This window comes from Hypanus sabinus, chromosome 13 (genome assembly GCF_030144855.1).
Source record: "Hypanus sabinus isolate sHypSab1 chromosome 13, sHypSab1.hap1, whole genome shotgun sequence".
Taxonomy (NCBI): Eukaryota; Metazoa; Chordata; class Chondrichthyes; order Myliobatiformes; family Dasyatidae; genus Hypanus; species Hypanus sabinus.
In genome coordinates this window covers 14,492,489-14,560,342 of record NC_082718.1, presented here as the reverse complement: position 1 = coordinate 14,560,342, position 67,854 = coordinate 14,492,489, and the positions used below count along the sequence as shown (strand labels likewise).

The window sequence follows — 67,854 nt, the reverse complement described above, 5'->3', positions numbered from 1 at the left end:
GCAACCTTGCCCTTAACAATGCACTGTTTCCTTGCTTTTGCCCCACCGAGGTGCAACACCTCATATTTGTCTGGGTTAAACTCCTTCTTCCATTTCTCAGCCCATATCTGCAATTAGTCTGAAATTGTGCTGTATTCTTTGCCAGTCTTCTACACTATTCTCAACTCCACCAATCGTGGTATCATCTGCAAATTTACTGACACATCCATCTACATTTTCATCCAGGTCATTTATACACTTCACAAACAGCAGAGGTCCCAGTACAGATTTCTGTGAAACGCCATTAATTACGGACCTCCAGCTCAAATAAGCCCTTTCAACCACTACTCTGTCTTCTATGTGTAAACCAGTTTTGAATCCATCCAGCCAATTCACTATGGATCCCAAGCATCTTAATTTTCTGGTTAGCCTCCTGTGAGGGACTTCATCAAGTGCCTTCCTAAAATCTACGTAGAAAACATCCACTGCCCTAACCTCATCAATCTCTCATGTCACTTTGTCAAAAAACAGAATCAAGTTGGTAAGACACCATCTGCCAAGCACAAAGCTATGCTGGCTCTCCTTGATTAGGCCATGGGTTTCCAAATGCTCAGATATCCCATCCCAAAGAAATTTCTCCAACAATTTCCCTGCAACTGATGTGTGACTCACTAATCAATATTTACCAGGATTTTCCCTTGTTCCCTTTTAAACTAGATGTACAATATTAACCACTCACCATTTATCCAGGATCTCACCTATGGCAAGAGAGGACACAAAGATATAGATCAAGGGCCCTGCTATCTTGTCCTCTGTATCCTTCAATAATCTGAGGTAAACCCCGTAAGGGCCCGGGGATTTATCCACCTTAATACTCCTTAGGAGGGTCAGCAATTCCTCTGCTTAACCTCGAAATGCCCTAACATATTTATACATTCAGCACTGATCTCCTGGTCCTCTATACCTTTCCTTGGTAAATACTGAAACATAGTACTCATCCAGATTCTCTGCATTCATGCAAACATTCCTCCGTTTATTCCCGAGTTCTCCCACCAACTCCCTAGTTATCCTTTTACTCTTAATGAATGGATAGAATATTTGAATCCTACTGGCCAAGAACTTCTTATCATGCTTCCTGGCTTTCCAAATTCTCTTCTTTGATTCTTCTCTGGCACTTTTAAACTCCTCATGTGCTTCGTTTGATCCTGGCTTCTGAAGATATACACACTTCCCCATTTTTTTTGACTAAAGGTTCTCATGTCTTTTCTTCTCCATTCTTCCTTCTGACAGGAACATACCTTTCCTGTACTCTGCGCAATTGATCTGATGTGGACTTGCTAGAGAAAAAGGTGTTCCCAATTAACACTAGTTCCTGCCTAATGCCCCTGAAATTTGCGCTACTCCAATTTAAACTCACCCATGAGGACAATACCTCTCCTTATCTACAGTTATCCTGGAAGTTAAGGAGTTATGATTACTGTTCCCTAACTATTCACCCACTGAAAAGTCAGTCACTTGGACAGGTTCAGTACCCAAAACCAGGTCTAATTTAGCTCCTCCTCTCATTAGACTGTCCACATATTGATTTAAGAAACCTTCCTGGATACACTTAACAGATTCTGCCTCATCTAAGCCCCTTACACTAAGAAGGCCCCAATTTATGTTAGGGCAGTTGAAATCCCCCATGACAATTAGCTTATGATTTTTACACATTTCTTGATCTGATTACATATTTAAATGTCCCGGTGGCTATTTGGGGTCTGTAGTACAATCCTTTCAGTGTGATCACACCGTTCCTGTTCCTGAGTTCCACCCAAACGGACTCAGTGTCTGGCACCTCCATTATGTCTCCTCTGAGTGCAGCTGTGATATTGTCCCTGATTATCAGTGCAACTCCCCACCCCACCCTTTACCTCCTCCTTCTCTATCTTTTCTAAAGCTTCAAAAACCTGGAACATTAATCGCCCATTCCTGCCCCTCTCCTAATGAAGTTTCAGCAATGGCTACAGCATCGTAGTTCCATGTACTGATCCATGCTCTGAGTTCATCACCCTGATGTCACGAGCCCTGTGGCTTGCTGTGAAGTGCTGAGATTCCAGGGCTTTTGGACACCTGTATTTACTAATCAATATCTGAACTGGAGTTGTTAAGCCCTTGTGCTTTCAGTTTAATCTTGTTAAGTTAATTGTGGCTGACACATCCTGCCCACATTCTATGAGTATTTAAAGAGGACTCTCATTTAGTGAGAGTGGGGTTATTGTGTTGCAGAGGATGAATTTGTCTGGTGTTGCTCATTTGTGCCTCCAATTCCAATGTATGACTTTGTGTTTTTGTCTGTTTCTGGGGATCCTGCCATTCATTTGCACCTGGGTCTAGTTCTTTGAGAGCACACCATGACACCTTACCCATAATGCTCCTAGCATTAAAATGTACACATTTCAAACCATCCAATGCATCATACCTGTTATTTTGACTTAAACCTTTTTGTCTGATCCTTTTCTTACTGAGCTGGAGAGAGAGTTCAAAAGAAGTGGGTGGGGGGAGCCAGGACATTCTGCATACCACACTTCCAAGGTGGCATCGGATTGGGCATAATAAGGCTCTTGGCAAGGGCCAATAAAAAGAATATAGGCTAAAGCAAAGTGGCCATCATGTGAGCACCATTGTGTAAGTGGGCTAGTGTTAGAATGGGGAGAGATCTCATATCCATTTTGGCGAGATATGGTGAAAAATGTACAAACAGTTAAAAAAAATTTTCCTTCTTCCTTTCTTATTGTACAGTTCAAGCAGTGGTGATGCCAGGCAGTGTCGTGACATCATAAACACAAGAAATTCTGCAGAAACTGGAAATTCAAAGCAAATATACGAAATGGTGGAGAAACTCAGCAGGTCAGGCAGCCTCCATGGAAATGAATAAGAAGTCGACATTTTGGGCCGATATCCTTCATCAGGACTGGAATGGAAGGGGAAGATGCCTGAATAAATAGGCGTGGGGAGGAGGAGGAGGATAGCTGGAAGTTGATAGATGAGCCAGGTGAGTAGGAATGGTAGAAGTCTGGAGAGGGTGGATCACAGGAGAAAGGGAAGAAGCAGGGCACCGGGGGGTGTGATAGGCAGGTGAGAAGAGGTAAGAGGTCAGAGTACGGAGTAGAAGAAGAGGGGAGAAAGAGGGATTATTTTTAATCAGAAGTAGAAATCGATATTCATGCCATCAGACGGAATATAAGTTGTTACTCCTCCACCCTGAAGGTGGCTTCATTGTAGCACAAGAGGAGGCCATGGACCAACATGTTGGAATGGGAATAGGAATCAGAACAGAAATATTTGGCCACAAGGAAGTTCCGCTTGAGGAAGTGTTCCCCCAGTTTATGACTTGTCTCTCCATTGTAGTGGAGGCTGCACTGGCAGCACCAGACGCAACAGACAATCCCAGCAGATCTGCAGGTAAAGTGATCCTCACCTGAAAGGACTGCCTGTGGCCCTGAAGGGAAGTGAGAGAGGGGGTGAATGTAGAATTTTGGAGGGACAATCAACAAGGGAATCATGGAAGGAGTGATCCCTGCAGAAAGTGGAGAGAAGTGAGCAGGTAAATTTATGTTTGGTGGTAGGAACCCTTTGGAGGTGGCAGAAGCTTCAGATAATGATGTGCTGGATGCGGAGGTTCATCGGGTCTTTGGTAAGGACAAGAGGAACTCTTGTCACTGTTAAGGCAGTGGGAAGATGGGGTGAACAGGGATGTTCGGAAATGGAGGAGGTGCTGGTGAGGGCAGCATCAATGGTGGAGGAAGGAAAACCTGTTTCTTTGAAGGAGGACATCTCTGATGTCCTGGAAATGAAAGCCACATCCTGGGAATAAATGAGATAGAAATTAAAGAACTGGTAGAGGTATATTCAAGGTAACCATGGGATTCAGTAGCTTTATAAAAGATGTCTCTTCATAGTTTGTCTCTAGAGATGGAGACAGAGCAATTGAGAAAGGGGAGGAAGGAATCAGAAATGGGTTAAGTGAACTTAAGGGCAGGGTGGAGGTTGGAAGCAAAGTTGGTGAAATTGACAAGCTCAGAATGGGTGCTTGAAGCAGCATCAATGTAGCGGAGGACGAGTTGGGAAGCTTTACTGGTGAAGGCTTGAAACATGGGTCATTCTATGTAGCCAATGAAGAGGCAGGCATAGCTGGGTCCCATTCATGTGCCCACGACTATCATTTGAGTCTAGAGAAAGTGGCAGGAGGCAAAAGAAAAATTGTTGAAGGTGAGGACCTGTTCTGTCAGATGGAGAACAGTAGTGGTATAGGGGAGCTGGTTAGTTATTTTGTTGAGAAAGAAGTGGAGAGCTTTGAGGCCTTCTCGATGAGGATAGAAGTGTAGAAAGACTGGAGGTCCTTGGTGAAAATGAAGTGGTCTTGGCCAAGGAACTGGAAGTTAGTGAGGAGATCAAGAGCATGAGAAGTATCATGTAACTGGGACGGGACTGAACCAAGGGTGATACAATGGAGTCCAGGTATGAGGACATGTGTACACTGGGGCAGGAGCAGGCAGAGACAATGGGTCTACGTGAACGATTAGGTTTGTGGATCTTGGGTAGGAGGTAGAGGCGAGCAGTACAGAGTAAAGGAACTATGAGCTTTGTGACAGTGAATGTTGATGAGCTTGATAGTGGAATGCTCCTCTTGCAGGATGTGGGAAGGCAGGGAGACCTCCAGTGTCTCTGACAACTACACCTCCAATAAGTACATCCATCTGCAGCTTCTTTCAGACCATGTTATGGAAACAGACCTGGAACCGGATGAACTCCAGAACATTCGGATGACCGAGGGTTTGAGCAACAAGACATACAGTGAGGAGCTTACACCCAAGGTGCAGGACACAGGTAACATGGTGACTGTCAAGAGGGGGAAAGGGGATAAGCAGGCAGTGAAGAGTGCCCCTGTGTTTGAGACCCTCAACAACAGGTATATCGCTTTGGATACTGCTGGGGTGATGACCAAGAAGAGGATAGTCACAGTGGTTTAGTCTCTGACACTGAGTCTGGTTCTGTGGCTCAGTAGGTGAGGGAGAAGAGGAGTGCAGTAATGACAGGGCAATTCAATATTTAGGGGACTGGACAGGAGATTCTATGGACGTGAAAGAGAGACCCAGATTTTGCCTCCTAGTTGCCAGTGTCAGGGATGTCTTGGATCAGGTCCAGAGCATTCTTAAGGGGGAGGGTTACCAGCCGGAATCGTGGTGCATTTTGGTAAGAATGACATAAATAGTGAAATGGAGGAGGTCCTGAAGAGAGAACATGGGTGAGTCAGGCAGAACTGGTGTCACATGCCAGTGAGCTAAGAAAAGGATGATTTGACAGACGAGTGTGTGGCTCAGGAACTGGTGCAGAGGGCAATGTTTCAAATTTCTGGATCATTGGAATATCTTCTGCAGAAGATATGACTTGTACAAAAAGAAGAGGTTGCACCTGAACCAGAGGGGAATGATATCCTTGCAGACAGCAGACTGGTTTGCTAGAGCTGCTGGAGAGGCTTTAAACTGATTTGGCAGGATGATCGAAACTGGAGTGATAGGGCTGAGGATGAGGCAGTTGGTATATAAGAAGATGCAGTGTGTGTGCGACTGTGAGGATCAAAGACCCCACCCGTCCCACACATTCTCTCTTCTCTCCTCTCCTATTTGGCAGAAGATACAAAAGCCTGAAAGCACATACCACCAGGCTCATTGACAGCTTCTGTCCCACTGTTATCAGACTCCTGAATGGACACCTTGTATTCCTGAACTCACATCTACTTTGTTATGAACTTTCACTTTATTGTTTACTGACACTGCACTTTCTCTGTAGCTTTTACACTTTATTCTGCATTGTTACTGTTTTACTCTGTTCCTCTCAATGCAGTGAGTAATGATTTGATCGATATGAACAGCAGTACAAGACAAATCTTTCATTGTATCTTGATAAACCAATTCCAGTTACAGAGAAAGTTCAGTGCAGACAGGCCATAAGGTGCAAGGCTACAATGAGGTAGATTGTGCTGTGTCTGTATTTCTAAATAACAGAATGCAGAATAATGTGTAATGGCTCCAGAGAAAGGACAGAGCAGATAAACAATACAGTGCAAGAGCATAACAAGGTAGATTGTCAGCTCCAGATTCCATCATGTTGTACTCAGGGACACATTTGATCCTATTATAACAGTGGAGTAGAAGCTGTCCTTGATCCTGGTGGGACGTGTTTCAGGCTGGGTATCTTCTGCTCAATGAAAGAAGGAAGAAGAGAGAATGTGTGGGGTGGGTGGTGGCTTTGATTATGCTGGCTGCTTTACTGAGGCAGTGAAAAGTGTAGACAGGCTCCGTGGAGAGGAGGTTGGTTTCCCTGATGTGCTGAGCTATGTCCACAACTCACTGCAGAGCGCAGTCGACACAGCCCAGTCCACCATGGGCACGGCTGTCCTTATCATCAAGAGCATCTACATGAGGCACTGCTTCAGGAAAGCAGCATCTATCCTTAAATATCCTCACCATCTGGACCATCCCCTCTGCTTGCTGGTAAAGGAGATGTAAAAGTCTGAAGTGCCACACCACCAGGTTCAGGAAGGGTGACTGTCCTACAACCATCAGAGTCTGGAACTAGTCTCCACTACCCTAATACGACCTCAGCAATGGGACACTATGGACCTGTTTCTAATTGTGATTGTTTCACTAATATCTTGTCTTGCACAGCTAATTTCTTCACTGTTTTGTATAATTGAGGTTTAGTTTATTTCTAATTTACACGTGAGTTATGAATAATATAGGTTCTGTGTGTTGTGTGAATCTACATCCCTGTGATGCTGCTGCAAGTTTTTCATTGTATCTGTAATTCACCGTACTTAAGCATATGACAATAAACTTGACCTGGAATAAGTATGTAGAAGACAGTTTCATGTAGTTTACTGACTGACTTTAAAGGGCTGAATGTCAGTTCAGTAACTAAATAGGAACTATGTGGGTTAAAGGGGTTTAACGTTGATTTATTCCCACCATCTCTCTCACTCTCATTTGTCAGTTTAGTCAATTCCTCACCTCTTTGATGCCATCCTCATCAGACTGATGAGACACTTGGACAAGATCTGTGTTCTATCAGATCTTACTGTATCTAGACAGATCTGTGTTCTATCAGATTTTACTGTATCTAGACAGATCTGTGTTCTATCAAATTTTACTGTATCTAGACAGATCTGTGTTCTATCAAATTTTACTGTATCTAGACAAATGCGAAAGAACAGGAATTATTTGCAAAATTGACAAACAGTTGGCTGATTTTTAAACAGACAACAGAGGTTTTCATGCAATTGTGCAAAGGTATTTATGGGCCCATTTCATTTTCTGCAGCCCAGTCGATGTGTTGTAAAATCTCATTCCCTGCAACTATTCCAGTAAATCCCCTCTGTGTCCTCCTCAGAACCTTCCGTGTGCAGTGACCTGGACCCAACAAACCAAGTGCAGATGAAGGGAAAGAGTTAATTTTGCAAAGTCTGTGCTGCCTTCTCCTCAGTTCAACACTGAGTGTCGAGGTGGGGAGGAAGCAACAGTGGGACAGGAAGGCTGCTGGAAACTGGACTCACACAGCAACAACACACAGCTCAGGATGCAATTCTCTTTATTATTGGCTGAGGAACTGAGAGAGTACAGTCACCATAGGCAGTGGCAACGAAGAAATCAAGGTACTGAATCAATCACTGGAAATAATGAGTGGACGGTTCTGGAGTCTTCTAAATACAGTGTAGTTTGTAGGCACAAACAAAATTTGTGTGTTCTTCACAGCGCCTATCATTCCAACGTTGCTCACCTTGAAAAAGAGAAAAAGAATCTAACATTGACCTGTTCATCCACAAGCAAAATGTACAGATGCTGAAAATCTAAAAATAATTCTGGAAACACTCAGGAGGTCAGGCAGCATGTGGAGAGAGAGAAACAGGAAGGTCATGCATGGAAACATTAATTCTCTCTCCACAGATGCTACCTGATCTGATGAGCATTTCCAGCATTTTCTGTTTTTTGTTTAATCTAAATGTTTTCTCTTTTTGAGTCAGTGTCTGTAGGCCATGAATATTTGAATAATATGAGCCTTTTCTGCTTGGCTGCCAGTGACTATGGGCGTGCCGCAGGGGAGAGTGCTAGGACCATTTTGTTTCATATTGTTTGTCAATGATCTGGATGAAGGAATTGATGGTTTTGTGGCAAAATTAGTGAATAATTCAAAGATAGGTGGGAATGCAGGTAGATTTAGGGAAGGTGGGTGTGTTAGACAGGTTAGGCGAATGGGCCAAAAAGTAGCAAATGGAATATAGTGTAGGGAAGTGTATGGTAATACATTTTGTAGAAGGAATAAAGGTGTAGAATATTTCCTAAACATGAAGAAAGTTCAAAAATCAGAGCTGCAAAGGTACTTTGGAGTCCTTGTGCTGGTTTCCCTAAAGGTTATCTTACAGTTAGTGATCAGGAGGACAAATACAATATTAGCATTCATCTCAAGAGGACTGGAATATAAAAGCAACCATGTCTTGCTGAAGCTTTACGCAGCATTGGTCAGACTGCACGTGGAGTACTGTGAGCAGTTTTGGGCCCTTATCTAAAAGATATGCTGGCATTGAGGAGGGTCCGTTGTGGGAGAATGATTTTGGGAATGAAAGGTTAGCATATGAAAAGTGTTTGATGGATCTATGTCTGTACTCACTGGAGTTTAGAAGAATGAAGGGGATCTCTTTCTTTTCTTTCTAAATCTTTTTATTAGAGGGGGATCTCATTAAAACCTCAAGTTTTGAAAGGCCAAGATAGAGTAGATGTGAAGGTTTCCTATAGTGGAAAAGTCTAGGACCAGAACATACAGACTCAGAATAGAGGGGCATCCAGTTAGAACAGAGTAGAGGAGGAATTTATTCAGCCAGTGGGTAGTGAATCAATGCAATTCATCGCCACAGATGGCTATGGAGGTGAAATCAGCAGTTACATTTAAAGTGGAGTGATTAGTCAGGGTGTCAAAGGTTACTGGAAGAAAGCAGGAGAATGGTGTTGAGAGATATAATAAATCAGGCATGATGGAAAATTCTAGGCAGTTTCTAGAGTAGGTTACATGGGCAGCATGACATTGTGGGCTGAAGGGCTTGTAATGTGCAATAGTTCTATGTTCTAATGGCAGCACAGGCTCAATGGCCTAATTCTGCTCCTATGTAATGTGGTTTTATGAGTAAGGATAGCAGCAACAACTCCATCAAAATGATTCTAAACTCAGGCACCCAAGGAAGTTTGAGTCCTCAGTCCCCTATACTCCTCTCTTTACACTCATGACGAGCGTTACCAGATTCTGCACCAACTCCAGCTAGATGTTTGCTGATAATCCCACTGTAGTGTGCTGTGTCTCAAATAACGATGAGTCGGGTGTGGGAAGCAGACAGAAAGCTCAGTGACGTGGTGTCATGACAACAACCTTTCCCCAATGTCAGCAAAACAGAAGGGCTGGTCATTGATCTGAGGAGGTGGGCAGTGCACATGCTCCTGTCCACATCACCGGTGTTGAGATTGAGAGGGTTGTGAGCTTTATGTTCCTGTGAGTGAACATCACCAATAACCTATCCTGGTACAAACACGTTGATGTCATGGACAAGAAAGCTCACTATTGCCTCAACTTCCTTTGGAGACATTTTTGACATGTCTCCAACAACCCTCCCCAATTTTTATCAAAAGCATTCTATCAGGATGCATATTGGCAACTGCTCTATATGTGTCCACAAGAAACTGGAGAGAGTTGTGTACACAGCTCAGTACCTCACAGAAACCAGCCTCCCCTCTGTGGACTCTGTCTACATTACTTGCAGCCTCTGTAAAGAGTGATCATAATCAAAGACCTCACCCATACAACTCTTCTCTCCTTGCCTATTTGGCAGAAGATATAAAAATCTGAAAGCACATACCAGCAGGTTCAAGGACAGTTTCTATCCCACTGTTATCAGACTCCTGAATGGACCTCTTGTAATCCTGAACTCACATCTACTTTGTTATGAACTTTCACTTTATTGTTTACTGGCACTGCACTTTCTCTGTAGCTTTTACACTTTATTCTGCATTGTTACTGTTTTACTTCATTCCTCTTCAATGCAGTGTGTAATGATTTGATCGATATGAACAGCAGTACGAGTCAAACTTTCCAGTGTATCTTGATAAACCAATTCCAGTTACAGAAGAAGTTCAGTGCATGCAGGCTGTAAGGTGTAGGGCTACTTCTTGTTGTGGTCTATGTGCAGTCAGAGTGTGTGTTGCTAAAACCTGACACCTCACAATATTCACTGGGCATTTGGATTGTTCCAGTCTGAGGTGGCTGGGCTCACCCTGGGTTGGAACTCTTTGTGTGAACTGGACAATAACTTGGCCCCATCAGAGAAAAACTGAACCCTTACCATTTCATGGACCTCCAAATGGGAGTAGAATGAGGAATCTCTGGGACGCAGAAGATGAATATTATATTCCTGGCTTCAATTTCACTCAGAAAAGTTTTATATTTCCTTTATGTGGCAAGACCTCTACTTTCTTAAGAAGTTTGTGAGGATTCAGCATGTTATCTAAAATTTTGACAAATTTCTATAGGTTCATGATAGAAAGCATACTGACTGGTTGTCTGGAATGGAAACTCTAGTGCCCTTGAATGAAAAAGCCTACAAATGGTAGTGGATACAGCCCAGTCTATCACACATAATGTTCCCTCCACCACTGAGCAGATTTACAAGGAGTGCTGTTGCAGGAAGACAGTTTCCATTATTAATGACTCCTGACATCCAGGTCATGCTCTCTTCCTGCTTCTGCCATCAGGAAAGAGATACAGGTGCCTTAGGCCTCGCATTATTGGGAACAGTTATTAGTCCTCAGCCACCAGGCTCCTGAACCTTCATTCACCCCAGCACTGAACTGATGCCAGAACCCATAAAATTACTTTCAATGACTCTACAATTCGTGTTCCAATATTATTTATTACTAATTTACCTCCCATTTTATTTGGTTCTTTGTTTCTTTTGTATTTACACAAGTCATTGTCTCTTGCACATTGGTTCTTGGTCTGTCTTTGTGGGTAGTTTTCATTGATGCTATTGGCTTTATTTGTATTTACTGTGAATGCCCAAGCAAATGAATCTCAGGGTAGTTTATCGTAACATATATGTATTTTGACATAAATTTACTTTGAACTTTTTACTTTGAGTTTCTTTATCTGCAGTGATACAAACCTGATATTACAACCCTTGTACATGCTCCACCTGCACGCTCACACTGAGTTGAACTTAAGTGTTTTCAATGTGAAATATTAACTCTATTGTTCTCTCTGTAGATGCTGCCTGACCTGCTGAATGTTTGTGAAATTGATGGTTTTATCTCAGATTCCCAGTGTTGTCTGTTTTTTTTTTCATCTTCATACACTGTCTGTTCCCCTGCCCCTGCAATACATCTCATTTATCCTCCTCTAACTGCTGGGCAATGAGCCCAGTTCTGCTGAGCATGAGGCTGGTTCACTCCACAGGCCTCTTCAATACTGTGTCTGAAATGGAAATAACATTTCTCTCACTGTTACACTTACTTCCAGAAAGAATGTGCACACAATCTTCATTATTTACATCATTAGGTTCCTGCTGAGCCCAGTTTCGGTAGCTGTACAAAGATCCATCAATCCATGTGAAATTCCCTTCCTGTGGGATATTAGTCAGTGATTATTTCTGTAGGAATGCTAGTAATCTGTTACTTCATAGTACAGTGAGGAGCTGGTCCTGAGCCAGATTTGAGTCCAGAATACAAGCAGTCAGGTCAAATGGGGCAGTGAATGAGATTTTAAATGATGGACTGTCAGGGTGGGGGAAATCTCATGGAAGTAACAGAATCCTGGGAACAAAAGAAACTGGATCTGAGAGTAAAAGTCAGGGAGAAGGAATATTGACAACTTGGATAATGAGTCATTGAGCACAAATACACAGGCTGATCTCATAAACACCAGAGGGACAAATGACAGTCGAGCTGAAAATGACTGCACATGAATGGACACAGACTCCAAAACCAAATGGGAATTGGAGATGGGACGTTAAAAGGGAGCAGAGAGACAACATATTCACACAAAAGTATATGGAACTAGCTGTCAGAGGAAGTAGCTGAGGAAGGTATGATAGTGTCTTTTAAGAAGGACAGGTACAGGGAGGGATGAAACTTAGAAGAAATGGGGCAGGAAATTGGTACCAACTGGGTGGGCATCATTGTCGACATGGACTAGTTGAGCTGTAGAGCCTGAATCCTTGCAGTATTGTTCTCTCAAGCAATGCCTCTATAATGCTGGTCAAACCAGACCTGTTGTACTGTGAACTGTTCCATTTCACTGTTACATAAAGGACTGAGAGGCACTGGATCACTGAACTGATCACAAGACACAGAAGACAAGGAAAATCCAACAGGCTGAGGCTTTTTCTCCACAAGAGAGAAGATTGAGGGGTGAGAAACCCTGGACATCTTTACTATGAAGGATTGATAGGGTGGATTTTCTCTTGTGTGTGAAACCAGGTTTACTGGTGATAAATGTAAAATAGTCACCTATAAATCAAAGAGAGAACAGATGTAAATCTTCTTGGCTTGGGTTTGATGGGCAGGTGGAGCTCTGGACCACAAGTAACTAAAACAGAGAGCACAGATGCATTGAAGAGAGAGATAGATAGAGAAAGGAACAGATGGAAGTGTTGATGGGTTTGGATGAAGGGGGGGGGGGGCAGGCTCCTGAGGAGCAGGAACATTACCATGGATCCCCTGGGGTAAGTGCTGGGTGAAATGCTACAGATATCAGAATACACACTGGTGTAAAATTCCCAGGTTCCTGAATTAAAACAGTTTTTGAAGTTCCAGCCCCAGAAATTCCGGATTCTGTCCCCATTGTGTGAGGTCATGGAATGTGAAAGGTTTAGTTTATCTCTGATGGGACAAGCATGTTGCCCAGTCCACACAGGGAGTTCCAGCCCAGCCACTTCAGCCTGGGAACACATCCTAACTCTAAAATAAGTTACCAACATCCAGAACAGTGAATCTCAGAATCACTCATTGCAGTAATTACAGAGCCACAACTACTATTAATATTAGGATGTTAGAACCAGGGATTTTAACAAGGCCAGTCTGAAAAAATCACATTATTAGCAATAATCACATTATGAGCAATTAACATCAACAGAACACTTGCAACACCAGAAGAAACAACACACTGGACCATTGCTACACCACCATCAAGAGTGCCTACCATGATATTCCACGCCCTCACTTCGGGAAGTCTGATCACCTGGCTGTACTTTTACTCCCTGAGTATAGGCAGAGACTGAAGACTGCAGCACCAGTAGTGAGGACCAAGAAGGTATGGACAAGGGAAGCACAGGAGCGCCTACGGGACTGCTTTGAATCGGTGGACTGGACTGTATTCAGGGATTCATCTTCGAACCTGGATGAGTATGCTGCAGTTGTTACCAACTTCATTAAAACCTGCGTGGATGAGTGTGTGCCCACAAAGACTTACTGTACTTTCCCAAACCGAAAGCCATAGATGAACCAGGAAGTACGTTGAGAAGGCTAGATCTGTGGCATTCAAGTCTGGTGACCCTGGTCTGTACCAGAAAACCAGGTATGATTTACGAAGGGCTATTTCAAGGGTGAAGCAACAATTTTGAATGAGGTTGGAAGTGATGTTGGATGCACAGCAACTCTGGCAGGGTCTGAAAAACATTGTTTCCTACAAAGCGAAACCCCATAGCATGAATGGCATGATATTTCACTACCAGATGAACTCAATGTCTTCTATGCCTGCATTGAAAAAGTGAATATAACTACAGCTGTGAAGATCCTGCTACACCCGATGACCCTGTAATCTCTATCTCAGAGGCCAATGTTAGGCTGTCCTTAAAGAAGGTGAATCCTTGCAAGGTGGAAGGTACCGATGGAGTACCTGATAGGGCTCTGAAAACCTGTGCCAACCAACTGGCGGGGGTATTCAAGGACATTTTCAACCTCTCACTGCTACAGGTGAAAGCTCCCACTTGCTTCAAAAGGGGCAACAATTACACCAATGCCTAAGAAGAATAATGCGAAATGCCTTAATGACTATTGCCCAGTAGCACTCACATCTACAGTGATGAAATGCTTTGAGAGGCTGGTCATGACTAGACTGAACTCCTGCCTCAGCAAGGACCTGGACCCATTGCAATTTGCCTATTGCCACAATAGGTCAATGGCAGATTCAATCTGAATGGCTCTTCATACATGATGCACCACAATACAATGACCTTAGACCACCGAGACAACATAAACACCTTTGTCAGGATGCTGTTCTTCGACTATAGCTCAGCATTTAATGCCATCATTCCTACAATCCTGATTGAGAAGTAATAGAACCTGGGCCTCTGTACCTCCCTCTGCAATTGGATCCTTGACTTTCTTACTGGAAGACCACCATCTGTGCAGATTGGTGATAACATCTCCTCCTTGCTGACGATCAACACTGGTGCACCTCAGGGGTGTGTACTTGGCCCACTGCTTCACTCTCTCTATACCCATGACTGTGTGGTTAGGCATAGCTCAAATACCATCTATAAATTTGCTGATGATACAACCATTGTTGGTAGAATCTCAGATTGATATGAGAGGGTGTACAGGAGCAAGATATGCCAACTAGTGGAGTGGTGTTACAGAAACAAGCTTGCACTCAACGTCAGTAGGATGAAAGAGCTGAATGTGGACTTCAGAAAGGGTTAGACATACCAATCCTCATAGAGGGATCAGAAGTGGAAAGATTGAGCAGTTTCAAGTTCCTGGATGTCAAGATTTCTGAGGATCTAATCTGGTCTCAACATATCGATGCAGTTATAAAGAAGGCAAGACAGTGGCTATACTTTATTAGGAGTTTGAAGAGATTTGGTATGTCAATAAATACACTCAAAAACTTCTGTAGATGTACCACGGAGAGCATTCTGACAGGCTGCATCACTGTCTCGTATGGAGGGGCTACTGCAGGGGACCAAAAGAAACTGCAGAGGGTTATAAATTTAGTCGTCTCCGTCTTGGGTACTAGCCTACAGAGGACCTTGGACATCTTCAAGGAGCAGTGATGCAGAAGGACAGAGCCCATTTTTAAGGAACTCCAGCACCCAGGGCATGCCCTTTTCTCCCTACTACCATCAGGTAGGAGGTAAAGAAGCCTGCACACACTGCATTTCAGGAACAGCTTCTTCCTCTCTGCTATCCAATATTTAAACAGACATTGAACCTGTGAACACTACCTCACTTTTTAAATATATTTTATTTCTGTCTTGCATGATTTTTAATTTATTCAATATACATATACAGTAATTGATTTATTTATTTATTATTATTATTTTATTTATTTTTCTTCTTCTATACTATGTATTGCATTGAACTTCTGCTGCTGAGTTAACAAATACCATGAGACCTGCCAGTGATAATAAACCTGATTCTGACCATTTCTGACAGTAATGTTTTACTCTGGATTTATTGCATTTTATTTGCTTTGATCCAAATTCCTGCTGCTGGGATGGGATTCAAGCTCATGTTCCTGGATCATTCGGGCACAGACAGTAACTTAACCCCCACACTGCCACACCCCTATTATTCGGCATTATGTCAGGTGTAATTCTGTCTGTGGTGGCAATATAACACGTCATCATTAACTTTACCTGTGATCTGTCATTCAGGCCAATCCATGCCCATGGCTTGCTTTCATCCACAGCACTGACCACGTCAGAAATGAAGTTGTCATGGATGCTTGAGAACACGGATGTCAGATGTCCAGACTGTGGGAGCTGATTACAGAACTCCTTTAAACAAAATAAATAATTTTTCTCAACTGTGAATCACCATTCTTGATTTTCCTAAACATCCCTCTATAAATTATCCGACCTGACGTTGGAAATTCAACAACCTTGTTACATGAAATAAAGTTCTTGTTCTTTGAACTTTTCGTTGTCAAACCCACACTGTATTAATTCCTGGTTGTGGAGTTTCCCCTAAAATACAAATATTTCACCCATTGACCAACTGATAGAAACCTGAATCCACGGCTGCAATGAAACACACCCTGGAACACAGGGACTCATCACAGACAACTCAGCTAGAGGCTGTGCTGTGAGTTCATGGGAATGAACCAGCAAAGACCAATATTCCACAGGACTTCCAAAGAAATCACTTAATCCAGGGACTTACCTCAGCTGCCTCCCATGTCTTCTTGTCACTGAAAAACCGGTAACATGAGTTTAAAGGAGGAAAGTAAAACCAGTTTTCATCACAGGGTCCTCTGAATAGTCTATAGTTTTCAAGGTCCCGCTGAGTCCTCTTTAGAACCAAGGAATTGTTTGTCCCTTTCAGTCAAAGAGAATTAGAATTTAAACCAACTACAATAACCAAAGTACCAGTTACAAACAGTTACAGATTTTGCTGTTTCACACCAGACCGTGATGGACACACAGAAGGTCAGAGTTTGAGGGGAGGACGGAGCACCAGCTGTAGCTGTGGCCCCTCTAGTGTTTAATACAGACCTAATGAGATCTCCCCCAGTCCATCTCTTGCAAAAGGGGAAAAGGACAGATGGAGGAACTGCAGGCTGATCGGCCTGACACAGGGAGTGAACAAGGTGTTGGGAAATGATCTGAGTGACAGCACAACTTGTCATTTAGAGTGGTGCAGTTAATCAAGGTCAGTCACACAGAGATGTGAAAGACATTCTTGCCATAGAGGGAGAACAGAGAAGGTTCACCAGATTGATTCCTGGGATGGCAGGACCTTCATATGAAGAAAGACTGGGTCGACTAGGCTTATGCACACTGGAATTTAGAAGATTGAGGGGGGATCTTATTGAAACATATAAAATTCTAAAGGGGTTATACAGGCTAGATGCAGGAAGATTGTTTCCGATGTTGGGGAAGTCCAGAACAAGGGGTCGCAGTTTAAGAATAAAGGGGAAGCCTTTTAGGACCAAGATGAGGAAAAACTTCTTCACACAGAGAGTGGTGAATCTGTGGAATTCTCTGCCGCAGGAAACAGTTGAGGCCGGTTCATTGGCTATATTTAAGAGGAAGTTAGATATGGCCCTTGTGGCTAAAGGGATAGGGGGTATGGAGAGAAGGCAGGTACAGGGTTCTGAGTTGGATGATCAGCCATGATCATACTGAATGGTGCTGCAGGCTCAAGGGGCCGAATGGCCTACTCCTGCACCTATGTTCTATGTTTCTATTTGATTAACGAATGAACAGGCAGTGTCCATGAGCTGTGCTGTTTACTGCATTCCAACTGGGTCTTCAGAAACATTGTCCAAAGTCCACAAAGCTTTACATTCAGGACAATGAAAACCATGGGATCCAACAGAGAGTGAGATGTTGGATTATAAGGCAAAATACTGCAGATGCAGGAAATCAAAAATAAAACCAAAAACTGCTGGAGCTCAAAGGTGATGCAGAGAGAGGGCAAAGAGGGAGATCAGTCAGTTTGTGGGCAGTGCAGGAGGGAACACAGCTCAAGATACCGGCTTGGTTTTATTGAGGGAGCTGAGCTTGTGTGTCCGGGGAAGATGTGTGGGGATCTGAGACATGCAGTGTAAAGGCAGCCTCAGGGCTGGTGACAATTGTGCGTGGGTCTGTGTGTGAGGGTGTCATACTGTGGAGAGGTGCTTGGAGCTGGGTGACACAGGCTGCATCTCTCTCCTCAACCCTTCTTTACAAAGGTGCAATTTTGTAGAAGTTACAGAGCTGAAAGAGCCTTGTGGGCACTCCTCCTTCCTGTGGCTCCTTACATTCCCCCTGTTCTTTACCTTACCTCACCCTGTAATCCCTGGTTGACTGGCTCCAGTAAATGACCCCCAGTGTGGGAGGGTGCAGGGGAGTCAGAGTGGTCAGAGAGAGGATAGACTGTAGAGAGATTGGAGGCTTTGTGGCCAAGTTGGTGGATGATATGAGGATAGAGGATGTTGAGCAATCAGGGCAGAAAGACAGACACATTTGGAGATGGGTAAAGAAGCTGTAGATGGAATAGAGTGTCGTCACGGTGTATGCTCATGCACTTTGGGAGAAGGAATAAAGGCAAAGATGATTCTCTAAATGGGGAGAAAAGTCAGAAGTCAGAGGTGCAAGGGGACTTGGGAGTCCTCATGCAGGATTCCCTAAACAATAACTTACAGGCTGAGACTATGGTAAGAAAGCCAAATCGAATGATACCATTCATTCTGAGACGACTAGAATAAAAACCAAGGATGCAAGTTTGGGGCTTTTAGATGGCATTATTCAGATTGCACTTCAAGTATTGTGAGCAGCTTTGGGCTCTTTCTCTGAGAAAGGATGTGCTGGGATTGGAGAGAGCCCAGAGGGAGTTGATGAAAAATGATCCCAGGAATGAAAGGGTTAACACATGTTTGATGTCTCTGGACCAGTACAGACTTGAATATTAGAAGCTCTAGATAGAGTGGATATGGAGATGATGTTTCCTAAATTGCGGGAGTCTGGGACTAGGAGACACAGCCTGAGAATAGTAAGATTCTGCTTTAGACCAGAGATGATGAGGAATTTCTCTAGCCGGAGGGTGGTGAATCTGCGGAATTTAGCACCACAGACAGCTGCAGAGGCCAAGTTTTTGGGAATATTTAAAACAGAGGTTGATAGATTCTTGATTATGTAGAACATCAAATATTATGGAGAGAAAGCAGGAGAATGGGGTTGAGAGTTAATAAGTTAGCCACGGTTGAATGGTGGACCAGGTTCAATGAGCTGAATGGCCTAATTCTGCTCCAATGACTTGTGGGGTCTTATGGAAAACAGGTGCAGGGTGGGACTGATAAGTGTTCTGAGAGCTGACACAGGCTCAATGGGCCAAATGGCCTCCTTGCCTTTCATGAGGAAGGTGAATGTGAATTTGAATGCACACTTCCCTTAGTTTTCCCTTCATCTGATTCCCCAACTTTCCTTTCAGATGGAGTTTGATCATTTGCCTCCCCCACACCTTGTGGAGCTGAGTTACACTCTCTGACTACTCTCATCATCCCAGATCTCCATGGCTCCAATACTGGTGTCTGTGTCTTCAGCAGCCAAGGACACAGGGCCGAGAAATCTCTCACAAGGCTGCCAGTCAATGAGGACTGGGAGATGTGTGGCTCTTTAATCCTATTAGATTGTGGGGTGCTTTAATCTGAGTGACAGTGATCACTTCCTCACTCCATTCGAGCATTGTCTCTCTGTCTTGTCTGGTATTTCTTTGCCTTTTATTCTGAAGATCGATACACGATATGGTGCAACTTTATACAGGGCAGGTGAAAGGGCAACATTTCCTAACATTATAACTTACAGACATTAGAAATTACACTAACATTTGCCAAGTTTCTATTTCGGGGACATGATAATACACACAGTATACCTGGAATCGTGTTATGTCAAAGATGCATTGTTTTTGCGTTCCCGTCTGTGTCTGTCTCAGAGGGACACATATGACCAGGGCAGAAGAGGGCTCAGCCGGTGGGCCAGCCGTTCGTTACCTCCTGTGATGTGGACCCTGTGGACACCTGTGCTGTGTGGGTGTCTCCTGTTGCACACCCATTCATGCACAAAGAGGAGGAAGAGACCTGTTGTGAGTTCGGTGTGGTCATGGCAGAGTGGAGGAGACAGGGAGGGCTCAGAGCTCAGTGGGAACTGTGTGATTCCTCTGATGTGTCCCCGTCAGGACATCTCTACCTGACTTATGTCCTCGACAGTCTCTATCTCACACTGCAATTCAATAACTCTGAGACAGTGTCAGACAAAAGACATTCCCTGCTGCAGCCATCCACAAATTCCCAGATTCTGTCATCTATCACACAGCCGTACACTCATTCAACTCAGTTATTTATGTCTGAAAACAATAGAAGCATCACCTGAGCCTACCTTCACCATCACTGTTGGCCAATCTGCTTAGCAACAGAAACAGCAGCAGCATCATCTCCACAGTGGAGTTCCGTTCCTCCGGATTGAAGCACGAAACGTTCAAAATCAGAGTGAAGGTTTCTAAGGGATTCTGCTGCTGTCCCTCCTCTCTCTCTCACTGAGCTGTCCGATGAGGTGTGCCTGATATATATCCATATATGTGCATAGATCCCAGATGGTGGAGACATTGTTAATATGGAAATTTGATTTCTTCAGACATACCAATAACTATGCAAAACATTTGCTGTTAGTGCCAACTGAGACTGGGGTGGAGCAGAAACCAGGGAACAGTTTGTGAGCTCTTTGGCAGACAGGACATCATGAGGTGCAACTGACTTCATAACTTATCGGCCAGCCTGTGGGGAATATGTAGTACCAGCATCAATGAATATTATCAGAGAGAATATTGTGATGACCATGTTACTGGGATGGAGATCCCAACTCCATTTCTGTGACCCACAATATCCAGGTCTATGAGTTGTTGCCCTTCCTCCAGTTTCTGTGTTTGATCGGACTGGTTCAGCAGCAGGAACCACACAATGAACTCCACATATTCTCCTGTGTGTGTTGCAAGACAGCGGGATTGATGCAGGAATCCGCAAACCCGGAGCACTGTATCTTTCCCAATTTCTCCACACACATTCCCTCACCGAGGAGCCTTGTGAGAAAGATCCTGGAAATGAAGATTAACATGTGAGCAGCATTTGATGGCTCTGGGCCTGTGCTGACGAGAGTTTAGAATTAGGAGGTGGGAATCTAATTGAATCCTACTGAATATTTAAAGACCTACTTAGAGTAGCTATGGTAAGGATACTTCTAATATTGGGAGAGACTAGAATGACAGGACACAGTCTCAGAATAGAAGGACATTGCTTTAGAACAGAGATGAGGAGAAATTTCTTTAGTTTGAGGGTAGTGAATTTATGGAATTCATTGCCTCTGATATCCGTGGGGACCAAGTCATTGGGGTATATTTAAAGTGGAGGTTGATAGTTTCTTGATAAGTAAAGGCATTAACGGTTACAGGGAGAAGGCAGGAGAAAGTGGTTGAGAGGGATAATGAATCAGAAATGATGGAATGAGGGAACATGCTAAATGGCCTAATTCTGCTCCTATGTCTTATGATCTGATGGTTTTAATATTGGTTCAACGCAGAGCCTAGACTGAATCACAAGGAGGTATCAGGAGCTCCACATGTTCTGCTGACTCAACCTCCCACACTGTACATGTGTTTACATTTTCTGTATTGCTTTACACATATTGAAAAGTGGATTTGCTTCATACATTTCTATCATTCAGAGATTTCATCTGTCCATGTAGTTACTGGGTCTCTTTGATCTACTCAGGGAAATTGGTCCGTTTGGGGTTGCATTCACTACTTGACTTGAGGAAGGTTTCACTTCTTGTCTTTATTCTATGGAACTGTTTGCAATTTGTTCCACGGTCTCTATTCAATCGATCTGTGGAATACACTCAGAAACACTGTGACATGATACTGGTCTCGAGATTCCTCAGTGATACAGGTTTCACTGACTAACTTAACTGAAATGGCCGAGTGAGGGAGATGCCAGGCTGTGGGGAAACCTGTGATGGTCGACCACACTTCTGTTTCTCATCATCCACTGGGTCTCACGGATGCAGAGCTGATCTGACAGATCTGTTCTCAGTCCATCCTCTCGAGCAGAACTGTGCCCCAGTAACACAACAGGGGTTGTCCTTGGTGTGAAGACAGGACTTTGCCTCTACAAGAACTGGGTGGTGGCCACTCCTGCTAACACTGCCATGGATGCACGTATCTGCCATTCGGTAGGGTGGTGAGGACAAAGTCACAAAGAGTTCTCCCTATGTTGGAGTTGTCACCACCTGTGATGGACACCACTGGCAGCTGTTTCCTTTCAGCCTCAGCTCAGTCATTGGTGGTGTTTCTGGTCTGTTGTTGATAATGAACATTGAAGCCCCCTCCCAGAGTATATTCCATTCCCTCTTAGTGCTTCTTTTCTCTTTTACAATCTCGTCAAACTTTGAGGGAGGAGAATAGTTCCTCATCAGGAGCAGATTTCCTTGTCCATGTTTGACCTGATGCCTTGAGATTTCATGGAGTTGGGAGTCAATGTTCGGGACTCCCAGCACTATTCCCTCTCACTGGTAAACTAGCAGCATTGGTCCATGTTCCCGTAGATCTGGTCTGGGAAGGCACACAACTGCATCAACAAAAATGCATCAACAACACAGAGGAATGATGGGAAATAAACTCTGATCTAGCCAGATACCAAAATGCAAAAAGCAACAGTACACAAGATTCAATGGAAAAATAACTTTATCAGTAAAATAATTTAAATCTGTCCATGGAAGGAAAAAAATGTTATCACACTTGCACAGGAAAATGTTATGTAAATCAAGATGCATTTCCAGTGTAACAGAAGGATCAGCTGCAAGAATCCTTTAACTCATGAGATGCTTTTCATCTGATTTTACTGTACATTTCCCATTCAAAACATTTCTCTATTAAAAGTATTTACCTGAACCTGTGAAAATGAGATACAAGACCAAAAGACTACGAGACAAAGGAACAGAATTAGGCCATTTATCCCGTTAGGTTTGCTCCACCATTCCATCATGTCTGATTTATTATCCCCCTCAAACTCTTTCTCTTGTTTCTCCCTGTAACCTTCAACACTCTTACCGATCAAGAATCGATCACCTCTGTTTTAAATATGCCCATTAAATTGTTTGTTCCCTGGTATTGGGATGTGTTATACATTGTGAGATGGTGCTAATTCCAGTGGGAGACTTTCTCTATGAGAAAGAGAGGAAGGAGGCAGGAGGTGCCTCCTGCTCTGTGCACGAAGGCCAGTGATGTGAACAGATGATGAAGGACATCAGGAATGTTGGACTCTGCTCCGTGCTCAAAGGCCAATGACGTGGATGGGTGTTGGAGGACATCCATGCTGTCAGGCTGTCCCAGGTCAGTAGATCCTGGTAGTAGATGTCTGTGTGTGTAGGAGGCTTGAGAGCCAGTCAGATGGCGAGTCTGGTGTTTGGTGTCCAGGGATTGATACCGAGGTTTGATTAGAAGTCCACAAATTGAAACCTGATGGCTGAAGCCTGGAGACCAGAGACTGGAGGTCCAGAGTCCTGTCCTTTCCTGAAGTTGGACAAGTTGAAGTGTGTGTGTGGGTGCAAGGAAGAAAAGAGGCTTGTTCTGTTATTGGTGCTTTGTTACCTGTTGTGCTCTATGTTGTTCTGCTGGGCATGCTCTATTGACACTTGTGGGCTGCCCCCAGCACATCCTTTGGTGTGTTGGTTGTTAATGCAAATGATACATTTCACTGAATGGTGCCAGTACGTGTGATAAACAAATCTGAGTCTGAACAACCTCACAACCAAAGCTTCTAGATTCATCTGTAACTTCTTCAGAAATATTCATGCTCAGAGCAATGTTGAGATGAAACTTGTTACTGAGTCTATCTAAATATGGGTAAAATGAAGATCCTTTCAGTAGAGTGTGACAAGGTTATGTTTATTAATAACCATATAACAATTACAGCATGGAAACAGGCCATCTCAGCCCTTCCAGTTTGTGCCGAACACTTACTCTCACCTAGTCCCACCGACTTGCACTCAGCCCATAACCATGCATTCCTTTCCTGTCCATATAACTATCCAATTTAAAAAAAAATGATAATATTGAACCTGCCTCTACCACTTCTACAGGAAGCTCATTTTACACAGCTACCACTCTTTGAGTAAAAAAGTTCCCCCTCGTGTTATCCCTAAACTTTTGCCCCCTAACTCTCAACTCATGTCCTCTTGTTTGAATCTCCCCTACTCTCAATGGAAAAAGCCTATCCACATCAACTCTATCTATCCCCCTCATAATTTGAAATACCTCTATCAAGTCCCCCCTCAACCCTCTACACTCCAAAGAATAAAGACCTAACTTGCTCAACCTTTCTCTGTAACTTAGGTGCTGAAACCCAGGTAACATTCTAGTAAATCTCCTCTGTACTCTCTCTATTTTGTTGACATCTTTCCTATAATTCAGTGACCAGAATGGTACACAATACTCCAAATTTGGCCTCACCAATGCCTTGCACGATTTTAACATTACATCCTAACTCCTATACTCAATGCTCTGATTTATAAAGGCCAGCATACCAAAAGCTTTCTTCACCACCCTAATCACATGAGATCCCACTTTCAGGGAACTATGCACTGTTATTCCTAGATCACTCTGTTCTACTGCATTCCTCAATGCCCTATCATTTACCATGTATGTCCTATTTTGATTAGTCCTACCAAAATGTAGCACTTCACACTTAGCAGCATTAAACTCCAACTGCCATCTTTCAGTCCACTCTTCTAATTGGCCTAAATCTCTCTGCAAGCTTTGAAAACCGAATTCATTATCCACACCACCACCTATCTCAGTATCATCTGCATACTCACTAATCCAATTTACCACCCCATCATCCAGATCATTAATGCATATGACAAACAACATTGGACCCAGTACAGATCCCTGAGGCACACCACTAGTCACCAGCCTCCAACCTGATAAGCAGTTATCCACCACTACTCTCTGGTATCTCCCATCCAGCCACGTTGAAACCATTTTACTACTTCAATATTAATATCTAATGATTGAACCTTCCTAACTATCCTTCCGTGTGGAGCCTTCTCAAAGGCCCTACTGATGTCCATATAGACAACATCCACTGTTTTACCCTTGTCAACTTTCCTCGTAACCTCTTCAAAAAATTCCATAAGATTTGTCAAACATGACCTTTCACACACAAATCCATGTTGACTGTTCCTAATCTGACCCTGTCTATCTAGATAATTATATGTACCATCTCTAAGAATACTTCCTATTAATTTACCCGCCACTGACGTCAAACTTAAAGGACATAATTACTAGGTTTACTCTTAGAACCCTTTTTAAACAATGGAACAACATGAGCAATATGCCAGTCCTCCAGCACTATCACCATTTCTAATGCCAATTGAAATATTTCTGTCAGAGTCCCTGCTATTTTTGCACTAACTTCCCTCAAGGTCCTAGGGAATATCCTGTCAGGAACTGGAGACATATTCACTTTTATATTCCTTAAAAGCACCAGTACTTCCTCTTCTTTAATTATCATAGTTTCCATAACTACCCTACTTGTTTCCCTTACCTTACACAATTCAATATCCTTCTCCTTAGTGAATACCAAAGAAAAGAAATTGTTCAAAATCTCCCCCATCTCTTTTGGCTCCACACATAGCTGTCCACTCTGATTCTCTCAGGGACCAACTTTATCCTTCATTATCCTTTTGCTATCAATATAACTGTAGAAACCCTTTGGATTTATTTTCACCTTACTTGCCAAAGCAACCTCATATCTTCTTTTAGCTTTTCTAATATATTTCTTAAGATTCTGTTTACATTCTTTATATTCCTCGAGCACCTCATTTACTCCATGCTGCCTATATTTATTGTAGATCTCTCTCTTTTTCTGAACCAAGTTTCCAATATCCCTTAAAAACCATGGCTCTCTCAAACTTTTAACCTTTCCTTTCAACCTAACAAGAACGTAAAGATTCTGTACCCTCAAAATTTCACCTTTAAATGACCTCCATTTCTCTATTACATCCTTCCCATAAAACAAATTGTCCCAATCCACTCCTTCTAAATCCTTTCACATCTCCTCAAAGTTAGCCTTTCTCCAATCAAAAATCTCAACCCTGGGTCCAGTCCTATCCTTCTCCATAATTATATGGAAATTAATGGCATTGTAATCACTGGACCTGAAGTACTCCCCAACACATACCTCCGTCACCTGACCTATCTCATTCCCTAACAGGAGATCCAACACTGCCCCTTCTCTAGTTGGTACCTCTATGTATTGTTGCAAAAGACGATCCTGCACACATTTTACAAACTCCAAACCATCCAGCCCTTTTACACTATGGGCTTCTCAGTCTATGTGTGGAAAATTAAAATCTCCCACAATAACAAACTTGTGCTTACTACCAATATCTGCTATCTCCTTACAAACTTGTTCCTCCAATTCTCGCTCCCCATTAGGTGGTCTATAATACACCCCTATAAGTGTTACTACACCTTTCCCATTCCCCAATTCCACCCAAATAGACTCCCTAGACGAGCCCTCTAATCTATCCTGCTAGAGCACCGCTGTAATATTTTCTCTGACAAGCAACACCTCCCCCTCTTGCCCCTCCGATTCTATCACACCTGAAGCAATGAAATCCAGGAATATTTAGTTGCCAATCACACCCCTTCTACAACCATGTTTCACTAATAGCCACACCATCATATTTCCAGGTATCAATCCATGCTCTAAGCTCATCCACCTTTCTTACAATGCTCCTAGCATGAAAATAGATGCATTTAAGAAATTCTCCACCTCTTACTCTCTGTTTATCCCTAAAGGTGCAAACAAGTTTATTATCTTTTTCTTCCTTCTCCCCTACATCTTCGGTCTGAGCGCTCCCCTTCTCTACCACCTGCCTATCCTCCCTCACACACTGTCTACTAGCTTTCTCAATTTTGAACTAACCTCCTCTCTCCTACTCTCTTCAATTTGATTCCCACCCCGCAACCATTCTAATTTAAAGTCTCCACAGTAGCCTTAGCAAATCTCCCCGCCAGGATATTGGCCCCCTAGGATTCAAGTGCAACCTGTCTTTTTTGTATAGGTCACACCTGCCCCATAAGAGGTCCCAATGATCCAGAAACTTGAATCCCTGCCCCCTGCTCCAATCCCTCAGACATGCATTTATCCTCCACCTCATTCCATTCCTGCTTTCACTGTCATGTGGCACAAGCAGTAATCCCGAGATTACTACCTTTGTGGTCCTTCTTCTCAACTCCCTTCCTAACTCCCTATATTCTCCTTTCAGGACCTCTTCCCTTTTCCTACCTATGTCATTGGTACCACGACCTCTGGCTCCTCACCCTCCCACTTCAGGATATCTTGGACACGATCAGAAACATCCCGGACCCTGGCACCAGGGAGGCAAACTACCATCTGGGTCTCCTGATCGCGGCCACAGAATCGCCTACCTGACCCCCTAACAATCGAGTCCCCTATTACTACTGCCTTTCTCTTCCTTTCCCTACCCTTCTGAGCTACAGGGCCAGACTCTGTGCCGGAGACACGGCCTTTGTTGCTTCCCCAGGTAGGCTGTCCCCGCCCCCCCAACAGTACTCAAACAGGAGTACTTATTGTCAAGGGGGTACAGCCACTGGGGTACTCTCTAGTACCTGACTCTTCTCCTTCCCTCTCCTAACTGTGACCCACTTGTCTGCCTCCCATGGCCCTGGTCTGGCCACCTGCCTGTAACTCCTCTCTATCAACCCCTCACTCTCCCTGACCAAATGAAGGTCATCGAGCTGCAGCTCCAGTTCCCTAACACGGTCCCATAGGAGCTGCAGCTCGGACTACCTGGCGCAGATGTGGATGTCTGGGAGGCTAGGAGACTCCAGGACCTCCCACATCTGACACCGAGAATAACATGCTGTCCTCACACTCATAATTCCTCCTTTCCTCAAATAACAGGAAAAATTGAAAACTAAACCTTCCTTGCCTCGCCCGTTTCCACCTAAGCCCGTTGAGCCAAAGCCCTTAAGCCTTCACTCTGCTTCTGGCTCTCTCCACTGCCTGCAAGTGACGCTGCCCACTGTATAAGTCTGTTTTCCTTTTAAATATACGTGCTTCACTGCCTGACATCACACGCCTGCGCAGTCCCGCCTCTCATAACCCCAATGAAAAGAAGAAAAAATCAAAATGGCTCCCGCTGCACTGATTCTCCTGTTCTGATTCTCAGACTTCCTTCTCCAAATAATAGAACAACATCTCCTCAGTGATAGTACACTGTTTAACTCAGGAAATTTATCCCTGGGTTCTGGCTTGATATCTGTCCCAGCAAGGGGTTAATGTTGACTCTCTCCATCTGCTGGGTGGCAGGGTAGAGATACATCTCCACCAAAGCAGGTGTAAGATGTGCCTTTCCTCCGTTCACCTGCAGGTCACCCTTGGGCAAGGTGCAGCCCTTCCCCCACTGATCAGGGTTACGTGAAGCCATGGGAGCAGTTGGCGGTCATATGAGCAGCTGGTGCATATCAGAAGTCCTGGTTATGCCAGGCAGACAATCTCTGAAAACTGTTGATAATGGTTGGGGTTACCAATTGTGTAAAGACACTGCCCAGAAGAAGGCATGATTGCCTCCGTCATTTGACATGGCACAGAATGCAAAGGGCATTATCAGTCTGGCCAATTCTAGTCAAACTCCTTGAAGACAGAGACATAAAACTGTACAGTGTTCCACGGGACTAGAGAACAGAATAGATGACAAATAGACAAACCCAGGTTCACAGTTCTACAGTCTCCTTAGGCACAGTTTGGGGAGAAGGGGTTGGTATAGGTGGTGGGGTCAGGGAATGAGGGAAAATCAAAGAAAGAGGCTACTCATTCCACAGTCTCTTTTACCTCTTACCATCAGGCTGAAGCTACTGCAGTACAAGAACAAGGACTGTCAGGCTGAGTAACAGCTTCTTCCTCCAGGCAGTGATACTTCCAAATACCCAGGAAAGTTCCAGCTCTTAGCTTCATCCCTCCCCCTCCTGTCTTCTACTATCATTTCGGATCTCTCCCTCCCCCTCCCACTTTCAAATCTCTTCTTTCAGTTAGTCCTGAGGAAGGGTCTCGACCTGAAATGTCGACTGTACTTCTTCCTATAGATGCTGCCTGGCCTGCTGTGTTCCACCAGCATTTTGTATGTGTTGTTTTGTCATGTGACGGTATGTTCCAAACAGTATTTAAACCAAAGCCCGGGACTGTGACACAGTTCTCGTTTTTATTTTTGTGCAATGTTGTTGCCAGTTGGGGGTATGAAGACTCCACCAGTTTTGTTTGTTGCACATTTATTTCTCCCTCACAGTCCAGTATCAGAGAGTGAAGGCATTACCGGAGTTATCCCAGTTCAAAGGATTGGATGAAGTTAATGTCATTCAGCGTTTTGGGGAATGATAGACCTTTGTGACTTCGTTCAGGAATTGTGGCAGGCACACTTGAGACAAACCCCTGCAAAGTCAGAAAGGTTTGTGCAGTGACCACCCTCCAGTCAAAAGGTCAGTTCCTTTTATTTCCTCATGATTTCTGCGAACACGGCATCTCCCAGCTGTAGGATTGGCAGATTTGTCATTACTTTGAAGGAATCGTTTGTTTTGGGGAAGTTCCTCCTTACTGACTGTATAAATCACATAGAGTTTTGAATTTATCACTTTAAGTCTGTGCTTAGATGAGAATTCATTAAGAACAGTTTCTAAGTTTGACTGTTAGATATTGCTGCCTAAATGTTAACTTCCAGCTAAGTTAGTCATTTGTTTACTTTTCTAAGTTTTGAGCAGAGGTTAATAAATCTCGGGATTTGTTTTAAACCCTCAGTGTCATATTCATTGCTGCTGCAATTCGTAACAGTAAACATTCCTGGGAGATGGAGATCACGAGGGAGGTGAGGAGTTCTTTGTCAGCAAAGCTCAAGGAAAGATCCCAGTGGGGAAGATACAACAGAATGAAGCTGACAAGTGTATCTGGGGGAAGGGGGATGTTCAGTCGAGCTCAGGGTTGACTGGTGTGAACGTGGATTGAGACAGGAGAAGGGGACAGGCATTTTCTGGACCAAGGTTGCATCAGAGTTCTCCAGGACTTCATCTGAATCAGAACTTCCCTAAAGCTGAAGAGCAAGGTAGAATTAACCCCACAGACTGTGTCTGATACCTGTGAGTCCAGAGGGGCAGTGGATGTTCTTTAATCCACTGAGTCTGGTAGTCTTCAGATCCTACAGTTCAGCTGTTCTTGTTCAACACAATGTAGATTCAGAGCCATTTATTTCTTACACTTACATCAAAGCGTACAGTGAAATGTGTTGCTTGTGTTTACAACTAACACAACCTAAGGATGTTCTCAGGGCAGCCCACAGTCTCTCTAACCTTCATCCTAAACTAAAGTAAAATCCTCACTAAATTACCCCCTTGATCATTCTGTACAAGTGCCCAATCTGTTACTTTCAACAATTATTTCACCAGGAGATACCGCTCCGGAGTGGCTGCTGCAAGCTGCGTCGCGCTGCCATCTTGGAAATATTTTAAGGAGTGGTGATAGTCCATTGGACTGTGGGTGATAAGCCTTAGTGTGATGTAGCCAAATGCAAAGGTTCTGGACCATTGGGGAGCCAAACCAAGCAACCTGGGTGCTAATGAATGCCTGAGCCACATCCGCGGACATCATTGACGATAAAGGGATGACCGTTAGCCGCTTGGTCTGGTCCACCATTGCAAGGAGTAGCATGAATCCACAGCGGGGGGTGGGGGTGGTGAAAGAGGACCAACAGACTCCACATTGACATGGTCAAATGGTCGCTCAGGGCCCTCAAAAGGTGTCAATGATGACTGAGCATGGCAGCTAATTTTTCCCCGCTAGCATTTCACATAGTCTGTTGTCCAATCACACACATGTCCTTTCTAAGACTATGCCACACAAACTCTAGTGTAACCAGTTTCTTTGAGGCCTTCTAGCCTGGATGTGAGAGGCCATGTATGGAGTTAATAACAGCCTGCCTCCAGTTTGTGGGAACTGTGGGGCGAGTGCAACCGGTTGAGACATCACACAGTAAATATGCTGAGTGTAATACAGTGACTTCTATTTCCAATAATCAGCATCAGAATTTTTATTTTCTGTCACATACAAAGAATGAGATTTGGCACTCTTGCACCCCATTAGAAAATCAGATCAAAGGTTTCAAAGGTATATCTAATGTCAGAGAATTGTATACAAACCACATCCTAAAATTCTTTTTCTTCGGAAACATCCATGAAAACAGAATCCCCTAAAGAATGAATAACGGTTAAATGTTAGAACCTCAAAGTCTCCACCAACTCCCCCCACCCATGAATAAGCAACAGTAGATTAATTAACCCCCTCCCCCACCAGCAAAAAGCACAAAAATAAAAGACAAGAAGTCATTGGTTATCAGCAAAGTTAAATACATAGATTTTGAGTTGCAGATTGAAAGTGTCAACTGAGTCAGGGTCTGAATTCCAGAGTTTAGGAACTTAGTTTAAAAAGCTGACCTGCCAATTATCTTTTGAGGGAGATTGTTTAAATTTAAGAGATTGGGAAGAAGACCTGAGAGCAGGGTTATGAAATGAAAATAATTCTGTGATATACCCCTGTCCCAGATCATGAAGAGCTTTAAAAAGAAGTGAGAGGATGTTAAAATCAATTCTACAAGATAGAGGAAGACAATGCAGTGTAGTTAGTATGGGATTGATATTTTCCTTCATCCTGGTTTTGGTTACAAGTCTAGCAGCAGCGTTCTGAATGAGTTGAAGTTTATCAATAGATTGCCTGGAAGGCCAGTAAAAAATATATTGGAGTAATCTTGTCTGTTCAATATAAAGGTTCAAATTTGTTTTGCAGTATCATTATGTGACAGAAGCAAACATAACTTTGCAATATTTCTAAAGTGTAGAAAAGCTGCTCTGGTCTCTTTCTTTATGTGGCATTTGAAATTCAAATCTGAATCTAGGATAACACCCAGGGTAGTTACTTTTGATTTTACAAAGGAGCCAAGTTCCCACGTTTAACAAAAAGTTTATCTCTTGGGATCATCCCAAGGTATTTCAGTTCTTTCTTCATTTAGTTTTAGGAAATTATTGCTCATCCATTTGGTTGTCACAGCCATACCACAAGTCGAGAAGACAACGTTCTTTTGGATGTACTGTCTCTCCTAAGTACAGAAGGTCCTCAAGATATACAGAAGGAAATCTGGCAGTGCAGAGGTTGATTGCAGAGATCAGGGAGTTAGACCACGAGGAGCGGTTGAATCGCCTGGGACTGTATTGACTGGAATTCAGAAGAATGAGAGGAGATCTTACAGAAACATATAAAATTATTAAAGGGATAGATAAGATAGAGGCAGGAAAGTTGTTTCCACTGATAGGTGAGACTGGAACTAGGGGACTGAGCCTCAAAATTCGGGGGAGTAGATTTAGGACGGAGATGAGGAGAAACTGCTTTTCCCAGGGGATGGTGAATCTGTGGAATTCTCTGCCCAGTGAAGCAGTGGAAACTACCTCAGTAAAATGTTTAAGGCAAGGTTGGATAGATTTTTGCATAGTAGGGGAATTAAGGGCGATGGGGAAAAGACAGGTAGATGGAAACGATGGCCAGATCAGCCATGATCTTATTGAATGTTGGTGCAGGTTTGACAGGCTAGATGGCCAGATGGCCTACTCCTGCTCCTATTTCTTATGTTCTGTGAATTATTTTATTTCTCAGATTGTGAGCGGAAGCCAATGAGGAGGATCAGTAACTGACATGGCAGAGAGTTGATAAACATTTCAGAAGCGATCAGTGATAGGAACTGATTCACTTGCTGCAGTGGGAGTGAATGAAGAGCTTTTGGAGCAATATGGGCTGGCGGGACATTTGGCTGAACAAGCCCTCTATGAGCAAGGTTTGGCTGCAAGAATTCACTCTGATTGAGGTTTGCACGAAAGAGGTACCCCTTCTAAGAGCAATGGGTGAGCGACTTCTCCATTCATACAGGAATCTGATGCGGCAACCTTTTGTTTTGGCCAGGTCTGGGTAGGATATGGTGGTAGGCTGGCATTATATGGTATGAAGGAGACAGAGAAAGAAAATTGAAAATATAGTCCCTCTAACCATGAAGAACAATCTGACTGGTTGCAACGCTGTCTGGTGTGGGAGTTTTATACTGTATATTGTGAGGTTTGGGAACATTTGAGAATGACAGCAATTACATAAATGTCAGTAAGTCCATTTGTCAGCATGAACCACTCACCATCTCAAAGGGACAAATCCTTCCCCCTCCCCCATGTTCTTCACCAAGAGGCAAACGACAACAAATGGCACTCATTCTCACCTTCCAAGGTCATTGTTGGGAACAAAGCTTGGAGCTGACGCTGCAAGGAAAAAGAAAACAAAACCCAGTTACTGAGATGAAGTTGTGAGAAGTTACCTGAAATTTATTTATCGTTTTATTTATTTAGAGATACAGCACGGGTTCTCCGACCCTTCGAGCCGAGCCGTCCAGCAACCCACTGATTTAACCCCAGCCTAATGACAGGACAATTTACAATGACCAATTAACCTACTCTTGGACTGAAGGAGGAAACCAGAGCACCCACTGGAAACCCACAGGCGCACGAAAAGGAACATAGAAACCTGCTTAAGAGGCACTGGAATTGAGCATTGAACAGCAATGCAGTAACCACTACACTTTCATAATGTCACTCTGCAATAATCAACCACAGTGAATTGGCAAGAATGGACAAAAATGGACCTTAACTAAAACAATGGAGAGATGGTAGAAGCAGATATGATTGCAATGTTTAAAGAGGTATTTAGACAGGCAGTTGAACAGTCCAGGACTAGAGAGATACAGACCATGTACAGACTGATGGCATCTGTTTACCTTGGCATCATGGTGGGTCAAAAGCTCTGTTCCTGCAGTCTACTGGTCTGTGTTCTATCACAGGAGTCTCAGTTTCTGTTTACTGTTCATGGGCGATTTCAGGAATGGAGCTGGTGGCACCACAACAAATGGCTTTGATGTCCCTGCTTGAGGAACAGCAGGATATCAGTCTGCTCTTCAAATCTATTAGATCACAAGCGGTTTTCACCTTAATATCTTTAATATGTCTTTTCTCTGTATCCCTGAAAATACCAATGACTGATCATTCTTGACCCTGAAAGCTGCAGTTAATGTTCAACATTCAATAGGAATTCAAAAAAAGATTTCTAGACATCCTTTACGTTTCATCTGATGAAATGATTTCTGGTATCACCCTTCAACATTCTTGATAATTTCATTGTAACTTATTGTCCCAAGCTTTCCCTATAGTGGAAAACATTTTGCTGTTTCTAAAATCCACTGTCTCTTTTTGTCGGGATAGGATTTGACTGAATGCCAATTGCTGTCAATCATGTATTAATGACACTGAATCTTATCGTAGCAGTTGTACATACCTCATCCTCATTGTCCCACTCATAATCATTGGTCTCTGGGAGGAAAGCAAAAACACACCAGATCATGGTTAAAATAATGTTGCAATCCTGGAAGCAATCCAAATTCAGCCAGAGGGTTGAAAGCAGAATCATTAGAGGATGTCTGTTCAGCTGTGTGGTTACAACAAACTCAGTTCACATTTCCTTCCTGTAAGGAGTATGGTAGTTGGTTCAGTGAAAGTGAAAATGCAATAGCTAGTAGGCAAGGCACTGATGTTCTGTTTGCAAATCATTGCATGAGCTGAACTCAGTCTACAGGAAGTCCAATGATGATTATGAGATATGGATGCAGACTCAATGCCACTTTTTTCTTGAAGGAAATTGGTTTAATTATCATTCAGGCACACATGAATTCTCATGAATACAGCCAAATGAAACAGCTTTCCTCCAGGCCATGATGCGAAACATAGTACCACAGGTCATACACAGCACTAGGCAAAAATAAAGCAGCGGTAAACATAAAGTCACACAAAAATAACATATAGCTGAAGTCCCTGAGTGACGTGTCCTGTAAATTGATGGATTTACGTGCCCTGGATGGGTGTTCTTGGCAAGAACAAGCAGTTCACAGCAGTTGCAGATGAACATATGCACGCATGTATGCAACCCAGCTTGTCTTCCACCATGTGAACATTGGAGGGCAGCACCAGCACAAGGTATCAGCCCCCAGTGCAGCAGGCACACCATGTCACATGGTAGCTTGTGCCTCCCCTCCTGGGTGGCTGCAAAATGTGAGCCTGTAGCAGAAGGCCTGTTCTGCACTGCAGCCAAAGCTACACAGCTTACCCACCCTCAGTATTGCCAATAAACCAGTGAACTGGACCTGCACTGTTTTACATTACTGTGTCCAACAGCATCTTGCGATTGCAAGAAAAATGTCCAAGACAATCACTTGCAGTTACTTTGCACACTGTTTTAGATAAATACTGGAATAAAAAACACTTTAGGAGCAGGGGGAAAGCATGGTGGAAGGGGGGATTTCCACAACTCTTTCAAAGATCTAGCATAGGCACAGATATATGGCCACCTTTTAAGTGCAATATTTAATGATTCTGCAAAAGACTTCCAACAGTGGACAGTACATGCCAGCTCATTATTTTATGAAACTTTCAGAAAGTAAGGCTTTTTTAAAGTTAACAGGGATACCAGAGCCACTCTTCTCACAAAACCTGAAATTGGTATTTGCACATTTCCCAGATCAAGTTGAGGAGATGGTGTATAGACTGGCAACATCTGATGTAAGATCCTGTACTGACACAAGTGCATGTCATTTAGTCTGCATTTGAACTTGAAAGCAGAAAAGACGAGTACGACAAGTAAGTCTCATAAACAGAAGAGCAAGTGTTCTTGTACACTCCTCCCTGAAGTGGGAGGGACGCAGACAGGAAGGAGAGAGACGCAATGGTTGAGAAGGAGAGCAAGGTGGTGACCAAGGTGATGGGGGACACAAGTAGGGACTTGAATTAATGTGCTTCTAGTCATCTTTCCAGAAACTACCTCTTCCTAGTTTGTACTTACATCTCTCTTCTTGAAGATCTGATTGAACCAGGGAATGTAAAATCTGTCAATTTTGATTCCCGGTGGACCCAAATGTAATAAAATCGAGGCAGCTCATTGCCTTGTTAATGTCCGTTCCCCCCACCCCAACACCCTCCAAGCTAATACAAATTCTAATTTATCTCACACACATTTATTTTGGTACCAGGAATGTTGAGGACAGTATAAAGGTAGAATTTTTCACATTGACATGATGCTATTAAGAGCCAAATTCAAAATGTGGAACTCAAGTGACCTACAAGTTAGACCGGATGTTAATGACGGATGAGGGAACTTCTGTAATTGTATTTCATTTTTTACAAAGACCTGCTGTTTTTCAATATCTGTAGTCACGGGTATTCGGGCTACACACCACAACTGACCATGTTTATTGAATTCACCAATTCCTCGTGCCTTAGTTGCTGCTCGAACATCAATATTCTTCAGCCTAACTGCTTTTGGATTAACACTGGACAGGGAAATAATAGATCTACGGTGGAAAATCATTTCCACATACCTTACATTTGAGAGAAGAATTAAACAAAAAGGAAGAGAGGGGCCAGAGAAATGAAGTATTTTCCTGGAGTCACAGACTGAAGTGTTACTGCTCCATTAGACTGATGAATGTCACACACTTGTTAAATCCTGTACGGCTGCAGTGGAGTTTCCTCAGTACCATTATCGATCAGTCTGAATACATGGCTCTTGTTGATTGTGCAGTGGAGGTTTGCCAGGGTCTGAGCCATCAGCCCCCAGGGATATTTGCCTATTTCCACTGCCAAGCCTAGGTATAGAGATGAGAACACAGGGTCACCAAGGAGACATAAAACAAATACAACTGATCCATCAGCTGTGGTTCAATATTCTCTCCATCTTTGACCCAGCTAAAAGACATGCCTCCCAAGCACTTTCTTCGGGTAGTGCCCATTTTTCCTTGGTTACACTATGATTAAGTATCTTGGGATATTTACTACATCAAAGTTGTTCTTTTTTTGACTAAATATGTTGCAGATTCAGTCCTCATTCCTATATCCCAAGCACTCTGTATCCCAATGCTTCACTTTCGAACAAAGTTAAGTGTTCATTCTCAGAAATATTGTCTGTCAGATGAAATGTAAAACTGCAGTGTTCTCATTACAGTTCACCTTCTCGGGGTCCTTCTCTGAGGAATTTTCTCTTTCCGAAATCTGTGTAGGGGAGGGGGAGGTAACGTTAGTTTACCACAATCTTATGAAATGACGGACCATGCTCCTGGGGAATGCTGATCCACTCACGCCCTTTGCTTATGTAACAATTTATATGACGGTATTCCAAAGAGACAGAACAATTTCCTGTCCCTGGCTGCCTTCTAATTTGTTTTAATTGGAGACACAGTACAGTAGCAGGCCAACAGGCTCTTCCAGTCCACTGTCCCTGCACAGCTCAATTACACCAATCAGACCAATTAATATACTAACCCATTCACAGGAGAATGGGGTTGAGAGGGATAGAATGACAGAGCAGGCTCAATGGGACAAATGGCTTAATTCTGCTATCAACTTGGATGGCAACTTTGAGTGATCTAAGGATGTGCCCTTCTCTTTGGTACAGTAAGGTAACACCCACGCCAGAGGTTTACCTGAAAAGCTATAATTCTGAAGAGAACCTTAACATACTTCTGAGTTTGTAGTGTCACAGTCGGTTCAGATTTATCTTCATGCCCAGCGGAATGATCTATGAATTGGCAGATCAATTACACATCAAGTTTTTCTTTGCAGGGATGGACTTTCCCATAAAAATTTAAACTGAGGTGCCCTCTACTTGTACAGATGGGTACAAAATATCATGTGGAATATTCAAAGTAGAGCAGCAACGGTTTTCCCTGACAACATTTACTCTGAAACAAGATCGATAAGTAAATTGGTCACTGCTATGAGCTATGTCTCACTGAAACAGCTTACAGCTGCTGCACCTGACTGCATCTGCCATGGCAGTGTACCTCAGTTATCCTGGCGGCAGTCTACATTCCCACTCAAGGCAGATAGGAAACCTGCACTCAATGAACCATTGGTCTACAGCCTTGAAACAGGATACCCTGAGGACTTCTTCATCATTGCCGTTGACTTCAACAAGGTGAAAAGAATGTATTACCAAAATAATACAAATATATCTCCTGTCCCAGAACAAGCCCGAACCACAATGAGCATTGTGACACAACTATCAAAGATGCTGATTGAAATATTACCACCTACATCTAGGGAATCAGAACACTGGGCTGTTCTCTTTCTCCCTGCATAAAAACAGAAGCTGAATAGTGAGGCTCAGTACAGACAGTCATTTAATGGTGCTTTAATGAAATAGATGAGCTTCTACAAGACAGCTTTGAATCCAAAGACTCAGCAACCAGAGTAGGTGATGATATCACCACCTTCACAGACTTTATCAGCGAGTGTAAAAGGACTGTGTACCGATGGGGAAAATCCAGGTGTCCCAAATCTGAAGATAGAGTCATTTCATCCAGCTTCCCAGACAACCTCAACCCACTGCAATTTGCCTACCAGCAAAATAGATCTACAGCAGGCACCATCTCCCTGGCTTCGTGACACTCACCTCTGAAGCACTTGGGCAATAAAGATGATTACAATATACTATTGTTTATGGAATACAGCTCATATTTCAATACTGTACTTCCAAGCAAAGTCCCTGAAGTCAATACCTCCTTTTACAACTGGATTCTTGACTTTCTCAGCAACAGACTGCAATCAGCAGGATAGGCAACAATACCCCAGTCATGATTATTTTCAACACTGGTGCCCCACTGAGCTGCATCCTCAACCCCTACTTTACTCCCTGTACACTCATGTCTGCATGGAAAGATTCTGCTCTAACACATTTGCAGGTGACCAGTTGAGGGCCATCTCTCCAATAATGAAGGTGGGAGAGGGAGAGCCTAGTGTTATGGTGTCAGGACAAGATCCTTTCCCTCAATGTCAACAAAATTAATGAGCTGGTCATTGCCTTTAGGAAGGGGGCAGTGCACATGCTGTTGATAATGTTAATGTTACTGAGGTCAAGAGGTCTGAGAGCTTCAAGTTTCTGGGATTGAACACCACCAGTAGTCTGTCCTGCTCCAGCTATGTAGACACCACAGCCAAGAAAACTCACCAGTACATTTACTTCCTGGGGAGGCTAAAGAAATTTGGCATGCTCCTTCTTCCCTCAACAATTTTCAACCAATACACTGGAAGAGACTGAAGAGAATGGTGGACACAGCTCAGTACATCATGGGAACCAGCCACCCCTCCAAAGACTCTGTGTACTCTTCTTGCTGCCGTTAAAGCAGCCAGCATAATAAGTACCCTACCAACCTTGGACATTCTATCTGCCCCTCCTCCCATCAGGCAGAATACCTGAAATCCTGAAAGCAGGTACCACCAGGCTTAAGGTCAGCCTCAATCCTCTTGCCCTAAAACTATTGAACAGTTACATAGTACAATAAGATAAACTCCTGACCTCACAATCAACCTTGTTATGACCTTGTGCCTTATTGTTGACCAGGACTGCACTTTAATTAACTCTTTATTCTGCACTGTTACTGTTTTACCTTGCACTACCTTAAAGCTCTGTTGTAATGAATTGATCCGCATGAATGGCAAGCAGGACAAGTCTTTCACTGACCTTGTTATATGTCCTTGTTTATCCTTAGGACAGGGATGTAATGTTGAGAATTTATAAAGCACTGGTGAGGCCTCCCTTGAAGTATAGTGAGCAATTTTGGGCCCCTTATCTTAGAAAGGATTGCTGAAACTGGGAGCAGGTTCAAAGGAGGTTCACAAAAATGATTCAGTCATTGATTGGCTTGTCATATGAAGAGTGTTTGATAGCTCTGGGCCTGTATTCACTAGAATTCAAAAGAATTCGGGGTGACCTCATTGAAACCTATCGAATGGTTAAGGCCTTAATAGAGTGGACATGGAGAGGTTGCTTCCCTTGATGGGAGAGCCTAAATCCAGAGTACACTGCTTCAGAATAGAGGGGCATACTCCTAGAATGGAGATGAGGAGGAACTACTTTAGCCAGAGGGTGGTGAAGCTGTGGAATTCTTTGCCACAAGCACGTGTGGAGGCCAAGTCTTTATGTATATTTAAGCAGAGGTTCACAGTTTTTTGATTGGTCAGGGCATGAAGGAATACAGGGAGAAGACAAGAGACTGGGGTTGAGAGGAAAATTGAAGCAACCATGATGAAGTGGCGGAGCAGATTCAAAAGGCTAAATGGCCTAATTCCGCTCCTATATCTTCTCTTGTGTGACAATAATAATATATTTAATTCCAGTTAGTGTCAGCTGCTGTAACTATTTGTATGAATAGACACTGTATAAAAATGCAAAGCATCCCTGTTTTTAATTTGAATTTATGAATTATACAAAACAAACCTTAATTTTAACAATCTCAAATGCCAAATAAGAATGTCAAATAAGAATAGGAAGTGCTACTGATACGCAAATGTAATATGAAAAGGAGAAAGTAAGTTTCTGTCAGAGCATGTTTACTGAATGGCACTAATCTTGTAGTTTACCGAGCTGAAATATATAACATTCTGTTGGGGCAAAACAGATTAGAAGCATGGTTGATCTTTTCCCTGCCTGATGTATTTAGATCCAAGTGTTGACCAATCATTATCTGATGTAGATCAGGCAATTCACTGTACAACTCTTAATTATTCAAAGTTTGCACTTTATTGTCTCTGAACAAACAACAATGTAGTTCTGTTGACTCCAGGCCAACAACATAAAACTTGAATTCCACAGTTCCTTCTGAACCAATACACACTCAGACCACTTCTTCAATTTATAACGCCGATAAAGGGAATCTCCTGTTGGCGGGACAATTCTCACAGCACCTGGCATGAGGGTTCTTCCTTGCAATAGTTAGTCTCCGGAGTTATCAGCACTTTGCTTTTGAGTCTTCCCTCACCAGTTTAAACACTGAATTTCAATCGTGTTGGTTTGAGGTAATCTGACTGATCGGATTTCCATCGGATGTAGTCCAAGAGCTACAAGCAATATTGTTTTATGTCCTTCACCTTCACCTTCGTGCCTTAGGTGACTTCTTTTGTTCTGTTCAAACTCCTCTTCAAACCAGTTAAACCAGGTCACACAGACACTGGGCAGAGCTAATGAGATTACTTCTGCAAACCCTCTATTGTATACAACAAACCGTACATCTTAGCACGGTCTTAAGTTTAGCAAATCTATAGCAGAAACGTCCACATTCAATTATTCTGATTAAATTACTACAGAGCAGGAATCAGTTCATCAAGCAGTTCACAAAATGGAGGTTACAGAGCAGTTTCACAAATGGCAACCTCTATTGCTTCAAGCACATTGCAAGAACCAAGGCATCTGGTTTGTCTACTTCCACTGATTTTAACTCATTCGAATTTGATATTTTCTTCCATATTTTCATTCTTCCATAGCCAAAATCTCCTCCCCTTTGATCCACAGAGAATTCTGGGGAATAATATTACTGTTTATATGTCTGAGTGAATACTATACAAAAAGAACACCAGCATTCATGACTACAAATAACACTAAAGATACTAACAAAATATCATATACTCTAAAGCAGATAAAAAAGTAATATTGAAACACTGGCATATTTAAAAATATTATCAATGCAAAAGCAAATATAAGAAACATGATAAAAATATACCTAATTTCATACCATGTATCGAGGCATTTAACAGTAATTAATAAAATATAATGCAATAGAGGTATGTAATACTTAAAAGCAATGTCATAGTATAAAGTCAGACAAAATACCAAAAAGAGATTTGGAATGGCATTTAGCAAACAAACACTTAAGTTGTTTAAGTTGCTATTGAAAAACACTTTGGCTAATATATTGGACAGTCATTAGAACAAAGAGCAGAAGAATAATAACATGCAAAATAATCTGAATCCAAGAATGTACATTAACATTCAAATTCCAGCTCAAAACTTTACTCCATAAGAGTGGATTCTTTAGAAGTTAGCAAGTCAATGAGCGCAACTGAGTTTAGAACATTTTTGTCCGAACTGCATGTTCAGTGGTGTTGTCATTTCCCCTACTTGTGAGTGTCTAGTAAATCCAGTTATAACAACAGTGCCTTGCATTTCCCAACTTGGTGTATTGAATGTGAATGTGTTCAGGGTGGCTTGAGAGCCTTCTGTATCCCAAAGAAATTTTATAGGGTGGCCTGCTACTCTAACTTCTACAAGAAGTCTGGCCACACTATCCCTACCTTGTGGTGCACACCCATGTACCCGAGGCTGGTCACTGTTATTGCACACTTGGATTCCCTGTGGGTAACTCCGTGTATAATCATGGCTTTTCATTGGGACCCTGGTTTTTACATTGCAGGAACGTGGTAAAACTTCCAGGGCAATGGAGACTCTGTTACATCCTGAATATTCCCAAACCATCTGGGTTGTAGGCAATTGCTGGATAATGACCTTCATGTCCACAATTGAAACATTCCCATAGGCATCCGGTATTCATAACAGGGAGAATGTAAGCATTCCGACTGCGTCTTTGATCATCCCTTTTACTAGGTGGCCCTGCCAAACACTACAGCACCATCCCTGATAGGAATTAATCAGAATCAGAATTAGGTTTATTATCACCAGCATGTGATGTTAAATTTGTTAACTTAATAGCAGCAGTTCAATGCATTAAATAATCTAGAAGAAAAAAACAATAACAAATAAGTAAATCTTATTCAGTATATTGAATAGATAAAAAATCCTATAAAATAGAAATATATATTAAAAGAAAAGTGAGGTAGTGTTCATGGGTTCAATGCCCATTTAGGAATTGGATGGCAGAGGGGAAGAAGCTGTTCCTGAATAGCTGAGCATGTGCCTTCAGGCTTCTGTACCTCCTACTTGATGGTAACAATGAAAAAAGGGCATGTCCTGGGTGCCGGAGGTCCTTAATAATGGATGCAATTTGCAATTGTCCATAGAAATAGAAATTGGGACAGGAAAGGATGACATTGAGGAGGAGGTACAATGTGATATTAGGTTAGATGCTTCTGAATTCATAGAGGAAATTGCTCATGAAGGAGTGGGGATATTTGGAAATCATGAGAGGAAAAGTAAGTGTTCTGTATCTGTCAAAAGGAGATTTGTCAGCAAATTCAGCTGCAGAATCAAACCATTCAACCTATACAATAGGAGGACTAGAGAACCAAATAACTGCAGAGCAGAAGAACAGATGTTCTCACCAGAACATGAGTTTGCAACAACCATGCTAAAAGAAGAAGCACAACTATTATGTTCAGAAAAATCAGGTTCTGTGAATCCAAATATAATGCCAGTGGATCCAATAGGCACCAATTACTCACCAGTCACAGAGCAAATGGAAACAATTGAACATCCAAAGCTAGCAGCAGCAGACATGCCACCATGGGATCTTCTGAATCCCAATCCAATATCTGTGTCAATAGAGAACCCAGTCAAAGCAGATTATCAAGTGCCAGTGGAGCATCCATTAATGGTACAACATTCAGTGGAAGAAGCATCCCAGGAGTCAACAGACTGTCTTGTAGAAATGAATGGTCTAGTGGCAGTGGAACATTACCAGATGAAACAACAATGGGGAATAGAGCAGCCATGGTGCAGAAGGAATAGTCATTAATTGTCCAAGAACAGGAATGATAATGAGATCTGAGAGGGTGAAATGGAAGGCACAGCACTAAGAAAAACATCTGCTGAAACTCCAGGAATCAGAATGGAAAGTTCAACAGTTGGGGGCATAAAATGTTCAATAGTAGAGGTGGCCAAAATGAGAATAACAAGACTGGTTATGGGGGGCCAGTCAGAAGGATACAGGGTTGCATAGGATGAAGCAAAAGGAAGACTGGCTGTAATGGACACAGAGAAAGGAGCATCTGTTGAGGATCAACTGAAAGCCAATGAGAGCTCAGAAACAGTTGGAGATCTCAGTGAAAGCTAGCCCGCCGGAAGAAGAGGTATAGAAGTGACTATGATATCCAGCTTTCATTCAACAGTAGAAGAAATGAGTCCTGAAACTACTGAGCCAGATGTAATTCAATAGTTACAAATACAGCAGTCATGGATTACTGGATGGACACTTCAAGACAAAGCACTCTGTAACTCCAGTAGACAGTGCTCCAGAAACATTTTTCTTGATTTAACCAGACTTCAATGAGCAAACAAGAACTCTAAGGCCATCATCTTCATCAGACTGCACTAACTTCCGAACGTTGCTGAGTCAGCCACTATGTGAAGAGGATAATGTAGAATTTATTTTAAGTTGATTAAGCAAGAAACTAAAGCAACTGAGTAACTTCAGAATATTTTATGGTTTCCCCTTCCCAAATCCTCACCCCATACCTCTGAAATGAGCAGTTTTCAACACAACAGTGTAGAAGAACATGGCTCTAGCACAACATCTCATGCACCATCAATCTGCAGGCCATGCCATTCAGCGACGTGGGCTATATTACATGTTTTATTGTATTTTTTTAGCTTGTTAATTATGGAAACTATGTGCTGTGTCTGACTGTTGGTACAGTGCCCTGAGAGGTCGGAAACTCCAGCTCCAAGACCCTTCCAATCGAGGGAGGTCAGTGATGGTCTGGGAGATACCTCATATTCCTACCACCTCTGGGATAAATGAGCCTTCTTTACTGTCCTGGGGCGACAAGGAACTGGCCCTTTGGCTCCGCAGGTAATTTTTTTTTTAGATCTGGGGGTGGCCCGAGAGCTGCAAGTCCCCATCTGAAGGTTAGATCATCCCTTGACAGTCACCGCGCTTGAGCCTAGCAGCTCTGTCATATTTCAGAGCCCTTTGGCTTCCGGATAGGAGACCATTCGAAAATGCTGAGATCTCACTTGCCTATTCCGCCTGCCAACTCTCTCACCATAGGGTATCTGTGCTTGTTGCAGCATGACTCCGTTATAGACTGGTCTAACGGCGGTATTCTGGGCTGGGAATCTAGCTGACACAAGGTCTGCCTCTGACATTCCCAGGTTTGCGACCCATGATCTCAAAAAAGTCTCCCCCCGTTTTTCAACATTCAGCACTAGGTATGAGCCCCTTCGAACATCAGCTTGGGTTTCAGCCTCCTCATTTCCCTGATCAGGAGGCAGAGGCGGGTGTTCCCAGAGCTGAGCAGTTTGTTCAAAGGCGGCTCAAGGCCGAAGAGACTCTGGAAGAGAGTTCGGCCCGGCAGTTGGCCAAGGCCAATAGAAAGAGACAGATGGGTCCCTCAGTCTGCATTGGTCAGCGGGTCTGGTGCACACCTAAACAATCTTCTGGGGAAACTAAACCCTTACGTTGTCGGTCTCTTTAAAGTAATTAGAAAACTCAACCTGGTAACTTATGAGTTACGATTTCCCCGCTGTGAGAATTTATCCCACCTTTCACGTATCCACATGGAAACCTTTACTGTTGTAGTCCCTCGGCACCGATTCCCAAGCCACCACCTCCACCAAGGCAGCAAAATTGTCCACGCAGTCCTCAGACTGACTTATTCGCGAAACTAAGCTACAATACTTGGTTGACTGGGAGGGATAGGGTCCGGGGGATCGCTGTTGGGTTCCTTCCAGGGATATTTTGACCTTATTTCAGAATTCCATCCTTTACATTCAATTAATCCTGGGCTGTCAAGTGTGACTGTAAGGGGAGAAAGATTCTGTCACGACCTCGGATCGTTGTTACAGTATTCTGAGGGCTCGGAGTTGCTGCCTGATATTCTTTTGTATTCTCTGTGTTTTGGTTATTGTAAGTTATCTGTATTGTTGTGCTTTGGGTTTTTGTGTTAGTGTTAACCGCGGTTAAGTTGCAATTGCCCTTGATTACTTCCCATTAATTCTCCTAGACTTTGCAGGTGTCCAATTAAGTAACCGTGGACTTTTATCTCTTATGAGAATAGTTCGCAGCTCAAAGATCAAAGTAGAATGTATTATCAGAGTACTTACAACCCTGAGGTTCTTTTTATGCCGGTATACTTAGCGAAATCTGTAGAACGCTAACTGTAAACACAATCTGTAAACTGTAAGCATCAGGAACTGTAAACAAACTGTGCAAATGCAGATATGAATCTATAGCAATAAATAATGAGTATAGAATAACAAGAGTCCTTAAATGAGTGCAGCTATCCCCTTTTGTCCAAGAGCCTGATGGTTGAGGGGTACTAACTGTTCTTGAACCTGGAAAGTTCAACAGCTGGGGGCATAAAATGTTCAATAGCAGAGGTGGCCAAAACGAGACAGGCTAGATAAGTCAGTTCAGAAATTGATGCGTCTTTCACTGAATGTTGTACCATTAATGGATGCTCCACTGGCACTTGATAATCTGCTTTGACTGGGTTCTCTATGGACACAAATATTGGATGTTGAGCTACCAGAGGATCCCCTTGTGGCATATCTGCTCCTGGTAGCTTTGGATGTTCAGTTGCTGCTGGCTGCTGACAAATCCGTATCTATTGTGTCCTCTGTGATTACATTTGGACCCACAGAACCTGACTTTTTTCTGAACCTGACTTCTTCTTTCAGCATGCTTGTTGCAAACTCGTGTTCTGGTAAGAACAGTTGTTCTGTCTGCTCTGCAGTTACTTGGTTCTGTTGTTGAGGTTGAATGATTTGATTCTGCAGCTGAACTTGCTGACCAGTCTCCTTCTGCTACAGATATTGAACATTCAATTTCTCCTTTCATAACTTCTAAATGTCCTCACTCCTTCATGAACAGTTTCTTTTATGAATTCAGAAATATTTGACCTAATATCACATTGTACCACCTTCTCCATGTGATCCTTTCCTGGCTCATTTTCTACTTCCATGGGCAATTGCAAATTAATTCTGAATGAGCAATCTGCAAACATTCTGTGCTGTTCATTCTTACAATCCAAGTATCAATGGTCTTTATTGGTATGACTTTCCTTTGACATTACATTACTTTTGATACACACAGACTTGAAGTCAGTGATTTGCACTTGCTTTTCATCAATCAATATGCATTTGACCATACTCCATGGTTCTCTAACTGGTGTAGAATAGTCTATTTGAGATTCTCTCCAGGTTACATTTCTTACTTGATGCCACTTTGCCAGTACTGTAGCCTTTATTTGTGTAGGTCAGATTACTGTGTCAGTCATGAAGGAATTAAAATATGGAAGGAAATATTGAACTCAAGAGAGTCAAGGACAGTGGAAGTAAACAAACCAGATGTATTTGTTATTGCCATATGCTTAAAGAAATTGTGGTTGCCATCTTGTGAAGCTGCTGAGTAACCTACATTTTGTGAACTGTTTGAAAAAATGATCCTTGTTCAGAGCAATTGAATGTGGGCAGAAGGAGTTTCTGCTGATGATCTGCTAAACCTGAGACCATTCTCAGATGAACTGTTTATTGTGTATAATGGCAGGTTTGCAAAAGTAAACTCGTTATCTTGGCCCAGTGACTGGGTGAGCCAGTTTGACTGTGTAACCCTCTCACCAGAGTTTGCCTGCATGGTTCATTAGCTAGCTCTGCTAACTGACACAGCAATCACCAGGCCACCTTTCTAAACAATATATGTCAAGGGTTGGTATGATTTTGGGTCCAACCAAACAGGGATGTTGGGGATTCCGATTAACGGAAAATCAATTGTGTAGATACTGTCTATGCACAATTATCGGTCGCCAAGAAGTAACAGATCTTACACCAGCATAAAATTATGAAGAAATTTATTTACCAATTCCAGCATTATCAAACAGTTAATAGGAAAAGAAAAGAAGAAGAAGAAAATAAAAGGGCCCATTACAGTTAAGCCAGTCTGAATGTGCACATAAACACTGGAGCTCATTTCCGTAGTAGTTGGGTGTACTGCTTTACTCAAGGTGCTGAATTATCATCACCAATCACAGGTAGAACTTCACTTCTTGGACTCCTTTGGCTCGTGAAGTGTTCCTTGCATTGGGCTCTCCCCTTCAGATTGGATCATCCAGGCATATTCCTTGATCCTCTCCTTCCCATATTCCCTACCAAAAGACCACAAACCCTGAATGTCAGAAATCTTTTCCCATCCAGCTCTCTCTAGAAACGTTTCCCCATTTCACCATCCTAATTGACTGACCCAACATTCCTACATTGGACAACATGGCTCCTTATCTTTAACCATAACCAAAACACTCTCACCAACAGGACACACTGCTTTTATGGAAAACTGCTGAAATATAATACCTCACAACATATTAGTAAAAATTATAGCCAGAGCTTTACAACTGATTTCAGCCAGAGTCTCATAGAACAAAAGAAGTCACGTAAATCAAGAAGTTGTGTTGTCCTTGGCTACATTCAATGGGAATCTGACACAGGTCAGTCAGAACCAAACAGATCAAAAATACAACATCTGAACTAATAAGGAAGGAGTATAAGAATGAGGGGCTTCAAATGCAAAGGAGCAAGAATTCCAGAGACTAACTATTACGAGGAAGGCCCCCAGGATGGGGGCTGAGAGAAGAATGTTCAATCATTTGGCCAATGGGTGAAATCCTTTATCAGTGATATACATTGGAGAAGTGGTTTGAGTAAGTATTGGTACAGAGGGAACAGTAGAATTCAAGTTTTAAGTTATTGTCCTGGGGTCAACATAGTTATACGGTTGTTTTTGTAGCGAGAATAAACTGCAATCCTTGATTAATTAAGAGATGCTTAGTGAATTGCCTAACGTTGATCAGTTAATAATAGTCAATGGATTTGGCATCCCTGCGTGGGCTCAAGAAGGAAGAATAGAGATCTGGGACCCAAGATTCAATTTAAACTACTCACTGGGTTAGGATATTGAAATGGGAAAAGGTAAGGACAAGAAAACCCAGAGATACAGTGGATTGGAGAGATTACTTTCATCATTATGTATTAGGAAAATAAAGTTGTATAAATGGTATGTATACTGGAAGATCTAATTGCACTGAAGAGACAAAAACAGAAACTGGCAGAGGAATTATTTACGTAAGGAAAGAATTAGAGAGAGAAAAAAGAGTTGGAGAGAGGGGAAAGAAAATGAAATTCTGAGGCAGTTGAGACAACAGTGTGCTCCACACGGTTGTGCTCAATGACTTGCCAACTGCTCAAGAAAATATTCTGTGAAGTGATTTTATTAGGAAAGCAAGGTTTGAGTTTTGATCTGATTAATTCAGCTGTTCCATGTTGATAGAGAGCAGGTCCCTACTGACATTCCAGAAGGACAATATGAGGACAGGATATGTACCACTGTGGAGATCTGGTTGAAGGCGGAAGATATGGCACAGGACTCACAGGCCAGAAAAATTACTTTAGATTGCCAGGCAGTATTGCCAGTACATCAGGCAGGGAAAAGATCAACCATGCTTCTAATCTGTCTTGCCCCAACAGAATGTTGTATATTTCAGCTCAGATTCTAATTTTGCAATTATTGAAGTAAGCTATGAGATTAATGCCTTTCAGTAAACATGCTCTGACAGAAACTCTCCCCTTTTCATATTTCATTTGCGTATCAGTAGCAGTTCCTGTTTTTATTTTACATTTGTGGTTTTTGAGGTTGTTAAACTTGACTTTTGTTTTGTATACTTCATAAATTCAAATTACAAACCTCAGGGATGCTTTGGATTTTTATACAGTATCTGTTCATACAAATAGTTACAGTGGCCAATACTAACTGGAATGAAATACATTATTATTGTCACATAAGACCATAAGATCATAAAACATGAGAGCAAAATTATGAATAATGTGAGCTGCCTTAATGACTATCGCCCAGTTGCACTCACAGTGATGAAATGCTTTGAGAGGTTGGTCATGACTAGACTGAACTCCTGCCTCAGCAAGGACCTGGACTCATTGCAATTTGCCTATTGCCACAATAGGTCAACAGCTCAATGGCTCTTCACATGGCTTTGGATCACCTAGACAACACATGCACTTATGTCAGGGTCTGTTCATCGAATATAGCTCAGCATTTAATACCATCATTCCCACAATCCCGATTGAGAAGTTACAGAACCTGGGCCTCTGTACCTCCCTCTGCAATTGAATCCTTGACTTCCTAACCGGAAGACCACAATCTATGCGGATTGGTGATAACATATCCTCCTTGCTGACGATCAACACTGGTGCACCTCAGGGGTGTGTGCTTAGCCCACTGCTCTACTCTCTCTATACCTATCACTGTGTGACTAGGCATAGCTCAAATACCATCTATAAATTTGCTGATGATACAACCATTCTTGGTAGAATCTCAGGTGGTGAAGAGAGGGTATACAGGAGTGAGATATGCCAACTAGTGGAGTGGTGCCGCAGCAAAAACCTGGCACTCAACGTCAATAAGACGAAAGAGCTGATTGTGGACTTCAGGAAGGGTAAGACAAAGGAACACATACCAATCCTCATAGAGGGATCAGAAGTGGACAGATTGAGCAGTTTCAAGTTCCTGGTTGTCAAGATCTCTGAGGATCTAACCTGGTCCCAACATATTGATGCAGTTATAAAGGAGGTAAGACAGTGACTATACCTCATTAGCAGTTTGAAGTGATTTGATATGTCAACAAATACACTCAAAGACTTCTATAGATGTACCGTGGAAGGCATTCTGACAGGCTGCATCACTGTCTGGTCTGAAGGGGCTACTGCACAGGACTGAAAGAAGCTGCAGAGGGTTGTGAATCTAGTCAGCTCCAACTAGGCTACTAGCCTACAAAGTGCCCAGGACATCTTCAAGAGGTGGTGTCTCAGAAAGGCAGTGTAGAGTATTAAGGACTTCCAGCACCCAGGGAGTGCTTTTTACTCACTGTTACCATCAGGTAAGAAATACAGAAGCCTGAAGGCACACGCTCAGCGATTCAGCAACAGCTTCTTCTCCTCTGGCATCTGGCATCTGATTCCTAAATGGACATTGAACCCTTGAACTCTAACTCACTTTTTAAATATATATTATTTCTGTTTTTTGCACAATTTTTAGTCTATTCAATACATATACTGTAATTGATTTACTTGTTTATTATTATTCTATTAATTTTCTTCTTCTATATTAGATATTGCATTGAACTGCTGCTGCTAAGTTAACCAAATTTCTCGACTCATGCCAGTGATAATAAACCTGATTCTGATTCTAGTGAATACAGGCCTACAGCTATCAAACGGTCTTCATATGACAAATCATTCAATGATGGAATCATTTTCGTGAACCCTCTGAACCTTCGAACCCTCTCGCAGCTTCAACACATCCTTTCTAAGTGGCAGAAAACTGCTCGCTATACTCCAAGAGAGGCCTCACCAGTGCTTTATAAAGTCTCAACAGTACATCCCTGTCCTAAGGATAAACAAGGACATATAGCAAGGTCAGTGAAAGACTTGTCCTGCTTGCCATTCATGCAGATCAATTCATTACAACAGAGTCTGAGGTAGTGCAAAGTAAAACGGTAACAGAATGCAGAATGAAGAGCTAGTTGAAGTACAGCCCTGGTCAACAATAAAAAAACAAGGTCATAATGAGGTTGACTGTGAGGTCGGGAGTCCAAGTGATTGTACTAGGGAACAACAGGATTGAGGCTGACCTTAAGCCTGGTGGTATATGCTTTCAGGGTTTTGTTTTTTGCCCAATGGGAGGAGGGGCAGATAGAATGTCCAAGGTTGGTAGGGTACTTATTATGCTGGCTGCTTTAACGGCAGCAAGAAGAGTACACAGAGTCTTTGGAGGGGTGGCTGGTTCCCATGATGTACTGAGCTGTGTCCACCATTCTCTTCAGTTTCTTCCAGTGTATTGGTTGGAAATTGTTGAGGGAAGAAGGAGCATGCCAAATTTCTTTAGCCTCCCCAGGAAGTAAATGTACTGGTGAGTTTTCTTGGCTGTGGTGTCTACATAGCTGGAGCAGGACAGACTACTGGTGGTGTTCAATCCCAGAAACTTGAAGCTCTCAGACCTCTTGACCTCAGTAACATTAATATTATCAACAGCATGTGCACTGCCCCCTTCCTAAAGGCAATGGCCAGCTCATTTCTTGACATTGAGGGAAGGGATCTTGTCCTGACTCCATATCACTAGGCTCTCCCTCTCCCACCTTCATTATTGGAGAGATGGCCCTCACCTGCAAATGAGTTAGAGCAGAATCTGTCCGTGCAGACATGAGTGTACAGGGAGTAAAATAGGGGTTGAGGATGCAGCCCAGTGGGGCACCAGTGTTGAAAATAATCATGACTGGGGTATTATTGCCTATCCTACTGATTGCAGTCTGTTGCTGAGAAAGTCAGGAATCCAGTTGTAAAAGGAAGTATTAACTTCAGTGGTTTTTAAATTGGAATTACAGTATTGAAATATGAGCTGTAGTCAATAAACAATAGTCTATTGTAATCATCTTTATTGCCCAAATGCTTCAGAGGTGAGTGTCACAAGGCCAGGGAGATGGTGTCTGCTTTAGATCTATTTTCCTGGTAGGCAAATTACAGCGGGTCGAGGCTGTCTGGGAAGCTGGATGAAATCTATGCCATGAACAGCCTCTAGAGGCACTTCATGATGGTGAATGTCAGACACAAACCTTATTTCCTTTAAGTACCGGGATAATAGTGGTCTTAAACCAGGTGGAAACCTCAGAGTAGAATGTAGGGATGTTAAAAATGTCTGCAAGTATCCATGCCATTTGATCTCCACAGGATATAAGGACACTGATAGGGGCATCATTCAGTTCAGATGCTTTCTGTAGGTTTACTCTCTAGAAGACTGATCTCACATCTGCAGTAGTGACTGTGGGGTCAAGTGCACTGGAGGGTGTTAGGGTGGGTGCTGACATTCCAATCCGTCTCTCTTCAAAGTGAGCATAGCATGCATAAGCTCATTGGGAAGCGATGTGTTTTTGTTGGCAATGTTGTCTGACTTTGTTTTGTACTCCGTTACATTGTGTAGGCACTGCCTCACTGATGGCTGTTCTCAGTTAATTTTAGATTGTTATTGACTATTAACATAACTGATAACTTTACGGAGGCCATATCTCAATTTGTAAAAGTCAGAGTCACCTGGTTTGTATACTAAACAGGTAGATTTCAATAGGTAGACTATCATTTCGGGTTTGGGACACCTGGATTGTCCTTGTTGGTACACAGTCCTTTCACACTTGCTTACAGAATCTGTGAAGGTGGTGATATACATACCTACGTTGGTTGCTCAGTCTTTGAACATGGTCTTGTCGATGGATTCAAATCAGTCCTGTAGAAGCTCATCTAGTCCATCAAAGCAGCATTAAATGACTTTCTGTACTGAACCTCACTATATAGTTTCCGTTTTTATGCAGGGAGAAAGAGAACAGCCTCAAGTTCTGATTGCCTAGATGTAGGTGGTAGTGTCTCAGTCAGCACCTTTGATAGTTGAGTCGCAATGCTCATTGGGGTTCGGGCTACTGTTGGGACAGGAGATATGTTTGTATTGTTTTAGTAACACATTCTTTTCGCCTTGTTGAAGTCAACGGCAATGATGAAGAAGTCCTCAGGGTATCCTGTTTCAAGGCCGTAGACCAATTGTTCATTGAGTGCAGGTTTCCTATCTGCCTGGAGTGGGAATGTAGACTGCCGCCAGGATAACTGAGGTACACTGCTATGGCAGATACTATGGGTGACAGATATTCCAAGCTGGGTGAGCAGAATCTGACCAGGACCATCAGGACGTCATATGGTCCATCCAATGAATTTGGAAGCCCTCAGTTTGGATGGTACAGTCAGATGCAGCAGTGAACATTATTTGCTTATCAACAACACGAGTGAATCTGCAGATGCTGGAAATAAATAAAAACACAAAATGCTGGCAGAACTCAGCAGGTCAGACGGCATCTATGGGAGGAGGTAGTGACAACGTTTCGGGCCGAAACCCTTCATCAGGAGTGAAGTAACATGGCATGGTCGAGGGGGGATAAGCAGTGGGGGGAGGGATAAAGTAGAGAGCTAGGAAGTGATATGCTGGAGGGAAATGGGCTAGGGGGAAGGTGGAGAATTATGGGAAATAAAAGAGAAAGAAAGGTAGGGCTGGGGGGAGATCATAGTGAGGGGGAAAAAGAGAGAGAAAGAGGTCAGAAAGAGGTGGTGAAAGTTGGAGGTGAAGTTAATGAAGTCGACGAGCTCAGCATGTGTGCAGGAAGCAGCACCGATGCAGTCGTCGATATAACGCGTGAAAAGAGGAGGACAGATATCGGTGTAGGCTTGGAACATAGATTGCTCCACATGGCCGACAAAAAGGCAGGCATAGCTAGGACCCATGTGGGTACCCATGGCTACATCTTTAGTTTGGAGGATGAGGACTAATTCCGTGAGGCGGAGAAGAGTGGTGGTAGAAGGTGACTGTCTGTGTCTGGAATCCGGGAAGAAACGGAGAGCTTGGAGACCTTCCTGGTGGGGGATAGAGGTACATAGGGACTGGATGCCCACGGTGAAAATGAGGTGGTAGGGGCCAGGGAACTTGAAATCTTTGAAGAGATGTAAAGCATGGGAAGTATCACGGACATTGGTGGGAAGGGATTGAACAAGGGGAGATAAAACAGAGTCGAGATAGGCAGAAATGAGTTCAGTGGGTCAGGAGCAAGCAGAGACAATGGGTCTGCCTGGACAGGCAGGTTTGTGAATCTTAGGTAGGAGGTAGAAATGGGAACTGTGGGTTGTGGGAACTATAAGTTTGGTGGCTGTGGATGGGAGATCTCCAGAGCTGAAGAGATCGGAAATGGTTTGGGAGACAGTAGACTGGTGCTCCCTAGTGGGGTCATTGTCCAGGGGTAGATAAGAGGTGGTGTCAGCGAGTTGTCGTTGTGCCTCCGCTATGTACAGGTCGGTGCGCCAGACGACAACAGCACCCCCCTTATCAGCGGGTTTGATGGTAAGGTTGGGATTGTTTCAGAGGGAATGGAGATCAGAGCGTTCAGAGGGGTAAGGTTGGAATTGGAGCAAGGGGTGGTGAAGTCGAGATGGTTAATGTCCCGATGGCGATTAGAGATGAACAGATCCAGGGCAGGTGGAAGTCCTGGGCGGGGAGTCCATGAGGAGGAGGGTTGGAGATGGGAGAACGGGTCATCGGTGGGGGTGGGAGAGTCCCTACCGAAGAAGTGGGCTTGAAGACGGAGCCAGCGGAAGAAGAGCTCCACGTCCTGGTGCACACGGAACTCACTGAGGTGAGGGCGAAGGGGGACAAAGGTGAGGCCGTTACTGAGGACAGGGTGCTCAGCCTCAGAGAGAGGAAGGTCAGAGGGGATGGTGAAGACCCGGCAGGGTTGAGAGCTCTGGTCCAAGGGGGGTGGGAGGCTGGTGGAGTCACCGGGGAAGGGGTGGGGGTGAGAGAAAGCTGAAGCCCCTGAGGGCCCGGGAACAGGCCGATGGAGCAATACCTTATCTCCCTCCTAGGTAGCCTCCTACCTGCCGGCATGAACATCCAACTCACAGACCTCCGTTGATACCCCTGCACCCCACTTACCCTCATCCCTATCTATTATTTCAGTCTGGTTCTCTTTCTCTCGTTCTTTCCCCCCTCACTATAATCTCCCCCCAGCCCTACCTTTCTTTCTCTTTTATTTCCCATAATACTCCACCTTCCCCTAGCCCATTTCCCTCCAGCCTATCACTTCCTAGCTCTCTACTTTATCCCTCCCCCCACTTCTTATCCCTCCTCGACCATCCCATGTTACTTCACTCCTGATGATGGGTTTCGGCCCAAAGCGTCGTCACTACCTCCTCCCATAGATGCTGTCTGGCCTGCTGAGTTCTGCCAGCATTTTGTGTTTTTAATTTACTTATCGATCTTGTTTCAGAATAAATGTTGTCCAGGAAAACTGTTGCTGCTCTACTTTGAATATTCCACATTGTCTTTTGTTCCCTGTACAAGTAAAGGGAACCTCGGTTTAAAGTTTAACGGGAAAGTCTGTCCCTGGGATTAAAAAAAAACTTGAGATAAATTGAAAACACAAAGTGCTGGCAGAACTCAGCAGGCCAGACAGCATCTATGGAGTCCTGATGAAGGGTTTCGGCCCGAAACGTCGTCACTACCTCCTCCCATAGATGCTGTCTGGCCTGCTGAGTTCTGCCAGCATTTTGTGTTTTTATTTATTTCCAGCATCTGCAGATTCACTCTGTGTTGCCTTTGATATAAATTGATCTACCAATTAATCTGCTCATTCCTGTCTGTGAATTTGAATTGAATTTGAACTGTCTGTGACACCCCAGGCTCAAAAATATGTTAAGGTCCCCTTCTGAAATATAACCTTTCAGATGAACTTCTGGCACGGGAATTACCTTACTGTACCAAAGAGAAGGGCACATCCTTAGATCCCTCAAAGCTGCCATCCAAGTTGATAGGGTTGTTGATCAGGAGTCTGGTGTGTTGGCCTTCGTTCTTCAGAGCATTGAGTTCAAGACTCACAAGGTAATGTTGCAGCTCTATAAAACCACACTTGGAATATTGTGTTCAGTTCTGGTTGGCTCCTTAGTGAAAGAATGTGGAAGTTTGAAAGAATTGCAGAGGAGATTTACCAGTGCAATGCCTGGGCTAAAGAGCATGTCTTATGAAGATAGGTTGAGCAAGCCAGGGCTTTTCTCTTTGGAGCAAAGGAGGATGAGAGGAGATTCGATATAGGTGTACAAGATGATAAGAGGAATAGCTGGAGTGGATAGCTAGAGACTTTTTCCCAGGGCAGAAATAGCTAATACACGGGGATGGCAGTGGTAGGGTTTTCACACAGAGAGTGTTGAGAGTGTAAAATGCCCTGCCGGAGATGGTGGTACAGGCAGATATATTAGGAGCATCTGAGAAACTCTTAGATAGGCACATGGATTTTCGGAAATGGAGAGATTTGCAGAAAGGAAGAGGTAGATTGATAAGAGTTGGTCCATAGTTTGCCATAACATTGTGGACTGAAGAGCCTGTACTGTAATGTTCTATGATAACATGAATTACAACTTGTTCATCTCAATGAGCATTAAGACTATTCAGTCCCACATGAATAATGCCTGATGAATGAATTACTAATGATTTATATCACTGTAGAAAAATGGATCAGCTTCTTTTTCAAGAGTTGAACTGTTCTTCAGAATTGTCACTGTTAAAACTAAGAACATAATATTTTACTAGAATAATCTGTTGAGAAAGTGAATGCAATTTACTGAGGTCAAACTTACTTGATCCCATAGTGTGTTCCCAGTATAATGGTTCTCTGTCTAGTGATTCTAATGTGCACTATTGCAATATTACATTCTGATTGCAAAACTCATTTTAAAGTGCTCAACCTTGAAATGCATCACAATACAATGTGTCTTTAATTGGGCAACATGCATATGTTGACTTTTATTGGAAACAGTCATCTTACAGGGAGCAGGTACTCTAAGGATTTATCTTCCTCAGCATAGGGCACTTTGTCTTTACCTGTTGGCACTCTGCATGAACCTGGGTCTCTGTATCTCTGTGTCTGCGAGACAGAAATACAGTGACTGCCACACTGCATTACTGTCCGCCCCGTCCACTAAATGTTCCAAGTCAGATGCAGCTTGAATTCAATATGGAATAGAGTCACCTCATCAGTGTCCTGTCAAAGTCTCCCAGGTCTATTCAGAAATCTAATGGCAGAGGGGAAGAAGCTGTTCCTGAAATGTTCAGTGTATGACTTCAGGCAGTTGTACTTCCTATCCCTAATGGTAGCAATGAGAAGAGGACATGTCCTGAAAGGTCAATGTTGCCTTCTTGTGGCATTGACTTTTAAAGGTGTCTTTGATGCAGGAGAGACTAGTGTTCATGATGGAGCTGGCTTTCTGCAGGTTTTTCTGAGCCTTTGCGGTGGCCTCTCCATACCCGACAGTGATGCAACCAGTCAGAATGGTCCTAATGGTAAAAAGAACTCTATTTTCAATTTACTTTTTCTGTCTTCCTCATAGCAGGTAATGCAGCCTACCACCATATCCAACTCAGACCTGGCCAAAACGGGAGTTTACAGCATCAGATTCCTGTATGAATGGAGGAGTCGCTCACACAACAGATGGAGCATCATCATTCTGTGCCATGTAGTAAGTTGCAGGCAATCATGGTCTATTCCTATCCATGAGTAATCTGGGCAATTTTGTTTTTTTAACGGAAGTCTTTACAGGATGGGTGACCTCAGCCATTATCAATACTCTTCAGAGATTGTCTGCCTGGAGTAACCACAACTTGGGATATGCTCCAGCTGCTCATATGATCATCACCTGCTCCCATGGCTTCATGTGATCCTAATCTGGGGGGGGGGGGGATGGGGGTCACCTTGTCTAAGGGTGACCTGCAGGTTAACTGTGTGTTACTGGGGCACAATTCTGCTCGAGAGGATGGACTGAGAACAGATCTGTCAGATCAGCTCTGCATCCATGAGACCCAGTGGATGATGAGAAACAGAAGTGTGGTCGACCACCACAGGTTTCCCCACAGCAGGGCATCTCCCTCACTCGGCCATTTTAGTTAAGTTGAGTGAAACCTGTATCACTGAGGAATCTCGAGACCAGTATGATGTCACCGTGTTTCTGAGTGTATTCCACAGATCAATCGAATAGAGACCGTGGAACAAATTTGCAAACAGTTCCATAGAGTAAAGACAAGAAGTGAAACCTTCCTCAAGTCAACTAGTGAATGCAACCCCAACCGGACCAGTTTCCCTGAGCAGATCAGAGACTCAGTAAATCCATGGACAGCTGAAATCAATGAAAAACTACTTTTGAATAAGTGTGAAGCAATGCAGAAAATGTAAACACATGTCATCTACAGGCAGCTTTGCACACATGTACAGTGTGGGAGGTTGAGTCAGCAGAACATGTGGAACCCCTGATACCTCCTTGTGATTCAGTCTAGGCTCTGCGTTGACCCAATATTAAAACCATCAGACCTTGACATAGGGGCAGAATTAGGCCATTCAGCCCATTTAGCATGTTTCTTCATTCCATCATTTCTGATTTATTATCCCTCTCAACCACTTTCTCCTGCTTTCTCCCCGTAACCTTTAATGCCTTTACTAATCAAGAAACTATCGACCTTCACTTTGAATAGATGACAACGACTCGGCCTCTACAGATATCAGTCACAATGAATTCCATAAATTCACCACCATCAAACTAAAGAAATTTCTCCTCATCTCTGTTCTAAAACATGTCCTATTCTGAGAATGTGTCCTTTCATTCTAGTCTCTCCCACTGTTAGGAGCATCCTCACCAATTCCACTCTATGTAGGACTTCTAACATACTGTAGGATTCAAGGAGATTCCTCCACCCCACCTCCTACTTCTAAACTCTCGTCAGCACAGGTCCAGAGCCATCAAATGCTGCTCACATGTTAATCTTCATTTCCAGCATCTTTCTCACAAGGCTCCTCGGTGAGGGAATGTGTGTGGAGAAATTGGGAAAGATACAGTGCTCCGGGTTTGCGGATTCCTGCATCAATCCCGAAGCCTTGCAGTACTCACCAGGAGAATATGTGGAGCTCATTGTGTGGTTCCTGCTGCTGAACCAGTCCGATCAAACACAGAAACTGGAGGAAGAGCAGCAACTCATAGACCTGGAAGTTGTGGGTCACAGAAATGGAGTTGGGATCTCCATCCCAGTAACATGGTCATCGCAATATTCTCATTGATAATATTCATTGATCCCGGTATTATAAATTCCCCACAGGCTGGCCAATAAGTTATGAAGCATTTCTCAGTGACCAGTTACACCTCATGATGTCCTGTCTGACAACGAGCTCACAAAGTGTTGCCCTGGTTTCCACTCCACTCCAGGGGATTCTGTAATAATCCTTTTAATTAATGAGTTGTGTTTCATCTGATTTTGCTGTATGTATCCATTGCACCTCAAAGCAAATGTTTTGCATAGATATTGGTCTGGCTAATGAAGTCAAACTTCCACATTGCCAATGTCTCCACAGTCTGGGGTCTATGCACGTATGTGTATATATATCAGGCACACCTCTTCGGACTGCTCAGTGAGAGAGAGAGGAGGCAGCAGAATCCCTTCGGAAACCTTCACTCTGATTTTGAACGTTTTGTGCTTCAATCTGGAGGAACTGAACTCCACTGTAGAGATGATGTTGCTGCTGTTTCTGTTGCTAAGCACATCGGCCAACAGTGATGGTGAAGGTAGGCTCGGGTGATGCTTCTATGGTATTCAGATATAAATAACTATTTGAATCAGACTATGGCTGTGGCGTGGATGACAGAATCTGGGAATTTATGGATGGCTGCTGCATGGAATGTCTTTTGTCTGACACTGTCTCAGAGTTATTGAATTGCAGTGTGAGATAGAGACTGTCGAGGACACAAGTCAGGTAGAGATGTCCTGACGGGGACATGTCAGAGGAATCACACAGCTCCCACTGAGCTCTGAGCCCTCCCTGTCTCCTCCACTCTGCCATGACCACACCGAACTCACGACAGGTCTCTTCCTCCTCTTTGTGCATGAATGGGTGTGCAACAGGAGACACCCACACAGCACAGGTGTCCACAGGGTCCACATCACAGGAGGCAACAAACGGCTGGCCCCCGGGCTGAGCCCTCTTCTGCTCTGGTCATATGTGTCGCTCTGAGACAGACACAGACGGGAACGCAAGAACAATGCATCTTTGACATAACCCGGTTCCAGATATACTGTGTGTATCATCTGGTACCCCAAAATAGAAACTTGGCAAATGTTAGTGTATTTTCTAATGTTTGTAAGTGACAATTTTTGTGAGGAAATGTTGCCCTGACACCTGCCCTATATAAAGTTGCATCATTTTGTGTATCGATCATCAGAATAAAAGGCAAAGAAATACCAGACAAGACAGAGAGACAATGCTCGAATGGAGTGAGGAAGTGATCACTGTCACTCAGATTAAAGCACCCCACAATCTAATAGGATTAAAGAGCCTCACATCTCCCGGTCCTCGTTGACTGGGAGCTTGTGAGAGATTTCTCGGCCCTGTGTCCTTGGCTGCTGAAGACACAGACACCAATATTGGAGCCATGGAGATCTGGGATGATGAGAGTAGTCGGAGAGTGTAACTCAGCTCCACGAGGAGTTGGGGAGGCAAATGACCAAACTTTGTCTGAAAGGAAAGGTGGGGAACCAGATGAAGGTGAAAGTCAGGGAAGTATGCACTCATATTCACATTCACCTTCCTCATGAAGGGCAAGGAGGCCATTTGGCCCATTGGGCTAATGCCAGCTCTCAGAACACTTATCAGTTCCACCCTGCACCTGTTTTCCATAAGAACACAAGACCACAAGTCATTGGAGCAGAATTAGGCCATTCAGCTCATTGAACCTGGTCCACCATTCAACCGTGGCTAACTTATTATCCCTCTCAACCCCATTCTTCTGCTTTCTTCCCATAATATTTGATGTCCTGACTAATCAAAACCTATCAACCTCTGCCTTAAATATACCCAAAGACTTCACCACCACAGCTGTCTGTAGCAATAAATTCCACAGATTCACCACCCTCTGGCTAAAGAAATTCTTTATCATCTCTAGTCTAAAGGTCCTTCCATTCTGAGGCTGTGCCCTCTAGCCCTCGATTCCAGCAATTAAGGAAACATCCTCCCCATATTGTCAGGTCTCTGCTTATTTTCTGATCCTTGGGGTTCTTCCAGGAGACGGGAATGATGAGCCGTCTTAATTATAATGATAGTTTATTTTAGAGTACAAACAAACATACAAATACTGAGCAAACTAAATCAAGAACTGAAAAACAATGCTATGGGGTAAAGGAACAGAAAATCTAAAGAATAAAGATGGTGCCTCTGAAAAATCCATCACTGTTATGGAAACGAAATTCCTTGGGTAAGGATAAACTGGATAATACGCTACATAATTGAAACAATTACATCACATGGGTAATATGTTAATAGTCAATGAAACATTGGAAAGGTGATAAACTTAACAGCTGTATCAGCAATTAACAGTACTTGGTTCGGACCTTCCCACCAAGCTCCCAGGGATTCCATATGTGATTTCTTAACCAGGACCTACTCAGCAGGAATCAAAATATGTCCTCCTTCAGGTGGTCCACTCCAAGCAGCAGAAACGTGCTGAGAAACAGTTCGAACAGCTTGTATTAATTGAGTAATTGAGTAAATTATTGAGTAAATAATAATAACTGAGTAAACTATCTGATATAACATGTACATCAGCCTCTCTGAGATTGAGAGTTCCATGTTGTGGCATAAGTCACTCGAACATCATTTGAATTGAACTGAATTGACTTTATTACTGATATCCTTCCTATACATGAGGAGTGAAAATCTTTATGTTACGTCTCTGTCTAAATGTGCAATGTGCAATTTATAGTAATTTACAATAAATAGTATGTACAACAGGATAGTCAGTATAACAGAAATATAGTAGTGTCAGCATGAATTAAGCAGCCTGATGGCCTGGTGGAAGAAGCTGTTTTGGAGCATATTGGTCCTGGCTTTTATGCTGCGGTGCTGTTTCCCAGATGGTAGCAGCTGGAACAGTTTGATGTTGGGGTGACTCCGTCCCCAATGATCCTTTAGGTCCTTTTTACACGTCTTTGTAAATGTCCTGAATAGTGAGAAGTTCACATCTACCAATGCGCTGGGCTGTCCGCACCATTCTGTGCAGGGTCCTGTGATGAGAGAAGTACAGTTCCCATACCAGGCAGTGATGCAGACAGTCAGGATGCTCTCAATTGTGCCCCTGTAAAAAAGTTTTTAGGATTTAGGGGCCCATACCAAACTTCTTCAACCATCTGTCATGAAAGAGGCACTGTTGCCTCAGTGAGGTCCTCAGTGATGGTTATGCTGAGGAACATAAACCCTCTCAACCCCAGATCCATTATTGTCAATAGGGGTTAGCCTGTTCTCCATTTCCACAACCATCTCCTTTGTCTTGGCAACATTGAGGGAGAGGTTGTTTTCTTGATACCACTGTGTCAGGGTGATGACTTCTCTGTAGGCTGCCTCATTATTATTTGACAGAGGCTAATCACTGTGGAGTCATCAGCAAATTTAATTTGCAGATTGGAGCTGTGGGTGGCGACACAGTCATGGGTATAGAACATAGAAAACCTACAGCAGAATACAGTCCCCTCAGCCCACAAAGCTGTGCCGTACATGTCCTTCCTTACTTGTACGCATAGCCCTCTATTTTTCTACATTCCATGTACCTATCTAGGAGTCTCTAAAAGGACTCTTCCATATCTACCTCCACCACTGTCGCTGGCAGCCCATTCCACACACTCACGAATCTCTGCATAAGAACTTACCTCTGACATCTCCTCTGTACCTACTTCCAAACACCTTAAAACTGTGCCCTCTCATGCTAGCTATTTCAGCCCTGGGAAAGAGCCTCTGACTATCCACATGATCAATGCCTCTCATCATCTTGTACACCTCTATCAGGTCACCTCTTATCCTCTGTTGCTCCAAGGAGAAAAGGCTGAGTTTACTTAAGGTATTCTCATAAGGCATGCTCCCCAATCCAAGCAGCATCCTTGTAAATTTCCTCTGCACCCTTTCTATAGTTTCCACATTTTTCCTGTAGTGAGAACAGAACTGAACACAATGGAGGTTCTGGTGATGTCATCGTCCAGAATGGCAGCTTCAGTCAACAGCTCCTCCGGAAAAATGCATATTTTGCCCATTAATCCATCAAATATAAGATCTTTCGAAAATATCTGAATTGAAAAGGGGGGCAAGAATGGGGAAGGAGAATGGAGATAAAAAAAGCATCACTGCGGAGCCTGTGTACGAGGGGTGTGCAGTGAGCGGCTCTCCTATCCGAATGCATGGTAGCGAGGCTGACGATGGGCCTTGTTTGGGCAGAGCGGCAAATATAATCAAAATTCTGGAAGAGATATGGGAGTTACAAAAAGATATAAAACAGCAACTAAATGATATCAAGTCAGAGCTCACCAACGTCAATATAAAAATAGCGGTGGCAGAGACACGAGTTGAGAAGGTGGAAGATCGCATGCAAAATGTGGAACGGATACTAAGTAAGACAATAAAAATATTAAATCACCAAGAAAGTAAAATGCTTGACCTGGAGGGAAGATCATGGCGGAAGAATATTAGGATGTACAATGTTCCTGAAGGAGCAGAAGGTTTGTCTATGATGGAGTTTGTACGAAAGTTGCTGCGGGACACGTTAGAAATTCCTTCGACTATGGAGCTTGAAATTGAGAGTGCGCATCGTGTGTTCGCCTCGCTGCCTTCCAGAGACAGAAATGATAAGCCACGCTCGATAACAATTAGATTCCTTCGATACAATACCAAGGCGGAGATTCTACAAAGGGCCTGGGGAAAGAAGAGGGTGTTTTTGGATGGTAAATTAACATATTTCGATCAAGGTTGCCCCCTGACAGTCCTGTAGAGATGTAAAGAATACTCTGAGGTAAAGTGGATATTAAAGCAAGGAAGGATTAGATTTCAAACCCGTACCCTGCTAAACTTCGAGTGTATTATGAAGATGGGGTCTAACTGTACCAGACAGTGGAAGAGGCGACTACAAACATGAAGGCCAGAGGGTTGCCCGTCAGCATGACCAAACCGAGGGAAAGCCTGGCCGAGCAGTTATCCTGCTCTGCTTGTGAAATAGTGCGAGAATCGAGAAAGCAGGGGATGGGAGGAGGGTGAGAGATGTATATCAGGAAGAGACTGTGAGTTTTCCGAAGCCAGCCCTCAGTCCCTCCAGAAGAGCCATAGGGTTTGGCTATCTTTAAAAGTGTTGAGAAACTAAACGGAAGCAAAAATAGACGGTGATATACCTATCTCCAGAAATACTTATTATTATGTGGATCTTATATCACTCAATTATTCTTTTTTATTCATTCATTCATTCACTCCTTTTTCCTCACCAAAATGAGAATATATATATGGGAGTAATACACAGGGAAATCTTTTCTGTGTAATGGATATAGATTTGTTCACTGGCCCTCAACTCACAGGTAGGAGGGGCTATCCCCCACAACTAGACGTTTCCTTTAGCTCAACCCAGGGTCATTTACTAGAGACCTCAGCCTTGGAATCACACCTTCATTGTCTTTTTTTTATTATTCGTGTTTCTTGGTTCTTATTTGTTCAGGAAGTAGATTGATTAAGTTTTATTCTGCTAATTTCAAATAAATACACATGGCTAAGGACAAGGTAAAATTCAGTTCTTTTAATGTCAATGGGCTATTAAATCCAATCAAATGTAATAGAATTCAATCCAAAATGATAAAAGATCAAGCCCATGTAGTATATTTACACGAAACTCACTTAAGTGATAATGAACATGGAAAACTAAAGAGAATGGGTTTCACTAATTTGTTTTTGTCCTCATATAAATCAGGACATAGGAGAGGAGTTGCTATTCTTATCTCAAGCAAGCTAAATTTTGAAAAAGTGTTCAAAATGGGAGATAAAGAGGGCAGATGTATTCTGATAAGGGGAAATATAGATGGAAATTCAGTTACACTATTGAATATATACACACCTCCAGGAAGCGATATTGGTTTCTTTCAGAAAATTGCTAATATGATGGTAACAGGAACTGAAGGTCTCCTGATATGTGGGAGAGACTTAAATTTACAATTACAAAGTCAGACTCTTCCAATAGAAAAACTTCTGAAACAAAATCCTTACATAAGAAAGTTAATAACTTTTTGAGGATGTAGGTTCAACTGATATATGCAGGGACCTTTTCCCCAACAGAAGGGATTACACTCATTATTCTGTCCCCCATTCTGTATATACAAGAATAGATGATTTCATAACATTTGGAAAAGACAAAGACAAAATAAACACCAGTGGAATTGGGTCAATAGATGTAAGTGACCATGCACCTATATATTTATCTGTTGATTTTGACCTACAACCAAAGAATACTATTTGGAAACTAAATTCAAGTCTACTCAATGATTCCTACTTTAAGGAACCAATTAAAAAAGAAATTGGTTTTTACTTACAATTCAATGATAAAGGAGAGGTTTCACCTTCCATTCTATGGGATACTCTGGAGGCTGTTTTAAGAGGGAAAATTATAGCGATATCTTCATATAAGAAAAAATAAGGAAGAAAACATTAGAGAAATTACAAAATAGGCTGAAGAAACTAGAAAAAACACAAATTGAATTCAGCACAGGATACATTAGGGGAAATTAAATATTAGGAATGAAATTAATAGTTTGGCTAAGCAAGAAATCAGGAAAAATTTAATGTTTCTGAAACAGAGACATTATGAAAGTGGATCCAGTCTATGAAAATGCTGGTGTGGAAACTGAAACAAAAAAGCAGAAAATACAATTCATAGAATTAGGAATCTAAGAACAAAAATGATAAAAAAAATATGCTGTGAAATTCAAGAAGCTTTTGAAGTGTTTTACAAAACTCTATATTCCAAAGTTCCATTTCTCAATTTTCTTTGTTCCTTCTCCAGTTGCCGTTTTTGCAGTTTTATCTGCAAGTGCATTAACACTGCTTTCCATTGCAGTCATTTTAAACAAACCTTTACATTTTAAAACGACAACTTCTGATGGAGTTGCTTAACTTCCATTAGTTCTTCTAGTTCACCAATCATGATGGGAGTTCATATGGCTGTAAGAAATCCTTTTTGTCTCCATTAATTTCCAAAGTCATGAACAACTCCGAAGGCAAATCGAGGATCCGAGTAGATAAAGACTGTTCTTCCTTCTGCTAGTTGACAGGCTTCAGTAAAAGGTTTTAATTCTGCCTGTTGTCCAGAGGTACCGGGAGTCCTGTTTCCTGGGGCCATCGCTTCATCGCTTCATATTCTGTGACCAGCCGTTCCAGCGCAACCAGCCGTTCGAATTTCTCTCTCAATGACAGAGGAGCTCATCAGTGGACAGAACCAGACCTGGGTTCAACAGAGACACCTCTTTATGATAATTTGCATCTTCTTGTCATGTTGCGCACTTTTTGCTTTTCATCCGATTGATTTTCTGAATCAAGCGTTCGTGTTTTAAAGTCGATCTAGACTTGCAATTCAACGTGCTCACACCTTCGCATCTCTTGCTAAGGTTCTTTGCGTCCAAGCTGTTTTTTTAAGTTCCTGAACACATCTTTTGTTATCTTATGGTACATCACCAACATTATTTGTAAGTCAGTGCTTACTAGACTTAGGATCGAGGTCATGTTCCTTCCGTATTTCTTTACCGACATAAGACATGCATCACTCTAGTAAGCACGTAAGATTTCAGTTAACTTTTCCCTGTCAGCTGGGAATTCGAGGCTCACGTCGGTTTGTTTCAAAGCTTTGGCCGTTGTATTAGTTTCAATCTCAGGGAGTACTCTCCACCTTCAGACGTCAAAAATCTCACAACCCTGTTGTGACGGTAATATCGGATTACAACTAAACAAACATCTGTCCGTTAACTTAAATTTTTTGGCAGCCTTTTGTCCGACAATTAACACAAACCCGTTGTGACTATGATGTGACAGTCTGTGTAATTTATACCGGTCTCTACACAAGTTGTACAACCACGAAAAATCTGCAACAAATAAAATACGGACCCTGCTCACTCAATCTCCCTTTAAGTGATGCACTGAGGATGTTTATTGGCAGGCAATTAAGGAACGGAGGAATGAACTACCTCTAAGCTGCAGACATTCTTTCTCAGTCCAGTTTTTCTTATATATTAGTGTCACATTTGGGCATCAAAGTGTTGGATCTGTTTATTTTCAGATCTTTGGGGTTCTTCCCAGAGTCATAAATGATCAGTAATCTTAATTCAGACGATAGTTTCAGAGTACAACGAATTAGACAAATACTAAGCAAACTAAATAAAGAGCTGAGAAACGATGCTAAAAGGTAAAGAAATGGTGATGTCTAAAGTATAAAGATGGCACCTCCAAAAAATCGGTCACTTTTACAGAGGAGAGAGAACTTCCATAAATAGTAATAAACTAGTTAATAGGGTATGATTTTATTTTTGATTTCCTGCATCTGCACTATTTTGCTTTATAATCCAACATCTCACTCTCTGTTGGATCCCATGGTTTTCCTTCTTTGGAGAAGGAAGTCTGAAAAGCAGAACGGGAGAGCTGTGGGAACCATATTTATTTTTTCTTCTCATCGAGGTTAAGAGAGGTGGGACTGCGCAGGCGTGTGACGTTGGGCAGTGAAGCAGGGAAGATTTAAAAGGAAAACAGCCTTATACAGGGGGCAGCGGAGTGAGCCGGCAGCAGAGTGAAGGCTTAAGGGCTTTGGCTCAATGGGCGTAGGCGGAAACGGGAGAGACAAGGTAGGTTTAGTTTTCAGATTTTCCTGTTATTTGAGGAAAGGGGAAGT

At 42.9% G+C, this 67,854-nt stretch overlaps 1 protein-coding gene across 1 annotated transcript; it reads right to left on the bottom strand.

The window, feature by feature from the left end:
• Positions 1-7,612: 7,612 nt before the first annotated feature.
• On the bottom strand, positions 7,613-19,998 carry LOC132403463 (alpha-N-acetylgalactosamine-specific lectin-like). Its single transcript, XM_059986868.1, has 5 exons — positions 19,916-19,998; positions 16,221-16,375; positions 15,695-15,835; positions 11,569-11,677; positions 7,613-7,797 (listed from the first exon to the last, which is right to left on the bottom strand). The coding sequence occupies exons 1-5, from the start codon at positions 19,968-19,970 to the stop codon at positions 7,721-7,723; spliced, it is 537 nt and encodes a 178-aa protein (XP_059842851.1). The 5' UTR covers positions 19,971-19,998; the 3' UTR covers positions 7,613-7,720.
• Positions 19,999-67,854: the final 47,856 nt, after the last annotated feature.

Coding starts and splice junctions, on each gene's coding strand:
- LOC132403463 (XM_059986868.1), bottom strand. CDS start 19,970: ATGATGCTGCTGCTGTTTCTGTTGCTAAGCAGATTGGCCAACAGTGAT. Junction 11,678..15,694: donor GCCTGAATGACAGATCACAG/GTAAAGTTAATG, acceptor AATATCCCACAG/GAAGGGAATTTCACATGGAT. Junction 7,798..11,568: donor TGTGCACATTCTTTCTGGAA/GTAAGTGTAACA, acceptor CTCTTTTTCAAG/GTGAGCAACGTTGGAATGAT.